General features: G+C 34.9%; 1 protein-coding gene and 1 pseudogene across 1 annotated transcript; both read left to right on the top strand.

Annotated features, from left to right (window-relative positions):
* The first annotated feature begins 26,828 nt into the window (after positions 1–26,828).
* LOC120172111 (calcineurin B-like protein 8) lies at positions 26,829–28,216 on the top strand. Its single transcript, XM_039179667.1, has 7 exons — positions 26,829–26,913; positions 27,263–27,345; positions 27,421–27,480; positions 27,573–27,681; positions 27,783–27,835; positions 27,938–28,018; positions 28,100–28,216. Exons 1-7 carry the CDS (start codon positions 26,829–26,831, stop codon positions 28,214–28,216), a joined length of 588 nt encoding a protein of 195 aa, XP_039035598.1.
* Positions 28,217–30,891: 2,675 nt separating this feature from the next.
* LOC120172126 lies at positions 30,892–32,220 on the top strand (annotated as a pseudogene).
* Positions 32,221–72,089: the final 39,869 nt, after the last annotated feature.

The raw sequence follows: 72,089 nt of genomic DNA, 5'->3' as shown, positions 1-72,089 counted from the left end.
TAAAAGAATATGCTTAATTATTAAGCAAAGTGCATGATTAATAATTAAAGAAAAAAACGTGGCAACACCAAATATTAGCAACAAGCAATTCTTATTAAATAAGAATGAACTTTGAAAAGACAAAATTGCATGGAATTCATTCACGACAAGCAAGTATTAAGGAGGCAGAGAGAAATTGAGAAGCATCCAGAGTAGTTCAAGGCGGTTTATTACATCTATATATACGGGTGTTCTAGTTTAGTTTAATATATATGAACACAAGTGAGAAAAATGAAGGCATGGAAAAGCCAGAATGAGAAATAGCTTAGCAAAGCTATTAGAGAGAGGGTGAAGCTTAGCAAAGCTTAGAATAACGATGTTGTGTTTGTAAACTAGCCGCAGCTAGTGTTGTAGTATTGTAATATTGTAATATTGAAGTAACGTCGTTGTAACGTATTTTACCTCGTATTAATAATATTTTAAGTTATAAATTGAGTGCCCACCTACGCTTTCAACAATTTATCCAACAAAGGTCGAAGTATATTAACAAGGACCTTCATGATGACTTTATAGGACGGAACTGCTTAACGAAATCTGGAGGGGAGAATTTCGGAATCAAAGCTAATAATGTGTGATTTAATTCAATTGGAAAAGTAGCAGTTTCCAAAGCTAAATCAACAATTAACGTAAGTGATACGCGGAAGGTACCCCACATTTCTTGAAAGACGCCTGCGTGAAAGCCATCATCACCAGGAGCTTCCAACGTTTCATCATGAAAAGGGCTCTACAGACCTCATCTTTAGTGACTTTCCCTACAAGCATTTGGGTATCATCCAAATGTAACCTTGGACAGTCAAGTTTCGACAGAGTAGGAGGGATGTCATTCTTAATAGTGTATAACTCGACAAAGTAGTCGTGAACAATCGAGAGAAGGCTTTAAGGGTCCCTCACCCAGTCGCCATCCGTATTTTTTAGCACTGCAGTTTTATTCCTCATACGACGAGTAATAGTCGAGAGATGAAAAAATCGAGTGTTCCAGTCACCCTGTTGAAGCCATTGGACTCGAGACTTTTGAAACCAGAACGCTTCTTCTTGTTCCAAGAGATGATTATATTCTCTCACCAAGGATTATTCAAGAATATCAAGCTAGTGTGAGTGACAGTGAGTGTGAATGCATTGCAATCCATTAATACAAGCTCTAAGCTTCTTTTTACGGCCAAAGATGTTCCCAAAATGATTGCGATTCCAGTCGAGTAGGGCATCAGATAGATTTTTGGAGGCGTCCATAAAATCGGAACCAAGAGAATGTCAGAGGTTATCAACCATGTTGCGGAAGCCATCAGTAGAGAGCCGCATCGCTTGAAAGCAAAAATGGCGTTTATTTTTGGAAATCAAGTGAGGTAGACTCATCTAGAGAATGAGAGGACAATGGTCTGAATGGAGTCGAGGTAGATGGGTGACGAGTGCCTCAAGATAACCAGCTCTCCAATTAATGTTAGCTAGAACTATGTCCAAGCGAGCTTGGATTTTTGGCAATTCCATGTCTCATGTTCCACCAAGTGAAGGGATCTTCTTAATAACCAAGATCCAAAAGATTGTAGCTGGAAATCATCTCGTGGAACAATTGGCATCTAGAGGACTCCTTCCATCGCTTTTCTCATTCAAAAATAGTACGTCATTAAAGTCCCCGGTGACCAATCAAGAGATCGAAACGGATCCAGTAATTTCTTCTAATTTGTTTTGTATTCACTTTTTTAATCTGTCTCATTTCCTTCAACCCAACCAATCAAAGTCCAAGAATCTTGCTACAAGTGGAATTTCAAGGTATCTAACATGATAGTATGTCAAGTTTCTACATACTAAATTTAGATATAACATTGAAAAATTATCTAAAACGTTTAATTAAATAATAATTTTAACTTTTATTCTATCAATGTTTCATTTTAGACTAAAATGACCTTTTATTGATAGTAATTATTACTTAACTAACAATTAACATCTTAAAATGACGCCTACATGACATTGCACATAGATGTTGGGCCAATAAGATGATGTCATGTGTCGAATTTTCAATTAATAATGAACTCTCTTTGTTTTCTCATATTTTCAATTTTTCACTCCAACAAAAAGATGCCATGTTATCATCTTATTGGTGAAAAATAATTCATTAAAATGCAACATCATATGTGTCTCAACGGTCTTTCGGGTGCTCTCGGGATCACATTTCGACTTAAAGTGAATTTTACCTTATTGGAGTAGCCATCAATATGTTTGGATTAGGAATGTGGGATACCTAAATTTTACCTCTTACCGAATTTATGTCTCGCCAAAGATTCTCTTGGAAGGGTTTGGGAGTCGGTTACTTGTAGGGAAGGATGAGCACCCCTCATCGTCCATTTGGTACTAATATGGTTACGAGTTGTCTTAATTAAAAATAATTAAGTTAGAGCCATTTTTTTTAAAAAAATCCAACGTATTACCTTTGAGTATGTGTCACGATAAAATAAACTAAATTAGGATTGTACAAAAAATAAAAAAGAGAATAATTTAGGTCTAATTTGTAAAAATGAGACAAAAGGGTCATATGTACCAAAATAAAGAAATAACTCAAAACATACATCAGAACATAAACTATTATTAAAATTAAATAAGAAGAAAGAGAAATTTGAAGGACATACGAGCATAAATACATACAAAATATTCGATAAACAAAGAAATAGAGAAATGAATCATGAATGTAAATAACATAAAAAAAATCATTTTTAGAATGTTGAATTAAAAAAGAAAATGAATTAAATTAGAGTTAGAGTTAGATTTTAAAAAGAATCTAAAATTAAACAACACATAATGAGGATGAAAAAAAATAAAATCAAATTAAAAAAATAATTGAAAGAAGGAACATGCATTAAAGCTTATAAACTAAAGAATTTTTAATTAGGAAATAAAATAAAACTAGAAAAGTAGTAGAATTTTAGCAAAATTAAAAGATATAGGAGAATAAAATAAATTAGAAAAACAAGGGTATAACCCTAAAAAATTAAAATAAGGAAAAACTAAAAACAGACGTAGGAAATAAACAAATTAAAAAAAATTAAAATACAACCGACAGGGGATGGTTCAAGTGGTAAGCATATGTATGCAGAAAATCCCTGCTTGGAGACTCACCCACCAAAGTTAGGTGTACGACGTTGGTCGGTCCAAATTAGTCAAGACGAAATCTTAGAACAGAGAGGACAAAAAAAGTAAAATACATGAAAAATAAAATTAATAAATTCAAAATAGATCATAGGAAAGAAAAAATGAAATTTTAAAAGAAAGATAACTAGGACGACGTTTGTGATTATCGTCTATCATTGTGAAAATACACAGATCTAATAAGGATATGAGTGGGTCATATGATCTTTTAATTGAATAAGAATTTTCAAAAATTTTAAAATTGCATCAAAATAAATAAATAAAATAAAGAATAAAAAATCATTCAAATTCCACCATTTTTTTTCATCGAGAAACCTCAAGGAAGACTTAATTTATGAAGATCTATTTGAAAGTATTTTCCTTATTTTCTTGGTTCTCTCTTCAATGGAGATTTCAAAAAGATAAAAAATGGCCAATTGGCCATAATAACAAAAATACAAATGAAAAAAAGGAAAAAGAATATCTTTAAACAAATATATTTATTTTAGTGCTCTCAATCTTTGATTACACTATCTTTTTTTCTCCTTTTCCAAACAAAAAGTCATCTCCATTTTACATGATAACAGTGTCTATTTATGACTCCCAAAAATCCTAAAAGATAAAATATTAGTATATTTTCATTAATATTAATTACACTACTTACGAAAAGTAATATTAAAATAAAAGATCATAAATTGCCCTAAATAAATAATGGAAAGTAGAAAACTGAATTTAATTACAAATGATCAATAAAATAATTTTCTACAAGTGCTTGTCTTCGTTAAAATGAACATGTCTTGAGTTCTCGATGTTTGAATGAGGCGTTTCAAAATGCGTTAGAAAGCTAACTAAAAGCCAGTTCAATTTCAAAAAGATATTATATCCTAAAAATGTTTTGAACTTGCTTGAAAATTTATTTTAAGCCAAATGATGTCCCAAACTTCAAAATTAGCTTCATAAAATGTTTCGGACCTTGGAAAAAAAGGTAGGTCAAAAAAAATTGGGTATTACAGTTGCCCCTCTTTGCTCATTAGTGTGTAACACGAATAGAGCAAAGATAAAAGATAACTAATTTTTGTTCGGTTAACATAGCTCTATTCCATGATGTTGTCATTTTTCTTTAACCTTCTACTGATATACTCTTCCGTTTTTTCTATATATTCAAGAATGTTGAATAATAGGGTAAAGAAAATAGAAAGAACACAAGAATTTTAACGAGGTTCAGTAATGTGCTTACGTCCTCGGTGCCTTAGACCGTGCTAGAATTTTTATTTAATTCGATGTCTCATAGGTTTAGGTTACATCTCCTTTTATAATAAATAAACTCTGGTACATATTTACAAAAATAACCATGTACCATACAATGGGGCCACATCCCTCGCACTCCTAACCCACATAATCATAACCCCCTCTACGAGACTTTTCTTTACCGGTATATTTATGAGTCATACCTAACAAATCTTCACCTTTGTGAATATCCTGGCCCTTAGGAAACATTTAATTTGGGTTGGGTTACCTTACTTCTTCAACAACTCGTAACATTCAACAAGTCCAAGCAATGCATGAACTTGTATGTCGTAATTGGCTTGGTGAACATATCAGCGACATTCTCATCAATATGTACCTTCTGAAACAAAATATCTCCAGATGCAACCAACTCTCTGATCTTGTGAAACCTTACGTCAATATGCTTGGTTCTAGCACGATATACCTGATTCTTAGCCAAGTGAATAGTACTTTGATTGTCACAAAGCAACTGAACTTCACCTTGCTGAACACCCAACTCCTTCACTAAACCAGTAAGCCATAAAGCTTCTTTTGCAGCTTCAGACGCTGTCATGTATTCAACTTCATTTGTAGATAATGCCACAACAGATTGAATAGTATACTTCCAACAAATAGGCCCTCCACCAAGAGTAAAGACATATCATATCGTAGATCTTCTATTATCCAAGTCACCCGCATAATTTGAATACACATATCCTACAACCAAAGGATTATCCTGCTGACTACCAAAAATAATTCCATGTCCCACAGTACCCTTTAAGTACCTAAAGATCCACTTGACTGCTTCCCAATGTTGCTTACCAGGTTTAGACATGTACTTACCAACTTGACTAACTGCATGAGCTAAATCAGGACGAGTACATACCATTGCATACATCAAGCAGCCAACAGCATTAGAATACGGAACCTTTGCCATATCTTCAGCTTCCTTATCTGTCTTAGGGAACTGTTCTGATGAGAGCTTAAAGTGATTCGTCAATGGAGTGCTCACTGGTTTTATGATGCTCATCGCAAACCTTTCTAGCATTTTCTCAACATAACCCCGTTGAGATAGCCACAATTTTCTTGAGTTTCTGTCCCTGCAAATTTCCATTCAAAGAATTTTCTTTGCAGCACCTAAATCTTTCATATCAATTTCCTGACTTAATAAAGTTTTCAAAACGATAACATCATCCATGTTTTTCGCATCAATTAGCATATCATCAACATATAACAACAGAAAAAATAAAAAACCATCATCAAGGCTCTTAAAATAGACATAACAATCATACTCACATCGCTTGTAGCCAATCTTGATCATATAGGAGTCAAACCGTTTGTACCATTATCTCGGAGACTGTTTCAACCCGTACAAAGATTTTTTCAATCTACAAACTAAATGCTCATTTCCAGGTTAAGTGAAACCTTCAGGTTGCTGCATGTAGATCTGCTCCTCTAAATCACCATGCAAAAAAGTAGTTTTAACATCCATCTGCTCTAAATGCAAATCCCAACTAGCCACAAATGCAAGTACTGCTCGGATTGAAGTGTGCTTGACCACAGGAGAAAAAATTTCATCATAATCAACTTCTTTCTATTGTGAAAAACCATTTGCTACCAAACGAGCCTTGAAATTCTCCTCCTCTTTTTCTGTTACTACTGGTTTCTTCTTATACACCCATTTGCAACCAATAGGTTTCTTACCCTTAGGAAGGCGAACTAACTCCCATGTACGATTGTGATTCAAAGACTCCATCTCCTCAACCATGTCAGCCATCCACTTGTTATTTTCCTGACTAATAACAACATCATGAAAAGTAACCGGATCATCACTGCTAACAGTAAGTGCAAAAGAGACCAAGTCTTCAAAACCCAATCTTTTCGGAGGCTTTATATTCGTCCATCTCACCCTGTCTCTGGTGAGACTGAAATCCTTCAAATCAACCGTAGTGGAACCACCAGAAGTCGGTTGATAAGTTTCTGTTTTCTCAACTGGAAACTAGTTGAAATCCACCATTGTCGTGTCTTTCTTCTGCTGCAACATGGATTGTTCATCAAAAACAACATCTCTACGGATCACAATTTTCTTCGCAACTGGATCCCAGAACTTGAATCCTTTGACACCTGTCTTGTAACCTAGAAAAATGCACTCATTCGATTTTGCATCAAGTTTGGATCTCTCATTAGTAGGTATATGCACATAAACAGGACAACCAAAAATACGTAAGTGATCAAAAGTAACATCATGACCAGTCCATACCTCTTCTACAACTTTCTCAGCCAATGATCCCCTTGGCGATCTATTGATAAGATAACACGCCATGTTAACAATCTCAACCCAGAAGTGTTTGGAAAGCCCCGCATTCAACCGCAAACATCTGGCTCTTTTATTCAACGATCTGTTCATCCGTTTTGCAACCTCATTCTGTTATGGTGTCTTGCGCATTGTAAAATGTCTCTTAATCCCATGCTCCTTACAGAAGTTTAGAAACTATGAATATGTGTACTCCGTACCATTGTCAGACCGCAAACACTTGATTTTTCGTCATGTTTGGTTTTCTACCTTAGCTTTCCACAGCTTGAACTTCTCAAAAACGTCAGACTTATGTTTAAAAAAATAAACCCAAACTTTTCGTGAAAAATTATCAATAAAAGTAATATAATACTTAGATCTACCCAAAGACAATGTCGTGGAAGGGCCCCCCCATACATCAGAATGCACATAATCAAGAATCCCTTTAGTTATGTGCTTCCCAGTCTTGAAACGAACTTTAGTCTTTTTACCAAGAGCATAATACTTGAAAGAATCGAGCTTACAGCTTTTAACACCATGCAACATATTTCTTTTATGTAATTCAGCAATAGCACGTTCACTAAGATGAGCAAGACGCATATGCCATAATTTGGTAGTATCATCACAGGACTTAACAGAATGAACTTCACCTACAACTGTACTCTATAACAATCTATAAGTATTCCCTGCAACCATCTTTCCTTTCATCACAATCAAAGCTCCTTTAACAATCCGAATGGTTTCCCTATCCTCATCAGTATTAGGGATAAAACCATGCTTGTGCAAAGTGCCCAAAGAAATCAAATTATTCTTCAAATATGGGATATGACGAACACTACACAATGTCCGAACAGAACCATCATACATCTTTATTCTGACATTACCAATACCAACAATATTGCAACATCGATCATCACCCAAATATACAGAACCAGACTGTATGTCGAAAACCATTCCCTATTTGGCATGATGTGATAAGAACATCCAGAATCAAGAATTCAAGCATCCGTCAATTGAGTCGTTGAAATAGAGAGCATATCACCCTCACTGCAATCAGAATTGTCATCCTCAACCATATTTACAGACTTGGATGAGTCATCACGCTTCTCATCAGTCTACTTTTTCAACTTTAGACAGTCTCGCTTCATATGTCCCGCCTCCTTGCACTTGTAACAATGAATTATCTTCTTATCCCTATATTTGGATCTGAAATTCTGCTTCTCAGACCCTGTCTTCTCTGGCTTTTATCCACGGTCTCGATTACCCTTGACATATAAGCTACCAGCTTGAGGGCTTTCCCTGCTTCCACTGGTTGTGAGCCAACAAGGCTACAGTAATCTCCTCAACTTTGATAGTCTTTTTCCCATATGTAAGAGTAGTCACCATGTGTTCGTAAGAGGGAGGCAACGAACACAACATAATCATCGCTTTGTCTTCATCCTTAATTATCACATCAAGCTGATCCAAATCAGAAATGATTTGATTGAAGACATTCACGTGTTGTGCCAAGTTATGATCCTCCTGCATCTTCAGCCGCTGCTTTAGATACAGTTTAGTCGTTAAAGATTTTGACATAAACTGACTTTCCAACTTCTTCCAAATTTCATCTGGAGACGACATATGCATGACGTGATACATGACCTCGTCCGCCAAACATAATCGTATGGTTCCTGCCGCTCGCTACTACAATTCTTCCCAATTTTCCTCCTCCATCGAAGCCGGCTTTGTAGGTCGCAAAGCCTTTAGGATCCCTTGCTATGCCAACATATCCTTCACCCTTGGTTTTCATAATCTGAAGTTACCCTAACCATCAAATTTCGCAAATTCGAATTTGGGTCATGACATCTGATACCAATTGTTGAATAATCGGGTAAAGAAAACAGAAAGAACACAAGAATTTTAACGAGGTTCAACAATGTTCTTACGTCATCGGTGCCTTAGACGGCGCTAGAATTTTTATTCAATTCAATGTCTCATAGGTTTAGGTTATATCTCCTTTTATAATAAATAAACTCTGGTACATATTTACAAAAATAACTCTGTACCATACCGGTGGGCCGCAGCCCCCGCACCCCCAACCCACATAATTGTAACTCCCTCTACGAGACTTTCCTTTACCGGTATATTTATGAGACATACCTAACAAAGAATAATTGGGCCATTTTGAGGGCTTGTCTACATCTTCAAGTAGATGAGTTTGAAAATATTTTTCTAGTTCGTCTTGATCCCAAAGTAATTGAATATGCAAAATCAAACATAAACATTGGTTAGCATGTCTGTGAATACTAAAGTTAGTTTGGATAATTGGTTCCTTTATATGAGGAAGTGAAGTTGAGGTTGACTCTTTGTGAGTTAAGTCAAGTTGTGGGTGACTCTCCTTTACAGGTTAGGTCAAATCTTTGATGTTCCTCGAGTCCAATATCCTTCGTCGTGAAGTTGGAATTTAACTCAAGAATTTTGGTTGAAAGATAGCTCTTCTAGATTGTAGACGACTCCTTTATTGCGAGTTAAGTCGATTTTGCAATTGTTTCTAAACCCAACATCTTTTGTTGTGAAGTTGAAATTGGTGTTCAAAAACTTGGATTGGAAAATAACTCATCACTTTTGAGTAAAGCTAAATTGCATACGATTCTCTTGCATTTTCTTTCGTACCCAAATATATTTCTTCATGAAGTTCACATTTGACTCAAAAACCTTGATCATAAAATAGCTCCTCATTGTTGAGTTAAGCTATGTTTTGGATGACTCCTCCGTAGCGAGTTATGTCGATCCTGGACATCTTTCGAGCTCAATATCCTTTGTTAACTCAAAAACTCTGCAAATTTTTACACATGAATGTAATGTTATGAATGAAATGCTCTTAGGAGTACATAAATTTAGATGACTCCCTTTTAGGGGTTAAGTCATGTCAAGACAATGTCTCGAGTGAAACATAATATTTTAAGAGAAAATATCTCAAGTGATGTGAAATATTTTTTGAGAGAAATTGTTTCGAGTGAGACAAAAAAATTATTTTAAGAAAAACTATCTCAAGTGAGATAAAATTTTTATTTTGAGAGAAAATGTCTCGAGTATGACGAAAAATTTCAAGAGAAAATTTCTCAAGTGAGAAAATTATTGTTTTTGAGAAAAACTATCTCAAGTGAGAGAAAATTTATTTCAAGAGAAACTATCTCAAGTTAGATGAAATTTGTTTCGAGTGAAATTATCTCAAGTGAGACAAAATATTTCAAGGGAAATATCTCAAATGAGATGCAATTTTGTTTCCAGTGAAACTGTCTCGAGTGAGACAAAACTTTCACTGGAAAATATCCCAAGTGAGATGAAATTTTTAATATTACCTCAAGTGAGACGAAATTTATTTGAAGAGAAAATAAACGAGATAAAATTTTGTTTCGAGAGAAATTGTCTCGAGTGAGATAATTTTTTTAAGGAAAACTATATCAAGTGAGATAACAAAAATTTTCAAGAGAAATTGTCCCGAGTGAGACTATTTGTTTTAAGAAAAACTATCTCCAATGAGATAAAATTTTTATTTTAAGGGAAGATTGTCTCATTCAAAACAAAATTTCTGATCATAAGGAAGAAAAAGATCTTTGAAAAATTTTAAAGATATCATCAAAAGAGAGAAAAATTATATTGAGAAAGGTTTATTTTTTGAAAATTTTAAATATGCCCTCGAGTAAGGAGAAATGGTCTTAAGAAAGACAAATTTGAAATTATTCTCATGGGAGAAAAATTATCTTTAAAAATTGAGAATATCCTCATGAGAGGAAAATAATGAATGATAAATGTTTAATGCAAATATGTCAATGATACAAGTGCATGCTTTCATGGATGATAATGATGCAGAGGTGGGTAAGAAGCTTTCATTCTCGAATTCTTCAACCCTCCTCACCATTTCACTCGAGTCTATCACTACAATTATTGGCTTGCAAAAAAAATTTCTTCATTCCCTAATAAACTCTTGCATAATGTTTTTTTCCTCGAAATTGATCATGAGCTTTCATACCTGATATACATGCATTCCCTAGAGAGACTATATTGTTTGAATATTTTTTTCATCTTCTTTTGTTTTTTTTTAAAATGTGAAAAAATTCTCTTTTTTTGAGAAACAAAATTATGCCCCTTGTTTTAGGCTCACAGTTGAAGCAAATTATAAAACATGAGTTCATTAAATATCAAAAGAATCAAATGCTCTTTCAATCTTTCAAAGTTATAGTTCTTTGACAAGTGACAAGGATAATGGTGTGAATTAATTTGGGAAGTGTTTAGATTGGCTTCATTTTCCAAGGGATTCATTGGTTTGGTGATCATGTACATTGGTTTCATGCATTCACATATACCTCTGAGATGCCCCTCGACCTCCACTTATTAGTGATTTCTTAAGATACCTTTGTGGGCGCATTCGGTACTGTAGTGCTAGATATTTTAATGAGTGTTCATATTTCAGTTCTATGAAATCTTGGATTTGTTCAAGTTTTGTAGACTCCTTTAGCATAGACAGTGCAAAAATATCACTCTAAAAATAGAATTCCTAAGTGTTTGTGTGTAGTCGACTATAACAAATGTTCCTTAACTCCCTTAGTCCACTTTTACATCGAAACTCATTCTTGGTTCGAATTTTAGGCCTTACCGCCTTCCTTTAAATAATACTTCATTAAATTTGATTTTCTTATTTTTACTTTGATTTTTCTCAGAGATTTATCTCGACACAAAGTGATTAGTTTCATAATCTGAATGCAATCTTATGAATAAAGTTAGGGCTTTCAACATGATCCATACTTCAGTGGAATACCTCTAATTAGAGGATTCAAATGTTAAAAAGTGTTTGACTTGACAACTTGAATGGAACTCACTTCATAAAGGTTGGATATTACCTCCATAGTTTCTTCAAACATTACCTCAGAAGATTATCAGCTCACTACTTTCAATGGAGTGCCTCCAACAATATTAAAATTGCCTTGCATTAATACCAAATTAATTCTTTGAGTTTTCGATTTCAAGATTTTGTAAGCTAATAAAAAATAACCTGTTATAGTTTGAGTGTCGTTAAAAGTCAAGAAATTTCATCCTTAAAGCTCAATTTCCAAGCAATTGACCTAAGCCAAATTCATCTATTCCATTATTTCATTTGTGAAAATTATGAATCATCATTGAACATCCTAAATAAAATGCAGTCTAAATGATCTAGCAATATCTTGTACTATGAATGTCACATCTTACCTATTTATAAGAAGACTCGTACTACACTTGTAACTTGTATCGGATGAAGACCTCCTTTGTGCCTGAGAAGGCTAGGGTGTGACTTTTGAGTCATCTTTTGAGGAAGTGTAATCAAGTGTTTTTTTTTTGCATAGAATCGATGGATCTTGTCTTGGGTGAAAGATCAAATGGATCTATTTTTAAGATGAGTGTAATCAAGCCACTTTTCAAAGGTCTATAGCCTAAATTCTTAGAAGAGACTTTTAATTCGATTAATATTTAAAGAACTTAAAGATTAAAATTTTACTCATTGCTCATAACCTTAGAAGGTATCATTTCATTTGATGCATTTAAACATCAAGCGACTTAAAAATTTTAAGGTGAAAAAAAGAGAAGAAAAAGTTCAAACAATATAGAATGCAAGTATACTATGAAGAATGCATCATAATTCCTTATTACTCCTCAAATGTCCATGCCCCTGAATCGACTAAATTTTAGACCTTGCTCTTTAGTGCCCCACAATTCTCATTAGTATGAACTGAACTCCCTATGTGCCAGCTGCATATATCATTGACATCATAGCCTTCATGATACGAGGGTTCTTTTGGCTTTGATTGAACAATAACAATTTCAACATGTAGTGGGTCTAATGCTTTTTCCCCTTTCAAATAAAACAAATTTAATTAGTCGTTTATGTTTCAATAATGAATGCATATTTAGAAGAATACAAAAATTCATGATGAATGAATGAAAATTTTGTGGCATTGATCCAAAAAGTGTATGTTATGATAAATAACCTTTATTGGGATAAAAATGTTATTATAATGAGACCAAAAACATTTAAAAGTAAACTTGGGCTAACTCTTTAAAACTCTGGATAGCTTCAAGTATGTTGACAAGTCTTCTTGTTTTACTGGTCACTGGATGAATGCCCTGATTACCCTAGCTTCTTTTGCCAAATTATACGGGTGATGAACCGTCTTGTGAACCCGATCTAAGATATCTAATATGGAAACACCTCTTACCTTTACTTTTCGTTAGGCTTGTTCCCATCGCGAGTGGCACTGCTGTCCTCCAATGTAAGAGATTATCTGAAGTTCACTCGCTTTCTTCTTGTATCCTTCAATGACGCTCTGCATTTAATGTTTCATTTTTCCCCTGTCTGGGTTGTTTCATAGTGCAAAAAATCACACGTCCCTCGATAGTGGACTTCATGTTTTCAACGGTACCATAGATTTCATAAATGTGTTAATGCTCGAAATAGAGACTCATCCAATCGTACACAAAGCAAATACTGAGAATTTTTGCTTCCTCTCGTGCTTTTTCTTATCCCACATGCTTTACAACTTCTGAATGTCATTATGCTTGAGGTTGGTCGAAGCGTAGTCAACTAACTCTAACACATATTTGTCTTGTAGATTGTCCTTTTTTTAGTTCTCTCTCATCATCACCTTACCTCCTCGTTTTTAACCTCTTGCATCAGAACCCCTTTGTCCATTAATAAAAACTATTCAGAGTTACAAACACTTTGTGGATAAACACCTCTTTGTAATGATCCAAATCATAAATGAAAAGGTGAAAAAAGAAAAAAAATTAAATGAGTTAGTACGGTAATCTAAAAATAAAAGCAAAATCATAAAGGTTCCTACCCGTATGATATCTATCTTGCATGCTTTTATTCCTACCTGATCATGATTTTCTATTCCTCAAGCTTTCCGACAAAAAATCCTAACAACATATATTTCTAGTTCACATGCTTTGAACAATAAAATTAAGGAAATAAAACATGCATCCTAGGGTTTGCATGTGGTTTTGGGTAGGCTTTAATCTCATGCAACAATTTTGTTGAGTTAATCGAATGACGAAATTGGCCAAGAGGGGGGGTGAATTGGCAATAAAAAATTTTGTGGAAGCTTTTGCAGAAAATTGAAAGTAATTGCACAGCGATTTACAGTGGTTCGACTTTCTCAAACAAAGTCTACGTCCACTACCTTAGCTATCCACACTAAGGATTTTCCAACAAATTCACTAATTTGTTCTTTCTTTTGAGGCCAAAGAGATAACCTTACAATTCCCTCAAGAGTATACCCCAACTCTTGAGAACACTCTTTTCTCAAAGAGAAGATTACAAATTTGCAAACTTACAAGAAAACCTCACAAGGTAAGATGTTTGCACAATTCTAGAACAAAGAAAAGAACACTCAAAGATGAATACAACTGAGCACAAAAAGTGTTCTTGAAAGCAAAATGAATATTGAATGAAAATGGGCTTGAAATGCTCAAACTTGAGGTTTGATGCTTTCTCTTTGATTCTCTCTTGATTCTAGTTGCTTGATGTTTCTTGTTGTTGATCAATGGCTTCTAAGCTTGCTTAAATACACCTTGGATCACTTCTGAACGTTGGGGATAATTAGAGAAGATATTATAGCCGTTTTAGTGTGAAAACATTTAATAAAACAGCTTGGAGCGTGGGGGGAATCGGTTCCCTAAGTGTAAAATTCAAATATTTCGACCGTTGAACAGGGGGGAATCGGTACCCCCTTGGGGGGAATCGGTTCCCTCCGAGCATTCTAGAAATCTCGGAGCCAAACCATTCAGGGGGAATCGGTTCCTCCTATGGGGGAATCGGTTCCCTCTGAGCAATCTGGAATTTTTGGCTTTGAATTGGTTCGAAATACTTTGTAAAATATTTTGAAATTGTTTTATGATTAAAACTTAATTTTACACTTAAGTAAGGATCAAAAATGATTTTTGAAATATTTGGAGTAATGTTTTGATATTCGAATAGTTATATCGAATATACTTAGAAAATCATTTGGAAAATCTTAAAATCCATTTAACTTAATTTGTTATATCGAAATATTAAAATGTTTCAACAATCTCCCCCTTTTTGATATAACAAAACATTTTAGTAATTTTAAGATTTTTGAAATCAAGTTTTTAAAATTACTCCCCCTTACTTTAACACTTCTTCAATTTATCATGTAAAACATTTAACACTTATTCTTCTCCCCCTTTTTGTTAAATCAAAAAGACATTGTAAAACAAGGTTTTGAAAATCATTTAGCCAATTGATTTATTAATTATAAGCTTAAGCTGCTAAGATCACAATCAAAAGAGAGGTTAGCCATTAGTTTCATAAATCAATATTCATAAATAATGTGATATGGCAAAATTGGTCATGTTGCTAATGATAATGTAAATGATGCAAAAATGAATGAAATACACCAAACATATAAGTTCATACCATTCATAAATCCAAAATCCAACAATCCACAAAATCAAACAAATCAAAATGTTGAAACAATATTCATTTTGTTCAAAGTCTTAAAGCTAAACATAAAATCAAGCATCCGGATCGGTAGGAGGCAAACGGGCTCGCATAGCAGCCATTTCATGAGTTAGTTCATTGATACGAGCGTTGGTTGATTCATTGTTTGCACGCATCTCCCGAAGAATCTCTAATTGTTGAGCTCCATTGTGGATAAATGGGACTCTATAGAGGAAAAAGCGCGAGTCCATGGTAGCATATCGGAAATCGAATGTCTCCATAAAGGATTGAAAATATGGAGGCATTTGATGCGTTTGTTGTGCTTGCTCCTCGGGCTGCTCTTCGGGCTGATCAGGCTCATCTTCGGCTTCATCGATATCTTGCATTAATTGCTCAAGCTCGGGATCTTCGTCAGCTTCGGGTGGAACTTGTGAAGAACTAGCTCCCGGAGTAGAAGATCGAACCCATTCACCGGTTTCTTTGTCCTTTACCCATCCCGCTCTCGTTAAGGAAAGAAGATTTATTTGTTTCTTAAGAGGAAAAACGGCATCTAGACCGACTCTAAGCCCAGCTTTGGAAAACAGATTACTCAAAAAGCAACTGTAAACTAGAGATGAACAGTGTTTCTTGTTAGGAACAAGATTTACGGTTTCAACAATTTCAGCAAAAATAATCTGAGGTAGGTTAATTTTAATACGGTTTTCGAAACAATGTAACCACCAAAGATCCAAAGCTCTAAGAGTAGAATAACGACCTCCGGATGGTCGAAACCACCAAGAAATCATTAGATGAAGAAAACGCTCATGTAGGTCTAAGACACTCGCACTATCTCTTCTTTTATAACGAGAACCTAAAATTTGTTTTTCATTCGAAATACCATCATTATCTAATCCAAATGTATTGGCTATATATGTCGGATCAATATATAAGAATTGTCCTAGAAGGTAGGAACGAATTCCTATGGTTTCGGTTTCAGCTTGGTTTTTAACACATACGGCATTAGAGTAGAATATACGAACAAGTTGATGGTAAACGATGGGTTCAAGATCAAATAGTTTATCAAATTTCCATTCTTGTAAAATGGGAAGATATTTAAAATTGATAGCTAACATAGCTTGACGAGAAGGAATACGTTCTTCCCGGATTTTGTAAGAATCGAAATACTGATAATACCAATATCGGTGATTTCTAGACCCAGGATGATTGAAACACGAATTTTGGATAGTCAAGTTAGGATCAGTGGGATTGGGATTAGAAATTGGAATAGAATGAGGATTTGGAGGTGGATTTGGTTGACGACTAGAATGACTAGATGAAGACCTAGGTCGTTTAGGATTTGACATGGTGAAGGAAATCGGAATAGATAGAATAACCTGCAATTTTAAAACAAATGTATGCAATTCAATTAATCCCAAAACTCAAATGAGTCCTCAATATTTCAAGATTCTCTAAATCAATCCTAATGGGCAAAGTTTTTGAAAAACTTTTGAAAAATATGGTTTTGAGAAACAATATATGTATAGTTTTTCATAACAACAATATAATTTAATCAAAACACAATAGTTTGAAAAAAACAATTTTTTTTTATTTCGAAAATTAAAAAAAAATTGAAAAATTCTTGTGTTTTTGATGAAATTAGTTGTAACATCTAGTTTCTAATCACTAAATAATCAATGCCCGATCACTATTTCAACCTAGAACTAATTGAAACTAATCCTATGTTCAAAAATAATGAAATAAAGAGTTTAAAAAAAATTTACCTTGAAAGATGAAGATTGAGGGGATTTAGATGTTGTTTGCACGATTTTAATGATTCCAACAGGTTTAGAAGATGATATATGAAGTAAATTCCGATTAATATCGTCGATTTGAGACAAAAATGGAGATTTGAGGGTGTAGGAGGTGAAAAACGGCGGAAGAGAGAAGAAAATGAGGGTTTGGGATTTTGGGGGTGTTCTGTCGATTTTAACAGAACCCCAGGGGGTATCGATTCCCCTGTGGGGGGAATCGGTTCCCCTTCAAAGGGGGAATCGGTTCCCTCAGGGGGGGATCGATTCCCTCTGCACCAAAATGCTAAAATCCGATTTTTTAAGCACAAAATGCTAAATTAATCTTTTCTAGTGGTATTGGCAACTCATATATCAAACATTAATTATGTTCAAATAATTAAATTAATATTTAATTGATTTTTGAACATAAAATTAATTTTCATTAAGAATCACAAACTCCCCCTAACTAATAGCAAGAATGCAATCAAAAATTATTATTATAAGCATTTTTCAAGCTTTATTAAAAGTGCTAAAATTATTTTAAACACTAAGTGAAGATAGGTTGGTCAAACCTAATTCTCTCCTAAGTGTCCAAAATCTTTCCTTGTCTAAGGGTTTTGTAAAGATATCCGCTAATTGGTGCAAAGTATCAACAAATTCTAGAACTACATCTTCCTTAGTGACATGGTCTCTAATGAAGTGATGTCTTATTTCAATGTGCTTAGTTCTAGAGTGTTGGATGGGATTTTTAGTGAGACAAATAGCACTAGTATTGTCACACTTGATAGGAATAGTACCTACTTCAATTCCATAATCAAAAAGTTGTTGTTTCATCCATAAAACTTGTGCACAGCAACTACCGGCTGAAATGTATTCAGCTTCAGTGGTAGATAATGCAACACAATTTTGTTTCTTTGAAAACCAAGAAATCAGCATATTTCCAAGGAATTGGCAAGTACCGGAGGTGCTTTTCCTATCTAATTTGCATCCTCCATAATCCGCATCAGAAAAAGCATGCAAGCTAAAACTAGAGTCTCTAGGATACCAAAGTCCTAAACTAGGAGTGTCCTTAAGGTATCTAAAGATTCTCTTAACAGCTAGTAAATGTGATTCCTTAGGACATGATTGAAATCTAGCACATAAGCAAACACTAAACATAATGCCTGGTCTACTTGCAGTTAGATAAAGCAAAGAGCCAATCATTGACCTATATAATTTAACATCTACACATTTACCTCCTTCATCTAAGTCAAGCTTTGTTGAAGAGCTCATTGGAGTGTTATGAGGTTTCCCATTTTCCAGTCCAAACTTCTTGAGCATATCTTTGACGTACTTAGCTTGATTAATGAAGATGCCATCTTTTCTTTGCTTGATTTGGAGTCCCAAGAAAAATGAGAGCTCCCCCATCATGCTCATCTCAAACTCACTTTGCATTAGCTTAGAAAATTCTTGGCAAAGAACATCATTAGTAGAACCAAATATTATATCATCAACATAAATTTGAACTACTAATAAATCTTTACCTTTTCTCTTTAAAAACAATGTAGTGTCAACCTTTCCTTTTAAAAATCTTTTTCAATTAAAAAATTTAACAATCTTTCATACCAAGCTCTAGGAGCTTGTTTTAAACCATAAAGAGCTTTTGTCAATTTTAAAACATGATCCGGAAAATTTGAATCTTCAAAACCTGGAGGTTGTTCCACGTACACTTCTTCTTTTATAAAACCATTTAAAAATGCACTTTTAACATCCATTTGATATAATTTAAATTCATTGAAACATGCAAATGCTAATAACATTCTAATTGCTTCCATCCTAGCTACGGGAGCGTATGTTTCATCATAGTCTATGCCTTCTTCTTGAGTATAGCCTTGAGCAACAAGTCTAGCCTTGTTCCTCACTATATTACCACTTTCATCAAGTTTATTTCTAAAAACCCATCTAGTACCTACAGTAGATTATTACTAGGCCTTTCAACTAATGTCCATACTTTACTTCTCTCAAATTGATTTAATTCTTCTTGCATAGCCATAATCCAAAGTTCATCTTTTAATGCTTCTTTGATGTTCTTAGGCTCTATGCATGAAATAAATGCAACATAATTACAGATATTTCTAAGAGAAGATCGAGTAGTTACCCCTTTTGATGGATCACCTATAATTTCACCATCTTTGACATAGTTGTACTCTCTTGGAAAAGATACTTCCCTTTCTTCAATGGTTGGATTCTCGAGGGGATCATGAGTTTCCTCATCTTTTGTTTCTTCCTTTGATGATGATTCTCCAACGTCATATCTAACGTCATTTGCTTGTACAATACCTACATCATCATTAACAGAAGAATCTTCCTCGGAAGGGGATTATCATCGAAACAACATGTATAGACTCTTCTACAACTAAAGTTCTTTTATTAAATACACGATAAGCTTTAGAGTTTAAGGAATAACCCAAAAAAATTCCTTCATCACTTTTAGCATCAAATTTACCAAGATTTTCTTACCGTTGTTTAAAACAAAACATTTACATCCAAAAGGATGAAAATAGCTAATGTTAGGCTTTTTATTTTTGAGAATTTCATATGGAGTTTTCTTTAAAATTGACCTAATCATTACTCGATTTATAACATAACAAGCGGTATTTGTGGCTTCCGCCCAAAAATATTTTGGCAAATTATTTTCACAAAGCATGGTTCTAGCCATTTCTTCTAAAGTTCGATTTTTCCTCTCAAAAAACTCCATTTTGTTGAGGGGTTCTAGGTGCTGAAAAATTGTGGCTAATACCATTAGAATTACAAAACTCAATAAATCCAAGATTTTCAAATTTAGTTCCATGATCACTTCTAACACTAGTGATAGAGTATCCTTTTTCATTTGGATTATTTTTGAAAATGTGATGAAATTTTCTAATGCTTCATCTTTAGTACTTAAGAATAGAACCCAAGTGTATCTAAAATAGTCATCTACCAAGACAAATGCATATTGTTTTCCTCCCAAGCTAGTAGTTCTAGTTGGCCCAAAAAGATCTAAATGGATCAATTGTAATACTCTACTAGTTGATACATCATTAATAGATTTAAAAGAAACTCGTTTTTGTTTTCCTTTAGCACAAGCATCACAGTTTTATCATTATCAATTTAAGCTTAGGCAACCCTCGAACTAAATCACCTTGAATTAGCCGTTGCAAAACACTCATACTAGCATGACCTAGTCTCCTATGCCATAACCAACTATCATGCTCATCCTTAGAAACTAGGCATAAATTAGTCATATCAATAGAATCTAAATGCACCATGTAATGTTTCCTATTCTATGACCAACAAGCATAATCCGTTAGATGCAATGTCAATGACTTTACAACCATTAATTTCAAATAAGACATTGAATCCTTTATCGCATAATTGACTAATACTCATAGATTATGCTTTAATCCATCACATATAAACATTCTTAATTTGTATGGAAGAGGTATTACCTATTGTACCAATACCTTCAATGTGACCTTTTGAATTGTCTCCAAAAGTCACTTCTCCTCCATTTTTGGCATTAAGCTCAATGAACCGGCTTTTGTCTCCGGTCATATGTCTTGAGCATCCACTATCAAGGTACCATGAGTTTGAATTTGTTTCCCGTGCCTTGTAGCAATGCTCCTTTCCCTACAAACATAGATTAATTTTTGATTTTTGGTACCCAAATTCTTTTGGGTCCATATCCATCAGTTTCCAAAATCCTAGTCCCTTTAGGTATCCATTTGTGTAGGATATTTTATCTTTAGTAGTAATGAGTTCTTTAGGAACCCACACACTTCTAATGATTTTTTCCATTAGAGGTTCTTTGGGACCTCTATGATTGTAGTTTCTAAAACTTTTTCTACAAAGTTGGATTTTGAATTTTCACCTTTTTCAAAATGTTTGTTCCAACTTTATCAAAAGAAGTTTAAGATCATCAATTTTCTTTTGATGATCATCATTGATCTTTGAAAGTAAATTTGCAAATCTAAATTTTTCTTTTCAAACTCTTCTAGTTGATTTGCAAATTTTTGATTTTACTTTCAAGATCGTTGTTGGTTTTGGATATGAGTTTGTTTTCATTTTTCAATTTTGAAACATCATTTTTATATTTTAAAAACAATTTCTCATAATCCGAAGCCAACCCATTGTACTCCTCAAATAACTCATCATAAGATAAATCATCAAAATCGGATGAGTTAGAGGTTACCTTAGAATCTTCCCCGAATGCCATCAAGCACAAGTTTGCTACTTCTTGTTCCTCTTCATCAGAACCTTCTTCATCGCTCCATGTAGCCACATGAGCCTTGTGCTTATTCTTTGATTGACCCTTTTCTTCAATTGTGGGCAATCATATTTGACATGCCCCGGCTTTTGCATTCATAGCAAATGATTGGGTCCTTCTCTTTGGTTCATTTTTGAGGCCTTCGTTTCGTTTGAATTTTCTTCCTTGGTAAGGTCTCATCATTTTCTGAACCGTTTGGCAAACAATGCCATTTCCTCGTCATCATCATCATTAGAATCACTCTCATCTTTTGTGGATTTGAGAGCAACTCCAATGTTTTTCTTCTTCTCATTCTCCTTTGGTGTCTCTTCAACTTTATCAAGGTCCACCTCATCTTCAAGCATCATCTCATGAGTGAGGAGTGAACCGATAAGTTCTTCAAGAGTTAAGGACGATAGGTCCTTAGACTCGATGATTGCCGTCTTCTTTGATTGCCATGATTTTGGGAGGGAGTAGACTAACTTCCTCACAAGCTTTTCATTTGAGATGATCTCTCCATATGATTTGAGACCATTGACAATCGTTGAAAATCTATCCGTCATAGCTTTGATGTCTTCATTTGGTTTCATCCTGAAATTTTCATAGCTATACGTTAGAATACTAATTTTTGATTTCTTTACCTCATCTGTACCTTCATGTGTGACTTGAAGTTTGTCCTATATTTCTTTGGCGGTTGTACACGATGAAACTCTTCCGTATTCATCTGGTCCAAGAGCACAAAAAATAATATGGATGGCTTTGGAGTTGAGCTGGAACATTCTTGTCTCTCCTTCACTCCACAACCTTGGATGAGTGAGAGGTTTGATGTATCCTTCTTCTACAGCATTCCATGCTCCCATGTCACTTTCTTGAATGAAGTACATCATTCTATTCTTCCAATAGGCATAGTTAGCTCCATTGAAGAAAGGAGGCTTGTTGACGGGCATCGAATCGAGACCGGAGTCGAAGTTTGAAGTGGAGGCCATTGATGACTTTGTAATCGATGTAACTCTTCCCGGATCGACTCAAGAGGCGATTAAACCTTCAAATGAGTTAGGCTCTGATACCAATTGTTGAGTTAATCGAATGACGAAATTGGCCAAGAGGGGGGGGTGAATTGGCAATAAAAATTTTTGTGGAAGCTTTTGCAGAAAATTGAAAGTAATTGCACAGCGATTTACAGTGGTTCGACTTTCTCAAACAAAGTCTACGTCCACTACCTTAGCTATCCACACTAAGGATTTTCCAACAAATTCACTAATTTGTTCTTTCTTTTGAGGCCAAAGAGATAACCTTACAATTCCCTCAAGAGTATACCCCAACTCTTGAGAACACTCTTTTCTCAAAGAGAAGATTACAAATTTGCAAACTTACAAGAAAACCTCACAAGGTAAGATGTTTGCACAATTCTAGAACAAAGAAAAGAACACTCAAAGATGAATACAACTGAGCACAAAAAGTGTTCTTGAAAGCAAAATGAATATTGAATGAAAATGGGCTTGAAATGCTCAAACTTGAGGTTTGATGCTTTCTCTTTGATTCTCTCTTGATTCTAGTTGCTTGATGTTTCTTGTTGTTGATCAATGGCTTCTAAGCTTGCTTAAATACACCTTGGATCACTTCTGAACGTTGGGGATAATTAGAGAAGATATTATAGTCGTTTTAGTGTGAAAACATTTAATAAAACAGCTTGGAGCGTGGGGGGAATCGGTTCCCTCTCATAGGGAATCGGTTCCCTAAGTGTAAAATTCAAATATTTCGACCGTTGAACAGGGGGGAATCGGTACCCCCTTGGGGGGAATCGGTTCCCTCCGAGCATTCTGGAAATCTCGGAGCCAAACCATTCAGGGGGGAATCGGTTCCTCCTATGGGGGGGAATCGGTTCCCTCTGAGCAATCTGGAATTTTTGGCTTTGAATTGGTTCGAAATACTTTGTAAAATATTTTGAAATTGTTTTATGATTAAAACTTAATTTTACACTTAAGTAAGGATCAAAAATGATTTTTGAAATATTTGGAGTAATGTTTTGATATTCGAATAGTTATATCGAATATACTTAGAAAATCATTTGGAAAATCTTAAAATCCATTTAACTTAATTTGTTATATCGAAATATTAAAATGTTTCAACAAATTTGGTTTAGTTCTATAAAAGGGAATCCCCGAGTTCTCATCACTGGTGCCCCCTTGGGCCTACCATACCTTAATCCTAAACCCATCAATGGCTTGTGCGGACTGAGTTAAACTCGAGAATATACATTCCCTTTTGTCCATGCGATGAATAAATTCTTACGAAGACATATAGTATATGAATCTCGAAAGCTAATTGCTAGGCCCATGCGAAGAATAAATTCTCACTAAGGAGTCGTTTTCACCCCCACTTAAAAGGTTCAGAGCTCAAATATAGAGCTTGAGATGAAATCTCTTTGATAGAAAAAAAAATGAAAATCACTGAAAGAACACATCAGTACAACTATTTACAAAAGTAAAAAAAAAATCCTCGAAGGTAAAGTAAACGGATCTAACAATTAAATAAAGGATCAAACTTACAATTTTTGCATATAAAGACAACCAATAACCAATTATGGCATTACTCTCTTCATATCCCTAACAGAGTCACCAAGCTGTCGCAACGGTCCTTCGAGTGGTCATAGGATCAAATTTCGACTTAAGGTAATTTTACTTTTTTGGAGTCACCACCAACCTTTTTGGATTAGGTAAGGATGGATACCTAAATTTTACCTCTTACCAAATCTACGTCGTACCAGAGATTAACTTGGAAGGGTTCGGGAGTCGATAACGTGTGGGAAAAGATTAGCACCTCCCACATCGTCCTTGCGATACCAATACGGTTATGTGTTGTCATAGAAAAAAATTAAATTTTAATAGAAAAAATTAAGTTAGGGCAAAAATTTAAAAAAGATCCAAATTATTTACCTTTAAGTATGTGTCACGATAAAATAAAATAAAATAAATTAGGATTGTACAAAAACTAAAAAAGATAATAATTTAGGTATAATCTGTAAAAATGAGACAAAAGGAATTATATGTACCAAAATAAAGAAATAAATCAAAACATAAATGAGAACATAAACTATTATTAAAAATAAATAAAAAGAAGGAGAAATTTAAAGGACATAAAAGCATAAATACTACAAAATATTTGATAAAGAAAGAAGTAAAAAAATGAATCGTGAATGTAAACAACATAAAAAAATCATTTTTAGAATGTTGAATTAAAAAAGAAAAAGAATTAAATTAGAGTTAATTTTTAAAAAGAATATAAAATTAAATAACAAATAATGAGGATGGAAAAATGAAAATCAAATTAAGAAAAATTAATTGAAAGAAGGAACATGAAGTACAGCTTAGAAAATAAAGAATTTTAAAATAGGAAATAAAATGAAACAAGAGAAGAAGTAGAAGAATTTTAGCAATTTAAAAAAAATAAAAGAATAAACTAAATTAGAAAAAAAGGTATAACACTAAAAAATTAAAATAAGAAAAAAATACTAAAAACAGACGTAAGAACTAAACGAATTAAAAAATTAAAATATATAAAATAAAATTAATAAATCAAAAATAAATCATAGGAAAGATAACACAATAAATTTTCAAAAGAAAGATAACAAGGACGACGTTTGTGATTATCTCTTACTTATGTGAAAACACACATATCTCATAAGGATACGATTGGGTCATCGTATCATTTAATTGAATATGAATTTCAAAAGAAAATTCAAAATTGCATCTAAATAAATAAATAAATAATAAAAAATTTATCATTCAAAATTCAACATTGATTTTCATCGAGAAACTTCAAGGAATGCTTGATCTATAAAGATCTATTTGAAAGTTTTTTTTTCTTATTTCTTTGGTTCGCTCTTTGATGGAGTTTTTTAAAATATATAAAAAAAAAGTCAATTGGCCCGAATAACAAAAATACAAATGAAATAAAGAAAAAGAATATCTTTAAACAAAGATTTTCTTTTATTGTTCTCAATTTTCGATTCCAATATCTTGATTGACTCTCTTTGTTTTCTTCCCTTTTCTAAACAAGTCTTCTCTATTTTATATAATAAGAGTGTCTTTTTACAGGCCCAAAAAAAATTAAAAGAAAAAATTCTAGCATCTTTTTATTAATTATAGATATACTAATTAAGAAAAATAACAATAAAATAATAAAAAGATCATAAATTGTCCTAAATAAATAATGAAAAGTATAAAAGCTGAATTTAATTACAAATAATTAATAAAATAATTAAAATTTTGTAATATGTTCAAATTCTCATATTGGGCTCGTATCTAATTTTTTGCACGTGTTTGTCTTCACTAAAATGAACATATCTTGAGTTTCCAATGTCCGAACGAGACGTTTCAAAATGCGTTGAAAAGCTAACTGAAAGCTGATTCTATCTCAAGAAGATATCATGTCCGAAAAATATTTTGATCTTACATGAAAATTTGTTGCAAGTCGACTGATGTCCAAAACTTCAAAATCAACTTCAATAAAATGTTATGGGCTTCAAAAATAAATGCATGCTGAAAAAAAATCAGTTATTACAATATGTCATATCAAACTCCTATTAACGGTTTTATTACTTTTTGATAACGATCATTTAGTTACTTTTTGAAATTTTAGTAAAAAAAATTACTCATACTTTAGTGATCATTTACGTGGTTTACCTTAAAATTATTTGAGTAAATTACTTGTTTAGTATTTAAATTATTAATTTTGATTCATTTTAGTACCTAAACTTTCAAGTTTTTCAAAATTATGTCTAAAGTTTAGTTTTCGTTTCATTTTAATATCCCGTCAAAATTTAACGTTAAGTTTTAGATAAAATTAAAAAATTTAGATACTAAAACAAACTAAAATTGGTATTTTTAGGTACTAAATGAGCTTTAACTTAGTGCATCTATTAACCCACATTGTAACCAACACTAGTAATAACAATCATTAACAAGAAACATTGACTTTCACAAGTAGAGTTTGATATTAAAAATGATTAAAAACTAATAATGGAGGAAGCGGCAGCTATGGATGTCAACTGAATGAAGGGTACAAAACCAATTATATGGAACCGTACAACAATAGATGCCCCTTCACGACGTTAATATCCACGCTTTTGGGTCTTAAAATAATGGAAAGCGAAGACTTTTAAATTTTTTGTTTGAGAGAAACAAAGAAGACCATCAGCCATTATAAAATATAAATAGCAAAACAAGAAAGCCAAACGGAGTACAAAGCTTGGCTAAACAAAAGTGCATCACAAATCGGTAATTCATGCACCAAAATCCCACTTTTATCTCATAATCTCTTGTTTTTTTCATTGTGGTCAAGTTTAGTTTGATGTTTTAGCTTTATATTTGCATGTGGGTAGTTTTCTCTCTTCAAGCAACATTCTGGATCTTGATTTCTTTTGGGTATTTAGATTTTGGGCAAATGATTTAGTTCTATGGCTGTTTCTTCATGATTTCTGTGCATAAATTTCCGATACAATTTTACTTGCTGGATTGTTATAAATTCAGTTTGGAATTTTGATTTGGCAAGGCTCATTGGACTGCATTATTTGCATGAAATTCATCACCTGTTGGAGAAATCATGCGTGCTTTCAGAAATTGTTTTTCCTTGAAGAAACCCAAACCTGGGTTCGAAGAGCCTTCCATTCTTGCTGCTGAAACACATTGTAAGTTACTACACTGAAGACGTACATGCTGTGCTTCCAATGTTTATTTTGGCATCATTTTGCTATTTTTGATAGCATACTGGGAAGGATCCATAATTTTATGCTAGGGAGGCAAGCTTATAAAATGTTAGGAGTCGAAACAGATTATAATTACAAAAAAAATCTAAATTACATGAGAATTTGAAATTATCAGGGGACTAACTGCCCTGGCCAGTCCCCCTCAGTCCATCCCTGGTGGCATAACCTCTTCACGCAAGAGCTTATAAGAACATCATATTCACGCAAATTTACTTGTGCAATCTGTACCTAGTACTCGCCTAAGTGTAGAGAATTTCTTATAATTTGACAGTTACTGTGAATAAAGTAGAAGCTCTACATGATCTGTTCAAGAAGTTAAGTAGCTCGGTAATCGATGATGGTCTGATTCACAAGGTATACTCCTTCCATTTTGGTTCAGATATGTGATCCATTCAAGAAGTTGTAATTCTTTATATGCTTTCTGAACAGGAAGAATTTCAGCTTGCATTTTTCAATAACAGCAATAAGCAGAATTTCTTTCTAGATAGAGTGAGTGTTGTTCCATTCAAATCTGTTTTGTTCCACCATCTTATACTGATTATTCACAGAAATTTCTTCAAGGTGAATTGATTTTGTTGCAGTTATTTGATTTGTTCGACATTAAACGCAATGGCGCTATCGTGTTCGGAGAGTTTGTTCTCTCTTTAAGTGTCTTCCACCCCAGAGCTCCAGAAGCAGATAAAATTTCATGTATGTAATGTATTATAGAATACCAAATGTCATCTGTATCTTCCTTTAATCCTTGCTTGGTTTTCACTTTCATGTTAATATGTACGTATATCTTCTTCCAGACTTGTTTAGATTGTATGACATAAAACAAACTCGCTTCATTGAGCGTGATGAGGTAAGTACTTGTAACTTTGAACTTGCAGTTATTGTTTGCTTATGAATAATTAGATGATAACGTCAATGGCATGATATTCGCCTGGCTTGACCTAACCGGAAGTTGAAAGAGATGGTATCGGCTCTGCTTAGTGAATCAGATCTGTCACTTTCCATTGATGCGGTGGAATCGATCGTGGATAAGGTGTCGGACATTGCAAACTTTTTTATTTATTGCGTATCTCAGTTTCCTTTCTCGACATTGATATTACTCGTATTGGTCCAGACAGTGATGGAAGCAAATTTAAAATGCGATGGGAAGATCGATGAAGAAGAATGGAAGGAATTTGTGACGAATAATCCATATATCTTAAAGAACATGACACTTCCATATTTGAAGTAGGTTTCTAATGTTCTAGAGCTAAACATGTCATTTAAATTACTGATTATATGTATTTGGATATTATTTTTCAGGGAATTGACTTTTGCATTTCGCAGTTTCATACTGAACACTGATGTAACGGATCTGGAGTAACCGATGAAGACGGTGTGCCTGCTCGAGTTTTTATTCAACATGCTAGAAATTCGAGGAAAATGAAACAAGAAAAAAACTAGTTTGGAGAACTAGATTGTGTTTATTGTTGCATTCAAAGAGTCCTCTGAAAGAATAGAAAGAGAGTAGTATAATCCATATACATACCCCTGTTTTGTCATGCATTTTGAACTTGAACATCTCTGCAATTTCTTTTGTCCTCGTTTCTTTATGAGGCTGAACTACTGATTTCTGGTTGTATTATACACTTGGACTGTGAAATGTTATGTTTTCCAAATTCATGGGATAGCACATTTCTGCATGGCATTTACTGCATAAGTTTGATGGAACTGATCCCACCAAATATGTTTGGAAGCATTTGGGCACGGCATTTCCGGCCACATGCACATGATTCGACCATCATCTTCCGTGGACCGCAGCGAGCATCCACTGTAGCACTAAATCCTTAATGCCACCATTAGAATTACAGGTCCTTCAAGTACCAGGGTCTTAAATAAGATGCAAATATTACATATATTAAGATGATCTTAACGTAAAGATGATGGTTCCGAATCATATCCATGAACCCTTGAAACACATCACAGATCACGGATTGATCATGCATTTAGGGTACGTTTGGTTCACGGAATATAAAATTACCAGCGAGAATAGGATTACCGATGGTAATAAGATTACTGGGAATGTTGTATTTTGTGTTTGATTCGTTTAGCAGGAATGTAAGATTACAATGTTTGCTTAAAGGAATTAAAAATTATTGGAATGTATATTTTACCAAATTGTCCTTATTATATATTTGTTTTTTTTAACAAGTTGAATTCCACTATAATTTTACTATAATTAATTTATATATTTTCTTTAACAATTTAAATTCATAAAATTTATATAATTTTTTTTTACAAAATTGAAAAGATAAATAGGTTTAATGAAAGGGTAAAATTTTATTTTAACCCCTGGACTTCATATAAAATTCTAATTATGGATTTTTTTTGTAAATCTAAAATAGTTTAAGGATAAATTTGTAATTTAACCTTTGTAGAATTATTTTTTATTCAACGACAGAAGAAGGATATTTTTGAAAAAAAATTTAAGGGCATTTTAGTCCAAAACGCCTGTAATCCAACAATACCTAAGGGAAGAGGGTAATCATATTCCCGGTAATATACCCCCAAAATTCCACTGTTGGGAATAAAAGATTACCAGGGGTTGAGAATATTTACCAACTAAACGGAGAAATGACATTCCATTCTCCCGATAATGTGAGATGACTTGAACTAAAAACGCCCTTGGGGAACTCGGTGACAACAAGCTTAGTTTGCATACATATATAATACATGGCAGCATGCAGAGAAGTAAACCAAAACAAAGAGAAAATGAGATGAGAAGACTGATTGTCGCCTTCATTTCTTCACTTTGTGCTTGCTTAAATTTATTTTCTATCTAATCTGAAGATGAAACATGTCACTATCAAATTGGAGAGTTAATTTTTTGAACATATTAATAAGAACTAAATGTATGATTATATCTTTTTTTTAACTATCACTTCACTCTCTCTCTATCAAATGCTAACAACAGGGAGTTTGTTTGACATTATTTAAATAATTAAGTGGTCTGATTGATAAAATTAAAATATTAGCGGTCAAAATAAACTCTGCCCATAATTAGTTTACCCATATTATTTTAGGGTAAACTACATGTTTAGTATCCTAACTATTATTTTTATTCTATTTTGATAACTTAACCATTATTTTTTTTAAAATCATACCTAATGTTATATTTTAGTTTCATTTTAGTCACCCATTGTTAAAAAAATAACAAAATTGATGGCATGGTATTTTTAAATTTTTTAATGATAAAGAAGCATTACCTTATGGTTACATGTCATTATCACCAATAATTTTTTAATGATAGATTACCAAAATAAATAAATAAAAACGTAACATTAGATATGATTTTGAAACAAAAAAATAGTTTAGTTACCAGAAAGGAGCACAAGTAATAGTGAAGGTGCTAAAAATGTAGTTTACCCTTATAATTTTAAAACACGGCTCCCGTATACTCGTTGGGTCAAAGCTTCATATAAAGCCAACGGCTACATTACCGTTCTTCCCTCATTCTCTCTATCAAATCGTCGATGCTTTCCTTTTTAGCACCGGAGTAGAGAAAACCGGCAAAAAGATTGCGCAAATTTGAAAACGGAAAGAGCACAAATATAGGTAAAAAAGAGATGACGGATAGTGTAAATTAATCGGTTAGTTTTGGATCGCCCACCTCTTCATTTTAAAAAGCTCCCATTTTCAACCTTTAGCTTTCGATTATTTTCCTCCGGTAAAGAATCCGTGGTCTCTCCTGACCAGAAAGTATTGGATTTCAGCCATTCCAGCAGCTATGTCCTAGTTTTTTCTAGACTGCCATTGCAGAGATTGAAAGAGAAAAAGTTAGATTTTTTTTTTCTTCTTTTGATTTTCTTTTTCATTTTTCTTTCATCATTTCTTCACTCGAGAGGGTGGAAATCAACATTTGTGGAGATGTCCTTTGCGGATGTTGCTCGGAGGCGGGTTAGTCAAGAAACGGTTTACCCTGCTTCCGGTTATTTCAATAACCAAGCGGCGGTTAACTCCATCTTGATTTACCTTCAATTCCCGATTCGGTGATCCCGATGCGAGTCCTAGAATCCGATCCCATTGCTTCGGTCAAGCTTCAGATCCAGACGTGTAATGGGTTTGTAGTGAAGAAACAGAAGCTTGTTTCCCAAGGCAGAGAATTGGCTCGTAACGATTCGCTCGTTAAAGACTACGGCATAAAAGGTGATAATGTTTTGCATTTGGTCTTAAAACTTTCTGATCTGTTCCTCATCACTGTACAGTCGAGTCGCGGTAAGGAATTTGAACTTCATGTTGATCGGAATAGAAATGTTGTGTATTTGAAACAAAGGATTGCCACTAAAGGGAAGGGATTTGTGGATGTTAATGAACAAGAAATATTTTGTAATGGAGAAAAAGTAGATGACGAGAGGTTAGTTGATGATCTATGCAAAGATAATGATGTTGTGATTCATTTGGTGGTTCACAAATCAGCCAAAGTTCGAGCTAAGCCTGTCGAGAAAGATTTGGAACTTTCGGTTTTCGCCGAGTTCAATTCAGATGAGCGAAGAGGAGGGATTGTAGGAGGTGAACAAGACCAACCCAAGATGCTTCATAGAGATTTTTGGTTGGAACCTGTTCTTGTTAATCCTAAGGTGAAATTGCCTTTGTATAGGATATGATAGATGCCACATTTGGGGGGTTGCTGGTAGGGAATCGGCCTATCAGATCATCGGAAGGGACCGTAGGTACTTACTTCATGCAAGACAAGTTCGGTTTCGATTATGTGTCCATTTTTAAGCCTATCAATGAGGAGCCAATTGCTGTAAACAATCCACAGGGGTTACCTGTTTAAACAGATGGTGAAGGGTTGAAAAAGGGTACCAGGGTTGGAGAATGAGCTTTAAGATAAGTGGCTGCTTATATACTAGATCATCCCAAGAGTGGACCTCGATCTTTGTCCGACGAGATGTTGGGGTTTTCCGGTGTACCTTCTACCTGCTTGGTTCGATGCTTGCACGAAGGATTCAACCATCCCGATGGATATGAATGTGCACCCGAGAATGTTAAGGTTGGATCCTTGCAGATGTTTATGAACAACTCTGGGAGTTGCGAGGATATGGGATTGGAGCATTCCCTGTAGAGGAAGTGCACAAGATCACTGTGTTCGTTATAAGAATGGTGAATGTTGATAGGCATGTTGGGAATATCTTGATTGGAAAAAGAGACGATGACCGGACCGTTCTGATTCCAATTGATCATGGCTACTGCCTGCCTGAGTGTGTAAGTACTATCATTTTTTGTCTTCATGCTGCTTTGATATCATGATCCACTCTCATGACATATAAATATCCGAAACTATTTTTTTTCTGCTCTGCATGCCGTTTGAGGATTGCACAATTGATTGGCTCTATTGGCCACAGTCAAAGAAGCCTTTCTCTCCAGACACCATGCCTACATAAAATCACTGGATGATGAACACACTACAGCAAAACAGGTATTTTGCGGCTTTTTTTACATATAGCGGCGTTTTTAAGTGCCGCTAAAAACACATGCGGCGTTTTTTAAAACGCAACAAAATGCACCGCTGAAAATAACGCCACTAAAGTTAGCGGCGTTTTTTTAACAAAAAAATGCCGCAATAGGTGTTGTTATTTAGCGGCGTTTGTCACAAAAACACCGCAATAGGTTTTGATGTTTAGCGGCGTTTTCCCTACAAACGCCGCAATAGGTGTTGATATTTTGCGACGTTTTTTTCAAAAAACGCCGCAATAGGTGATGATGTTTAGCGGCGTTTCTCCCACAAACGTCGCAGTAGGTTTTCAGATTAAGCGGTGTTTGTATCGAAAACGATGCAATAAGGGTTGAGAATTAGCGGCGTTTCTATTGAAAATGCCGCAATAGGTGTTGAGCTTTAGCGGCATTTTTTATAAAAACGCCGCTAAAGTTCGGTATATCGCGGCGTTTATAGTATACAAACGCCGCTAAATGTATGGTATATTGCGGCGTTTTTTTAACAAACACCGCAAAATAACACAAAATTTTACAGTTCTAAAAATAATGCTTGATTACCCCCAAATCTATTTTTTCAATCTGTTCCATTATCTAACAAACAAAAACAACAATAACATCAAACTCTATATCCATAACAAACATCATCAAATCCAATATAATAAATAAAAGTTTTCATTAACGTAATATAAGTTCAGTTAAACAAGGTTCAGTAACATTAACAAAATGCTCATAACATAAATAAGACTATGATGGTGGATGTTGAGGTTGCGTTTTCTGTATCATTAGCATCATATCAATGAGTCGCTTTTTAAATTCTTCACATCTCTGCTGATATGTTGCTTCCCTCTATGCTGCCGTTGCTTCTCTCTGTGCTGCCGCTGCTTCTTTCTCTGCTTTCGCTGCTGATCTGGCTGCTTCCACTGCTGCTCTCTCTGCTTCCCTTGCTTCATTTTTTCGCTTTCAAGTTAGCCATTTGTTGATCCATCTCAGCCAACTTTTCTTTTAAACGACTAACTTCGTGGTGGGAAGATCGAGACTGTGATGACATGTACTGTGATGAGCTGGATCCAAAATATTTTGTGGGAGTAACGAATGATCCTTGACAGCGCACCCGACCAAATCTTTCAGGACCCAAAACGTCATTAATAGCTTGGTTTTCAATGTCATCATCATTAACAATACCTTGACTCGAAGCGGTAGCATGATGCTCCGCCTTTTTCTCCCTCAATTTTTGCTAATAATAAAGTGAATAATTAATTAAAATAAAAAATGCCATGGTACAAATATAAATAAAGTCAGGTAAATTTAAAACATCTACCCAATAAACGTACCATAATTTCTGTAGCGTCAGCAGTTATAGGAGTGCCATCCTTCTTCGTATGTGTCATGTCGAAGAGTTGTATTCGACCAACTTTAGAACCGGATGTATTTTCCTACAATGTACCATAATATAATTCCTATGAGTTAGTATGTACATGGAATACAAAAAACTATTTCAATAATCTTTAATACCTCCTCATGAGCTATACAAGCAAAGCTATTTGATCCAGCCGTGTGCGTAAACTTTTGTTGTTGCCTGCTAGCAACACCAACATGCTCTCGGTCCTATAATGTCAAACAACCACTTTTAATGATGATTTACAATTCGTTACAATTATTTATGAAAAATACATCATACCTGTCCTTTTTTTGAACTCCAAAATCTGACTGTATCTTCCCATTGGTACCTGAGCATTCCTGGTGGGACTGTTTGCAACTTCTCTTCAAGGCTGAGATCATTCTTGAAGTATTTCTTCTTTAAGGAGCTCTTGTGGTCCCTCCATCTCTTCCCTAACGCTTGCTTAACATAATCGTCAGAGACCTCTAAAGAAAATTTCTCCTATACAACAAATAAGTGTGCACCGTAAGTATACATTAGTATTGAATTTCTATAGAGTATATAATAATAATGACATTATTACCTTAACAAAATTCAACGCCTGATTTTTGTTACTATTAGGCATTTCGTGCCATGACTCGTAATTGATCGGTAGTAGATTCGCATTACGTCCAACTATGCCTAAGTAACCTGCTAGAAGACGTGATTCTAGGCAAATAGGTTGACCGACATCATTTCTTGAAACTTTGACACGATGCCCAGGAGGAAGTTGGTATAATTCCTTCAAAGTTGTACGTCCTCAAGTCTTGCGCGTTCCAGCATTTTCAACTATATAATAAATTATTAAATGAAAGTTTTGAAAATGAACAAAGTAGTAAATAATGTTTCGAAGATTACCTTGAATTTCTACTTCTTCTTCAACAGTTTCAGGAACTTCGGAAGAGTCAGGTGCATTCGATTCCTCGTTATTTCTTTCTTCATGATCTTCAGAAGCTCGAACAACCCACAAATCAGTTATTTTTCTCCTCGGCATGCTATCTATAATAAACAAACATGAGTAATAAAAAAAGGAATTAAGTAATGAATATATTGAAGGACAACATGTTAATAGTTATAACATTATAAATAAATAAATGAAGATATAAAATCGTATGACATTCTTATGTAATGTCAGGTGTCATAAATATCTTCATCAACATCCTCCTAAACCCATTGAAATTGTGTTGTATTAGTGATAGTTTCATCTAAGTTTTGTGGTAGTAGAGGTAAATATTCTGATCTTGTTTCAATGTCATCTCTACTTCCATCCCCGATGTCTATCAAGTCTCTGGGAGTATTTCGGAGCACAACATACCAACTGTCATCCATTGGATCGTGACAATAAAATACTTGTTTCACTTGAGAAGAAAATATATATGGTTCATCCATCAAACGTTGACCTGTGTGAATTAATCGAGAGAAATTAACTATTGTAAACCCGAATTTATCTATTTTTATGCATCTGTTTACATCAACCCAGTCACACCGAAACAGCACAACCTTTCATTTTCCATAATAATCTAACTCAATAATGTCCGTAAGATTTCCATAATAATCGACCTCTCCGTCCTACGGATTATTGTCGCTTACAGTAGCATAACTTGTAGTTGACGAAGTAACTATGACTCCACAATTTTGTGTCCTCCTTAATCTTTCACGAGATTTCGTGTGGAACCTAAACCCATTAATGAGGAAGGCATTATATCTTTTAACTATTCTATTCGGACCTTGAGAAAGCTATTTAACATCTTCACTAACTTCTCTCCCACTCCAAACCTATTACACATTAATGGTGAATTAATTTGCATTGAACAAACACGATATATATTATTTATAAGTATTCTGTAGGATTTAGTTGCTTACCGTCTGGCCTAACCATTCATGAAAAGTTTATGTGAATAACTTATGCAGGTCTCGCTGATTTAATCTTCGGGAGCGTGCACGAGATCTCAAGACTTCTTTAAACTCACTATAAAGTATATTATATCGTTAAAAATTGATAAATAGAAAAGATTAAGAGATTTCATTAGGATTGGGTCCGAAAGACTTACGTGCGAAAAGGATCTATTGAATTGTGATTGAAAAGAACATATCGGTGTGCTTGTACCCAAGACATGTCATCTAAGTGTGCAATTTCAACTTTCCCTAATGGTTGACCGTAACTTCCAAACAAATAATGTTGAGGTAAGTCATCAGTACTTAACACATCATTTCGATTTGGTCTATTCCATCTTGTTTCAACATCTTCCAAATATCTAGAGCAAAATGTCATACATTCCTCTGCCAAATACCCTTCAGCAATTGATCCTTTCGGATAATGTTTATTACGACAATAAGACTTCAACTTGCCCAAGAACCTATACACAAAACAACATACTACGTAAATAAATTTTATTAAAAGGTATAATCAGTAGTAATTTGAAACGTGTAATTCAATTAACACCTCTCTATAGGGTACATCCATCGATAGAAAACTGGTCCACCAACTCTTGCTTGGTGAGGAAGATGAATTAGCAGATGCACCATAATTGTGAAGAATGAAGGCGGAAATATCTTCTCCAAGTTGCATAAAGTCAAGGTGACTCGATCTTATAGTTTATCAAGTTCTTCAACCATTAGAGCTTTCCACAGATAACTTTCATTATATTAGAAAGTTCAATGAAAACAACCTGAAAAGAACGAGTACCTGTATGTAAATGTTTTCAGCAACCTTTTCTTCCTCACTGAGTACCTTCCCACTCCCACTCAAGAACCTACGAGAAATGTATCTGACAGCTGTTCTGGTTGTAATAGTAATTGACTATACAATACCTGCAATCAGCATAACATAGACAAATCATGTAACCAAAAGGAGCTGAACCAATAATCTCGTCTTACCACCATCAAACAAAGCCAATTTCTCAAAGATAAATGAAGTTATGGTCAAACTAAAACTATAACACCATGATTCAAAAAGATCAAAAATCACATCAACTTCAAACAAAGGGAATCAAATAATGTCCTAAAACTAATCAAACCCTCAGGCTTTGGAGACCTAAAGGACAAACATATCAAAGCAAAAAATTCATCTCTAAGTAGACTAGACTAAAATCAAGGATTTATTTTCCCATTTTCATTTAACTCATTCCTACTTTTCTCTTTCATTTTATAAATCTGATATAGTAGACCTCAGCAAGGACTAAATTGATCATTAGGAAGTTCATCAGATTAAATTATAATAAGTAAACTAAAATTTTCCATCGCAGAAATTGCATTAAATGATCTAAAGAAAAGGAGATGTTAGTAGACAAAAATGAAAGGAAAACGTAAGAAATAGGGATATGAATGATTTTAGATTGGGCCTATTTTTGGACGAGTGAGGGACGAGTTGTTGTTATCCCCCGAAAGCAATCCGTAAATTTTGGTGCACGAATTGCTCCCAAAACAGGCAAGACGAAAGTACAGAAAGCCAAGGGAGAAAAAAGCCGAAATAAGAGTGCGAAGGAGAAGAGATACATACCTTTTTCTGATCGGAAACTGGCGACGGCGGCGTAATGCTGTGCTTATGATGATGGTTTCCCAGGGTGACTTCACTCTAATGTTTAGGAAAATTAGGAAATTGTGAATGAAACAATTAGGGATTTGGAACCCGATGGCTTAAAGGATTGGACAATCGTGGCGTTTATATTAAAAACGCCGCTAATGTACATGACTATGGCGGCGTTTATTACCAAAAATGCCACTAAATTACATTACTATTACAGCGTTTTAACAAAAACGCCACTAAAGTATAAGTCTATAGCGGCGTTCTCATACGAACGCCACTAAAGTAGAAGTCTATAGCGGCATTTTCATACAAATGCCACTAAAATACAAATATTTTGCGGCATTTGTTATAAAAACACCACTATATAATACACCTATTGCGGCGTTTGTAAAAAACCGCCGCTATTGTACTACTCATTAGCGACGTTTATATCTAAAAACGTCGCAAAATGTGTAATATATAGCGGCGTTTTTGGATACAAACGCCACTAAATACCTTTATTTATAAGATTAACATATTTTAAATATTTCATTTCTTCTATACATAACCTAAAGTTACAACCATACATTTTAATTAAAACAGAAGTACTTATGCATAAAACTACTTAACAACAAAATACATTATAATTTAGAAACATTAAAGTACTTATGCATAAACATTCTTCACCATATTGTTCAGTACAATTTAGTCTTCATTGCTCTTTCGTGGGGAAAGGACGTAGGAAAGCTGTTTTCCTTGTTTGACGACGCATCGTTAAGTTTTTCCCCCGTGTAAATTCTATATGGAGAAACTCTTCATCCATTTCACCAAATAAATTTCCTACCTCCGGTTCACCAAGAAGACTCCTTGCGCGCTTCAGTGTTTCACTTGAAACAGATAACGACCCTCCACCTACAGTATAAAACTTGATTGGAGGTGCTTGGGAATTGAATCAAACATTAAAATATATTTAAATAGATGATATAAATGTTTACTTGGAGTAACAGTAGAGGCAACATCTTCTTCATTGAGGATCGATACTGCTTTTGCAATTGAAGATTCTTTCAACGCCACAGAGTTACCAAATTCGGTTATAAACATAGGGTATTTATCCATTTCTCTATCATCATTCTCAATAAGCTTCGAAGATCCTACATGCGTACGATCTATGAAATTTGAGTGACCGTACAAAAAGGGAAATATAGCGGCATAAAGATTCATAGAATTTTACCTTCAAGTAGGAGATCGGTCATGGAAGGGTATGGAGCAATATGAGTTCCTGTCGAGTCATCATCGAGTTTCAACGGCAAAACCGGACCGATAGCCTCCCAACGATAATTTGATCCATCGTCAGAGCAAAGACGCCACGTAGACATTCCGACGATAATTTCTCTTACTCAAGGCAAGACCTGCTCTTTTTTTCTCAAATATGTTAGCTTTCTGGGTTTTCCCCATTTTCAGAATACCAACCAAAACAAAATTGAAAAAGATCATTAGTGATAAGAGGGATCAAACCGTGGAATTGTGTTATAGTTCGTCGGTGAGAGGGCCGATTTGGTCGCCGGGATAGACAAAAGACGACGTCGCTTGGAATCGTGTGAGGGTTGTTGTTGTACCAGAGAAGAAACTGTGAGGGAAGAAGAGTTGAAATGATTTTAGGGTTTGGCTGGGAAAAAAAGGAGGACAATATATTTAACATTTTGCGGCGTTTATACAAAAAACGCCGCTAATTTACCACTCTATTACGGTGTTTGTGGTATAAATGCCACTACATTAACACTATATTGCGACGTTTTAGCTAAAACGCCGCTAAATGTCTACTCTATTGCGGCATATTTACTATAAACGCCATTATTGTTTAACCTTTCTGTGGCGTTTGTCTAAAAACGACGCAAAAACTATTATTAATTGCGGCGTTTGTTGAAAAAATGCCACTATATACCATCCTATGGCAGCATTTTCCATAAAAACGCGCTATATTTATACTGTATTGCAGCGTTTTCACAAAAACACCGCTAAAGTCTAAATTTGTGGCGTTTGGATTGAAAACACTGCTATATGTAATACTTTTGTGGCGTTTTATCAAAAAACACCGCTAAAAACGCTGTTACAGAACAATTTTGCTGTAGTGACAAGACATTGTGTTGCGGAATACGGCTATCGGATAGAGCAAAATCGCAACTGATAATTTGAGAAAATAAAAATGAAGATAAAAGAGACACAAAATTTACGTGGAAAACCCCTAAAAATTTAGGGTAAAAACCACGGGTAACGGTAGAAGAATTTCACTATGAGAAAATAAGAATTACCCATTTAATTTTCAAACATTATTGCACCTAATTTTGACATTGTTGCACTTAATTTTGACATTGCAATATTAGGTGCCTAACTTGAACCAATTTTCCAAGCTTTGACATTTCAACAATCTCCCACTTAAAGATTTGATTGGAACAATCATATCTTCATACCATTCTTTCTACCTTGTACCATCATGTTGCTTACGTCTCTAACAGGCCACAAGAGGATCGACACCAAGTAAATTTATCAGTGTTGATCGCCTTCGTCATGAAATCTGCTATGTTGTCTTTGGTATGGACCTTCTGTATATCTACCGTCCCTTCTTCCACCTTTTCACGAATGAAATGATATTTAACTCGTATGTGCTTTGTCCTTGAATGAAATGCTGGATTCCTTGCTAGATGCAAAGTGCTTTGACTGTCACAAAACAGAGAGACATACTCTTGATTGTGCCCAAGCTCCTCTAGCATCTTCAACCAAATTGCTTCTTTACTGGCTTGTGTAGCTGCTACATATTCTGCTTCTGTTGTGGATGTAGCCACAAATGACTGCAATTTTGAAACCCAGCTTACAGCTCCACCAACAACTTTGAACACATATCCTGTAATAGATTTGCTTTTATCCAAATCCCCTGCATAGTCAGAATCTACATACCCATTGATTAGTAAGTTTGATCCTCCATAACATAATGCAACATTTGAGGTCCCTTTGATGTATCTCAGGATCCTCTTTACTATATTTCAATGCTCTTTGGCTGGATTTGCCATGTATCGACTAACCACTCCCACTGCTTGTGCAATGTATGGATCCTCTTTAATGGTCAGAAAGTGTTTGAGCTTGTTTTGCTAATTGTGTGGTGCCTGGAAAAGACCATGCAACGTTTTTTGAAGCTTACACACCGATGGCTGACCATTGGAAGCAAATTGCTCAAACCTAGGGGGTTACTGCACGTAAACATCCTCACTCAAATCTTCATTCAAGAATTTGTTATTAACGTTTTTTGTCACAACCTCCACCTGTTTGAAACAACAAGAGAAAACATAACGTTCAATGTAGCAAACTTTACAACCGGCCTGAACGTGTCCTTGAAGTCTTAGCCTGGCTCTTGCGAGTAGCCTTTAGATACTAATTGTTCCTTGTATCGATAGACCGATCCATCCGGGTTCTTCTTGAGCTTGAAAAGCCATTTACAGCCAATCACACTTCTCCCTTCTGGTAGCTCAACCAAAGACCAGGTGTTGTTCTGCTCTAGTGCTCTATACTCAACATCAACTGCTTCTTTCCAATTGAACGACTAAATAGCCTCATGAACATTAGAGGGAACCACATCATCTAACAAACTCGTGTAAACCTTTGGCTTATGAATTCCACACTTACTTCTAGTCAACAATAGGGGCTGATTTATTGAAGCACCCTACTGAGCAGTAGTTGGCAAAACATCAGCTTCAGTGGTGGATTCTCCACTTTGATTACTACTTTGGCATCATGAAGACCACCTGACCCCACATCACCACCTTGACTTTCCTGCACATCTACAGAAGTCACGGTTTAAAACTTATCTAAAATAACCTTAATAATTTGTCACAATTAGTAAATATGTGTAACATATAAAATAAATTTTATTATGAATTTTTATCAGAAATGTTTCCCTCCATTTTTTGGCGCCAAATTAAAGGCATAATATAATGACAAATTTTGTAACTAAAAATTTTAGTAACTATGACAGAAAAAGTTGTCACAACAAATAATGAGATTTAGATTTGTTGTGACAAATTTTGTTTGTAATTATATATTTTAATTATAGTGACAAAATATATAGTCAAAAATGATTATCTTCAATTTTTTTTTGTACAAAAAGAAAATCATATAGTGATATGTTTTGAAACTATAAGATATAATTATTGTTACAAAAAAGTTGTCACAACAAATAATGAGATTCAAGTTTTTAGTAAAATATATTTTTTGTCGTTATATGTTTAATTATAGTGATAAAATATATTGTCACAAAGATTTCCCTCCATATTTTTTTGCACAAAAAAGTCATATAGTGACAAATTTTGTAACTATAAGTGTTAATAATTATTACAAAAAATAGTATCACAAAAAATAACGTTATTCACGTTTTTGTGACAAATTATATTTGTAGTTATAAATTTTAACTATAGTGATAACATATATTTGCAGAATCTGAACTACATGAGGAACAGAGGCTTCTGCTTCTAGCAATGTCTCTCCCTTCAGCATGTACAAGTTTGCAGCTATCTTTTCACCTTTCAGCACCACAAGCGCTCCACGGAACACCTTCATGATTCCTTTCCGTGTTTCAATCTTGCTTGCATTATTATCCAACAATCCGTAGGATAATAAATTTTTCTTCAGACCTTTCATGTGCCGCACATCTCGAACAACTTTAATTGTTCCATCATACATCTTCAATTTGATGGTTCCCACGCCAATGATTTCTAAGGCATGATCATTGCAACTATACACAGATCCTCCTGAGACAGATTCATAATGATGGAACCATTCTCTTCTTGAGGTCATGTGATATGTTGCTCCCGAATCAATGAGCCATATATCTGGAAATCGTTTTCTTCCTTCCACGGTGGTTGACGCTTCACAGCATAGAGCATCTCCATCATCTGAAGTGTTTGCAGTATTGTCTTGTGGATTGGAGTTTTTATTTAGACTCCAACAATCATTCTTCAAGTGACCCTTCTTTCCACAGTTGTAGCACTTTAAATTCTTCTTGCTTCTCGACTTCGATCTACCATGTTTGTGACTGCTTCTTTGGCCACGTTCTGTTGATCTCCCTCTCATCGTTGTCATCGTTGTCAACGCTTCTGCTTGTTGCAGATTTACTTGTCTGTCTTCCTTGTTCTTGCGCCGATTTTCTTCTTGTAGAACAGCAGCTGCAACGTCATCGAAGACTAGACTGGTGACATTACTGTTTGTCAAGTTGATGATGAGTTGATCATATAAATCCGGTAGACTTTGAAGTAGAAGTTCAGCACGTTCTTGTTCTCCTATTTTACAGCTTAAGGATGTAAGCTGAGAAAATAAAGTGTTCAGTGTATTTAAGTGCTCCGTCACTGAAGTAGATTCTGGCATACGGAGAGTGTACAATTTTCTCTTAAGGAAAATTTTATTGTGCAACGATGTGGCCTCGTACAGTTTGGTGAGATGATCCCATATCTCCTTAGCTGTCTTCTTCTCCTCGATACTTGACAATACTTCATCTGCTAATGCTAGATGAAAGTTTGCCATAGCATTTCCGTCCATTTCGATCCATTTGTTGTCGTCTGTGAAATCTACTGGCCTTTCGCTGATAGCTGCTAGACAACCGTCTTTCCTCAGGATGGCCTTCATCTTCAATTTCCACAATGAGAAATTTCTCCCATTAAACTTTTCAATATCAAATTTCGTTGCCATTGCTTCGTTTACGGATAGCTCCCACTACTTCACTATCGTGAATAGTTCTCTGGAACCTTTAAAGAATGAGTAATAACTTCTTACTTTCTTATGTTGGAGGATCCACCTTTTGGTGGCAACCACAAAGACAATAAGCAGATATTACACACTCTAATCTAGCTCGGATACCAATTGTTGCGGAAGATGGCTATCGGATAGAGCAAAATCGCAACTGATAATTTGAGAAAATAAAAATGAAGATAAAAGAGACACAAAATTTACGTGGAAAACCCCTAAAAATTTAGGGTAAAAACCACGGGCAACGGTAGAAGAATTTCACTATGAGAAAATAAGAATTACCCATTTAATTTTCAAACATTATTGCACCTAATTTTGACATTGTTGCGCCTAATTTTGACATTGCAATATTAGGTGTCTAACTTGAACCAATTTTCCAAGCTTTGACATTTCAACACATTGCACTTCTGAAATCGTACGGCATGGACGTTCCTCTCGAGTGTGCTCGAACACTCCGTATATCCACCATGCTTTTGAAGAAAGGGGTCTAACGAGGTCTCACTCTGTTCTCCATCATAAGCATCATGTGCATGGAAAACATAAACAAGGAATCTGCAATCGAGCAGATCGTTCGAGAAGCTCGGGATTCGTTACTTCCAGGCATGAGCGAAGCTGCATTTGTTCAGAGCATCGCAGAAGTGATGGATACATGGCTTGACAAGCTTGCAAATTGAATTTAATGGGTTCTTTGTAATCCACAAAAATAACTAGGCGCGCAATTCATTGGCTGCATTCACATAATTATCAGTCAATTTTTTTTTCTTTTACACTGTCAAGTTATTACTTGATATGCAATCAGTATATCGAATGGCGTCAAGGATGAAGGAGTAATTTACTCTGCTAAGACTCCATAGATGAAGAAGGGTTATATAGCTCAAAATGAGCAGTAAAACCTGTACATATTGGTCTTATATAATCCGGAGGTGTGTTTACATTTACAGAGCATGTCTGTACAAGCAACTGGCATGAGTAAAACTGACCCAACTTGAAGAAAAAAAAAATCAAATTTTATGATTCGATTTGGCGCTAAAAACTCAATTTGATTTGACACAATTTATAGTTTCGTAAATTCTATTGGATCAAAAATTTAAATAAAGTTTGATTTATAAAATAAGACTCGAATAACTAGAAATTTTTAGTATTTAGTGGATTAATTTTCAAACTCGAGTCTAATATTTAACTTCGCATGATATATGATATTGTATATGAAAAAATATAAATAAATATATATGTATATTGTATATAATTATAGAAATTCGTTTAAATTATAATCAATTAGTTCTATAACAATATAAATGTTTAAATTAAATTTAAACAGAAACTCAAACAACTTAATTCGAATTAAAAAAATCAAATAAAATTTAAGATAGAAAATAAGAATTATCAACTTGATTAAATTTCTAAACCTTTTGACTCGATTCAACCCAACCGAATACTCACCCCCAGAAACAAGCCTTCACCCAAATTGTTCACTTTCACATCACTTACCCAATTTCCCTTACACACACACACTTTCCCTGCATCCAAAAACACCCTTCTCTCTAAGAAAGAAAGTTCCATTAAAAAATTAGTTGTATTTCTGTTTTAGTGCAAAGAACTAAAAAAATTTGAGATTACTTATTCAATGAACTTGTTAAGTAAAGATGGTTAGTGTAGTAGAAGTTTAGCAGTGTTTTGTTTTGTGTTGTTGCTGTGAAGAGTGATTAATTAACAATGAAGCAAAGCTCAATGAAAATAGGTGAGCTTTCCTTTTCTTTATCAATGGAAAGCTAGCCTTGTCGGTTGAGTAACCTAAACAACGTTTTAATTATAGTTAAGCTGATGCAAACGATATCTTTAACATGCATACACCCACAAAAATATAAACTTTGTATTCTAGCATTTTATAATAATTGTTAGCTTCTTCCAGAGATGTTAAAAATGACGTTGAAATATGAATGAACCATTTTTGTGGGAGAAATAAGTTGTAAATTCTTCTCGTCCCACAGCCATAAACTTTTTTTTTTTGTATATTCTCTTTAACTCACACTATTATTGTAAGTTGAAATTTTGAAGTATCTAATCTTTTAAGACTTTCAAAATTTCATATTTTTCGAGAGTTATAATCATTTAACATGATTTTTGATAAATTTATGCGATTTATCAATTAAATTTACAATTTGATAGTTAGATTTATTCATCTTACTGATATATAAATAATCATCATTACTTTAATTTTGACACTAATGAGTTTATGGAAAATAAAAAACTGGATGAAGAAAGTAGAAGTGAATATTTTCTTATTGTGTAATCAATGGGTGAATCCACGAGATAATGTTCTCGAACTTTTTTATTCACGAGATAATGCACATCCCATATTAATTGCTGAAATGGGTGAAGTCTACAGTGGCATCCGGGCGAGCTTGGAGGTCGCCATGGCATCCGAGCGACCTTGGAGGTCGCCATGGCATCCGGGCGACCTTGGAGGTCGCCATGGCATCCGAGCGACCTGTGTGGTGTTTTGCAAAGGAGCAGGTGTAGGTCGCCATGCAATCAAATAGTATTGGAGCATGCATGGGGGAGTTGTGGGATGCATGTGGGAGCTGTGCATGGGACGTGGGAACTGTGCATGGGCCATGCACGTCGAACGGTGTAGGTCGCCATGGAGTCACGGCGTAGTAGGTAGGTCGCCATGGAGTCTCGGCGACCAAGCTCCGTTGCATCCATAGCTGGGGCTGGGAGATTCCTGCATCCGTAGCTGCATGCGTTGCATCCATAGCTGGGAGATTCCTGCATCCGTAGCTGCATGTGTTGCATCCATAGTTGCGTTATTGCAGCGTTAATTTAGCTGCCAAATGCAGCAAATATTATTGTTCAATTACAGCCTTTCAATGTTCAATAGTTATACGATGCAATGCTAATATTATTTGCTTCAAAAGTCAAATTTAATGACTCTGTCCAACGCTCAGTTGTTTTATATAAAGGATATGGGGTTTAAGGTAGAAGCACAAGCAGAACCAGAAGCATAAGCACATATAAACTTTGCCGAGAGAAAGAAAAGGAAGAAGAAGAAAAGAAGATAAAGGCTCAAACATAGTTCGTGAGGTAATTTTTTTATTGTTTAATTTAGTTTATTATATGAAATTATTAGTTTGTTAGTTTTGGGTTTAGGGTAAAACTAAAATCTAGTTAATTAGTTTGTTAGTATAAATTATTAGTTTGTTAGTTTAAGTTATATTATATTAGTTTATTAGTTTAAGTTATATTATATTATATAAAAAATTAGTTAATTAGTTTCTTAGTTTAAGTTATTAAATATAAAAAAATATTAATTAATTTGTTAGTGTCTTTAAACGTATATTAGGTTGTTCGTTGAAGTTGAAGTTATATTATAAAAAAATTAATTAGTGCTTAATTAGTTTGTTGTTTTAACTAAGTTATATTATAATAAAGAAATAGTTTATTAGTTTAAAGTATATTATAATATATTAGATTATATAAAATTAATTTGTGGGAGCTATTGTTGTTTAAATAAATATTTTGTTTACACATACAGGACATTATTTCACAACATTTGCCCACGTACAGATTGATTCGAAGAAAGAAACAAGGCAGGAAAAGAAAGTAAAGGAAGAAGGCATAAAGACGTGAGTAATTTATTATTTTTTGTTGTCCATTTTTTGTTGTTGTGTATGTGTAAATTAGTTAGTTAGTAAGTTTATATTAGATTATATAAACTAATTTGTGCGAGATAATTTCCGTTTTAAAAAATATTGTGTTTAAAAATATTTAGTGTTGTTTTAAAAATATTTTGTTTAATTTACATTGTATGTGTATATTAGTAAGAAGTAAAAATTAATTGAATGAAATAATCCGAACAACGCATTATCTTACGAAATAATTATTTCGAGAACATTATCTCGACAGTTTTGCCTAACAAATTTGTTTGATATTTTTAAAAAATAAAAAATATTATCAAACTAATAATTATTATTAGTAATAATTACTAAATGATTAATATCAAATCTAAATCATTAAATATTTATAATAAATAATTATTAGTGATTATGACTAAATCATATTATTATTAAATCATTAAATATCAAATCATTAGATTAATAGTAATTATCAAATCATTATTAGGTTTATTAGTAAGCAATCAATCAAGTTAAATAATAAATTTTATTTGATCATTAATATAATAGTATATTATATTATATTTAATGATTTATGAAATTATCTTATCTAATTTTTTTAATCTAAATTAAATTATTTTTTTATTTGTAGAGAAAATGAGCAACAACTTTTTCACGATTGTCCATTATAATGGACAGATTATGGAAAATGAGGTCGGAGTAGTTTTTCAGTCTGAAAAACCAATAAATATGATGTTCAAAAAAGACATCACTTTTATAGAAATGAAGCATAAGATAGAAAGAAAAATTCGAGCTGCAGTTGATGGTTTGAGGTATAGGTTTATGATATGCTCTAACCCAGTCAGATATGCTGCAGTTCCACTTGAAGAAGATGATGATATTGGAACCATGGTTGGATTACATGAGTCAACCAATATAGCAGTTATTGAATTATTTGTTGATGTGCATAACATATGTGATGTTCCTGGGTCATCAAGAGGTGTGGCTCAAAATCCATCTGAAATGGCTTTATATAGTCAGTTTGAGGAGCCGACATACATGTTCCCAAACAGTTTTATGGCACTATTGGAAAGTGTAAATGAAGTCGGGGGGACATCTGCAGCAGCAGAGTATGAGATGAGAAACATACCGGAATTGGTTGTTGATATTGACGCTGAAAATCGATGGGGAAAAATTCATGATGATTCAAGCGAAGATGAAGAAATTGAAGAACCCGTTTTGGGCGGCGACGAAAATATTTTTGGTGGAGGTGCAATTGATGAAGTTCCGACACCGTATGAAGCTACTCCTCACATGTACGAGATAGACTATGATGCAATGAGGGCACCTGAATTCCCAGACATGCCACATTTACCTCCGTACCAAATGAATGAATCATTCGATAATTCTGGTGAATTTTCAGTTGGGGTGCAATTCAGAGGAAAAAATGAAGCTATGCTGGCGATTAAAGAGTACTGCATCAAATGCCATGTTGATGTCCATGTTGCAGAGTCCAACCAGAAAACCCTATACGCAAAGTGTGTAAAATATGGCCCAGAGTGCAAGTGGAAGATCAGAGTGTCGAAAAATCAAAGGCACGATGTTTGGGTCATCACGAGGTACAATGGTTCGCGCACATGTTTACGAAACTCCATCGAACAAGACCACCGACTATTGGACTCCGATGTAATATGTGAATACGTGAAGGCGATGGTTGAAAAGGATCCAAGGATATCTTGTTCAGTGTTAGCTGCATCTATTCGAAGCCAATTTGGATATCAAGTAAAATATGGCAAGGTGTGGAATGCGAAAATGAAGGCAATGAAGTTGACGTATGGAGATTGGGATACATCGTACAATGAGCTACCACATTTACTACAAGCAATGAAGCGATTTATCCCAGGAACTATAGTGAAGTCTCAAACCATGCCCGCATATGACGAAGAAGGTCAACTTCTACCAGGGAAGAAAATATTTCATAGACTATTTTGGGCATTCAAGGCATGTATTGAAGGATTTCCATTTTGCAAACGTATAATCCAAGTAGATGGTACGTGGTTGTATGGTCAATATAGGCATGTACTTTTGATGGCAGTTGCTCAAGATGGTGAGCGAAATATCTTCCCAATTGCATTCGCCATTGTTGAGGGAGAGACAACAGAGGCTTGGGATTTCTTTCTGACCAATCTACGTCAATATGTCGTTCGTGAAGATGGAGTTTGCTTGATATCCGATAGAGGAACGGGTATTTTGGCGGCAATTGAACGACCAGGAAGTCGTTGGATACCTCCGTATGCATATCCGACATTTTGTATCCGTCATATTGGCAAGAATAGTATCGACCAGTTTCATAACACACATATTCGTAGCGAGATAGTCAGCATGGGTAAGTTTTATTTTCAATATTTGTGTATTTTTTACGTGGTTTTTTTAATTTTGGTTTAACACAATATATTATGGAACAGGATACGAACTACGTCGACCAAATTTTGACAAGAGATTGGAGAATTTGAAGGTATTTTACGATGATCAGCGTGTTTGGAAGTGGGCTTCAAAAATACCGCGGGAAAAATGGTCGCAAGCATACGATGAAGGTCGGAGATACGAACATATGACCAAAAACCTTGTTGAGGCCATTAATTCGGTACTAAAAGGTACACGCCATCTCCCAATAGCGAGTATGGTGAAAGAGACGTACTTTAGACTGGGTAAAGTTTGGTCGGACAAAGGCAAGGAAATTGAGAGTCTCATAAATAGAGGTAAAACTTGGGCTCCTACAATGGTGGAATCAATGGAAGCAAATGAGCGATTGGCAACATCAATGGTTGTTCATAATTTCGACCGAGTTGGTCATACTTTTGTCGTGTCGTGCATACGTCGTAACGTCGGAGGAGAATACCAAACATTTAGAGTTGATTTACGACACAAATGGTGTGATTGTGGTCGTTTTCAGGCATGGAAATATCCATGTGCTCATGCAGTCGCTGCATGTATGTATGCTGGTGTAAGTGCATACACTTATGTTGATGAATGCTTCCACCTACGTAGGATATTAAATGTCTACAGCTATGTGTTCAGACAGATCCCGAATGAATCATATTGGCCCAAAAAGGATCATGATGAATGGCTACCAAATCCAATGCTTCGCAGAAGTCCAAAGGGTCGACCTGAGTCCACTCGAATTCATACCAGTATGGATTTCCATGCTATAGAGAGAGGTCAAGCAAAGATATGCGGATTATGTAGGGGTGAAGGCCATTCAAAAAACAATTGTCCTAATTTACCAAGATATAGGCCTCATCATTAGTAATCATTTATGTATTTCTATGTATTTATTAATCATTATAAAAATTATTTAATAATGATTTAAATATTTAATGATTTGATGATTTAGTAATGATTTGATAATAATCATTATAGTAATGATTTGATAATAATCATTATAATAATGATTTAGTAATAATCATTATAAAAATGATTTAATAATGATTTAAATATTTAATGATTTGATGATTTAGTAATGATTTGATAATAATCATTATAGTAATGATTTGATAATAATCATTATAATAATGATTTAGTAATAATCATTATAAAAAATAATGATTTAAATATTTAATGATTTGATGATTTAGTAATGATTTGATAATAATCATTATAATAATGATTTTATAATAATTATTTAGTTATTATTTAGTAATTATTTATAATAATGATTTAATACTAATGATTTAATAATTATTACTAATAATTATAGAATACTAACAAATGAGTGTACAAGTGTGGATTACTGAGTTTAAATTTATACATAGTCGAATTTATTAATGATTTTTAAATATTTAATGATTTGATACTAATGATTTACTAATTATTATTAATAAGGATTTATTGTTAATATTTAATTATTTGATACTAATGATTTAAAATAGTTGATTTACTAAATATTTAATTATTTGATACTAGTAATGATTTGATACTAAAAATCATTGTTAAGGTTAAAAAACTAGTCTAATTTCAATAAATAATTTGTAATAAATAGCAAACGAGTTTACAATTGTTGTCGATGCCGGGGTGTTGTTGAATGATAATGTCGGGGCGGACGTCTGATACGTTGTGGCCGTTGTGGCTCAGGAGTATTGTACCCATCCCCCTCATTCATTGGGGGTATTTGAACTGTCATGTGTTCAAAGTCATACGTCGACGAAAACGTAGGAGAATAGATGTGTGCCTCAGGCTGCACAAACTCTGGTATGTATGCCGGGACAGTAGAATCATCAACTGCGTGATGCAACGATTGTGGTGCGCTATTATCCACATCGGTCATTTCCGCTTCAGGTTGTAGAGATGAACTCCCACTCCCACTCGGTAGAGAGTATTCAGCTTTACCAAATCTTTTCTTAAACCTCAAAAATTGTCGCCTCTCTACTATTGTTGTGAGGAACGTCTTTTCATTATCCAAAAAATAAGCAAGGTAAGCCGAAGTCTCAAAATTAAAGTCGTTGTCTTGAATGGCGTCAAGAGTTGGCATGAATGAAGCCCTATTATTCCAAGCATTAATGTAGGTTGCATGCTTCTCAACCCAATTAACGCTTTCTTTACGACGACCATCAAATCTGTGCAGGTCGTCATGCGTCTCAACCCAATTCACTGGACGATGACCATCTAAGTTTTGGAGGAGGTCATGATCCCATGGACTCCGCGGAATAGGTTGGTGGAAGTGGAATTGCCTCAGCACTCTATCCCCAAATTGGATCTCAACAAAAGCAAAATTGATCAATGGTGTAACAGCACACCAATATTGAAACCCATCTAAAATATCGTGCGGTATCAACGCAAATAATTTTTCATTCATGTATGGTCTCCAATTAAACTGTAAAATTACAAAAACAATAAAATTGATTTAAATCAAATAATATAGTTAATTTAAATAATAATTAAAAAAATACAGATTATGCATACCTCCTTTTTGGCCTTAATGTCGATCTTCAACCTGAACTCTTTAATGTTGTTGTGCACCAACCCTATGCCTTCAATTTTATGCCTCCATCTGTATATCAATCAAAACAAAAATAGAGACATTTTATTCAATAATTTTAATCAAAATAAATATTTTTTAATTAATATTTTATATTAAAATAGAGGATTCATATTACCTTCCGGCAAGTGGAAAGTCAACCGCAGTCCGACTAATCGGTGTCAAAAACGGAAGTCTATGCCAAGCCCATGATTGTAGCAGCAATAGACATCCACCGATTTCTACTGTATTATTATCATTCACGACTAATGACGCCTTGCACATCTCACGATACAAGAACGCCGATATCGTCGAACCCCAGCTATATTGCCTACAATTCTCAAAATTTGTTAAAAAAAGAAGATACTAAGTGTGAACATAACTACCGGATTTATCAGGCATCAAAATTCCCCCAATCAATTGTAATATATATGCTCGTGTTGCATATATAATTTCGTGCTCCGTACTATTTGGTTGAAGTTGAAATTCATTCTTCAACCATGACAACCTCACCCGCCACTCTCTACACTCTGGTGGTACGGGCGCTTTCCCAAGAAACAAGTTGCAAAGTTGTTCCACCTTATTAAACTCATGTGACATTACCACCGGCATCCCATTAGTTTGGACCCCGAGTTGCATTGCCACATCCTCCAAAGTTATCGTGCATTCGCCACACGGCAAATGAAACGTGTGCGTTTCTGGTCTCCAACGTTCAATCAACGCACTGATCAAACCTGGGACCAACTTGTAATCTCGCACAAATGTTATATACCAAAATCCAGCCTCTTGCAAATTTTCTTCTATCAGTGGGTGTGGCTTGGGCACTTTATGTAGTCGAAGACGAAGGACTCGCTGCTCGTCCTCCTACAATTAAATATTTCAAAAAAATTATCACAATCATAAAATAATATTCAAATATTTATTAATTATAATTTATTAAACAAATATTTTATTCACCATTATTCCCAAATGACTTGAAATATGCTCATTGTCAAGCCTCAACAGTGGAATTTGGTCAGCCATTGGAATGAATCTGTAAAAAAAATTAAACAACAATATTTAAAAAATCATTTAATATAATCTAATATAAACTAACTAACTAATTTACAACACTAAACTTTAATATAATAACTTATAATATAATAAACTAATAAACTAACAAACTAAACTTTTTAAAATATAAGTTAAACGTAAACGCTAAACCCTTAAACAACTAATAAAATATTATTTATATAACTAAAACTAACTAATAAACTATTTTTCATTATAAATACTACTAATAAACTTACTAACTAATTTTTATATATAAATTCAACAAACAAATATAACTTAACTATTTAACTAACACAAACTAATTAAATAATTTTTTTATATAACTAACTATTAACAAACAAACTAATTAATTATTTTTTAACTATATAACTATCAAACATATACTAATTAAATAATTTTTAATTTATGTATACTATAACTTAAACTAACAATCATATAACCCTAAACTAACAAACTAATTAACTACTTTTTTGTTTTACCCTAAACCCTAAACTAACAAATTAAACATTTATAATAATAAACTAATTTAAATATAAAAAAATTTACCTTATCTCCCTTTCTTCTTCTTACTTTCCTTTCTCCCTTTCTTTCTTTCTTTTATGTTCTCACGATAATGCACACCCCATATATAATTTAGGTGTCACCGGCTGCCTCAATTATTTCACCAATAATTGTGCAATTGCAGCTATGATAGCAGCTGATTTCACGAAGCAATGGTTCAATAATTGTACCAATAATTCACGGCTCAAATGGTTCACATGCATGCATCAATAGCTGTAGGCATGCAGCGGGGAGCAGGAGGGGAGCACGTGAAGGAATCTTAGTTGTGGCTGCATGTGCATGCATGAGGTCTCGTGAGCTAGGACTACATGGCGACCTACTTGGTCGCCGGGACTACATGGCGACCTACAAGGTCGCCAGGACTACATGGCGACCTACAAGGTCGCCCAGACTGCATGGCGACCTCTCCATTGGCTCGTATGGCTCGTATATGGCTTGTATGGCTCGTATTCGTATGTCACCCCCGTATGTCGCCCGGATTGCATGGCGTCCTACAAGATCGCCTGGATTGCATGGAGACCTATGGCCATCACTGTAGAATTCACCCCATTTTAACAATTAATCTGGGATGTGCATTATCTCGTGAATAAAAAAGTTCGAGAACATTATCTCGTGAAATGGGGTGAATTCTCGAACTTTTAATCCACGAGATAATGTTCTCGAACTTTTTTATTCACGAGATAATGCACATCCCAGATTAATTGCTGAAATGGGGTGAATTGAGTACAAGGCTATATAAAGCATGCACAACATGCACAACTAGGTCTAACAGCTTATTAATAGCTCAACAACCCAAATAACAACTTTGTAACAACTAATCAATTTACAACACGTGTAACTTCACTCAATTTCCCTGTACGTTCTTCTTCTTCCTTCTTTCAAAACGGCATGACACCACGCAGATTTTATTTCTAAACTTCTCAAATGCATCCTTCGCCAAAAGCTTAGTCAAGCCATCAACAACATGAAAATTGACTGGAGCGTAACTAACTTGAAATTGTCGTGCTGCAACTTTCTCCTTCAGAAAATGTATATTCAAATCAACGTGATTTGAGTGAGCATGATAGATTGGATAGCACTCGTAGTAATGGTTCTCGTGTTATCGCACCAAATAACTGATTCTTCGTGTTGTGGCATACCTAAATTAGCAAGCAAAGCACCAACCCAAACCACCTCAGATGATGCATCCGCTACACTTCGATATTCATCCTCCATTGTTGAGTGTGAGACGACTTTTTGTTTCTTTGAGTTCTACGACACAAGAAAAATCTCCTACAAACACACCATAGCTCGTCATTGACCTGCGATCATCAACACTGCCACCCCAGTCCGCGTAAGCAAAAACAGTCAACCGAGTTCTGGAATCAGCAGCCGATAATTTGAGTCCAAAGTTTAATGTACCATCCAGATAGCGCAAGATTCTCTTGACAGCCCTAAGTGACCTTCATAGGGAGCATGCATGTACTGTGCGACTTTGTTAACATTGAAAGCTACATCTGATCTCGTATGACATATATACAACAGTGGACCAACGAGACTACGATACTCACGTGCATCAGAAAGCAAGTTGTCAGCATTCCCAAAAAGCATGGTAGTAGTAAACATTGGAGTAGGTGTGGGTGTAGCATGAACCATATTTGCTTTTTCCAAGAGCTCCAGAATATACTTACATTGACTAAGCATAATAGAGTATGAGTCTCTCTTCACTTTAATAGCCAGAAAGTGTTTGAGCTTGTTTTGCTAATTGTGTGGTGCCTGGCAAAGACCATGCAACGTTTTTTGAAGCTTACACACCGATGGCTGACCATTGGAAGCAAATTGCTCAAACCTAGGGGGTTACTGCACGTAAACATCCTCACTCAAATCTTCATTCAAGAATTTGTTATTAACGTTTTTTGTCACAGCCTCCACCTGTTTGAAACAACAAGAGAAAACATAACGTTCAATGTAGCAAACTTTACAACCGGCCTGAACGTGCCCTTGAAGTCTTAGCCTGGCTCTTGCGAGTAGCCTTTAGATACTAACTGTTCCTTGTATCGATAGACCGATCCATCCGGGTTCTTCTTGAGCTTGAAAAGCCATTTACAGCCAATCACACTTCTCCCTTCTGGTAGCTCAACCAAAGACCAGGTGTTGTTCTGCTCTAGTGCTCTATACTCAACATCAACTGCTTCTTTCCAATTGAACGACTAAATAGCCTCATGAACATTAGAGGGAACCACATCATCTAACAAACTCGTGTAAACCTTTGGCTTATGAATTCCACACTTACTTCTAGTCAACAATAGGGGCTGATTTATTGAAGCACCCTACTGAGCAGTAGTTGGCAAAACATCAGCTTCAGTGGTGGATTCTCCACTTTGATTACTACTTTGGCATCATGAAGACCACCTGACCCCACATCACCACCTTGACTTTCCTGCACATCTACAGAAGTCACGGTTTAAAACTTATCTAAAATAACCTTAATAATTTGTCACAATTAGTAAATATGTATAACATATAAAATAAAATTTTATTATTAATTTTTATCATAAATGTTTCCCTTCATTTTTTGGCGCAAAATTAAAGGCATAATATAATGATAAATTTTGTAACTAAAAATTTTAGTAACTATGACAGAAAAAGTTATCACAACAAATAATGAGATTTAAATTTGTTGTGAAAAATTTTGTTTGTAATTATATATTTTAATTATAGTGACAAAATATATAGTCACAAATGATTATCTCCAATTTTGTTTTGTACAAAAACAAAATCATATAGTGATATGTTTTGAAACTATAAGATATAATTATTGTTACAAAAAAGTTGTCACAACAAATAATGAGATTCAAGTTTTTAGTAAAAAAAATTTTTTGTCGTTATATGTTTAATTATAGTGATAAAATATATTGTCACAAAGATTTCCCTCCATATTGTTTTGCACAAAAAAGTCATATAGTGACAAATTTTGTAACTATAAGTGTTAATAATTATTACAAAAAATAGTATCACAAAAAATAACGTTATTCACGCTTTTGTGACAAATTATATTTGTAGTTATAAATTTTAACTATAGTGATAACATATATTGTCATAACTATTTTTTCTCAATTTTTTTGTTTCAAAAGTTATATTAACAATTTTTATAATTATAATTTATATTTATTGTTATAGAAAAAATTATCACATCAAATAATAAAATTCAAGTTTTTTTAATAAATTATATTTTTGTACATATATATATTTTAATCATTATGAAACATTATATTATCAGAACCATTTCTCCCTATTTTTTAGTGTAAAAAATGTTATATAGTAACAAAATATATTATCATAATGATTTTCCTCCATATTTTTGTCCCAAAAAAATTATATAGTAATAATTTTTGTAACTATAGTGTTTATAATTATTACAAAAAAACAATGTCACAAAAAATAATGGTATTCACATTTTTATGACAGATTATACTTGTAGTTATAAATTTTAATTATATTGATAACATATATTGTGATAAATATTTTTCTCCACTTTTTTTTTTTTGTTTCAAAAGTTATATTGATAAGTTTGTAATTATAATTTATAGTTATTGTTATAGAAAAATTATCACATTAGATAATAAAATTCAAGTTTTTTGTAATTAATTATTTTTATAGTTATATATTTTAATCATTATGAAAAATTATACTATCAGAAACATTTTCCCTATTTTTTGGTGCATAAAATGTTATATAGTAAAAGTTTTATAGTTATTGTTATAGAAAAATTATAACAACAAAAAAACTATTTTTTTCATTAATAAATGATTTTAGTTTTTTTATTAAAACATCTCTATTCTAAATTTAAATTTAAATAAAAAGGTATTACCTTAATCCAATTATTGACATAGGTCGAGTTGTGCACGTGAGGATATCATACATATTATGCAAAAATGATGTCATGTAATTCCAAAATTACTTGTTCTTACACATGTATAAACGTGTTAAGGATTAAACTAACATGCACAACTAATTAAGGAAAATGTTTATCAAAACACAAATAATATTTACAAGTTATTTAACACCTAAAAAACATTAGTTAAAATAAAATAAAAATAAAATAAAACAATAGATTTCGGGGATAACATTTAACAAGTTAAACAAATATAGGCCTCTTAACATGAAGATTAAATATCTCAGACCCTAAATTGCTAGTAAATCATAAGCATGCATAGGACTGAAATAAAAAACTTAAAACAACATACCAAACACATAAATCGTATGAAGTACAGACAAATAAACTAGATGGACTAAAATAAAATGAAGCAGAAGTTAAACATACATATCAATAATTAAAACAAGGATTAAAATAAAAAAATGCGTTTAAATAAGAGGAGTATGAACATAATTAACCCAAAAAATTAAAACTGGGACATAAATCTGGAAAATAATGAAATCAGGACAAACAAAAAGGCTTAATTAGAAAATGTCCTATACAAGTGACTACACTATAAATAAGTGCTAAAGTTTTGGGAACTAAAGTATAATTTTACCCTTAAGCTAATGATAACTCCGTAAAGAGGTCATAATTTGGGACCTTTTCACTTAAGTTATTGAATGTCTAAGAGCTCATTTAGGACCATGTAGATGCATTTAGGAGCATATAGTTGCATGTGGTGGAATTCGATTTGCCACGACATTTTATTTTTAAAGCGGTGCTGCCTTATGAAAAATGTGTTTGTCTAATGATGTGCAGGAATTGAGAGAAAGGAAAAGAGGAAAGGAAATGCCGTGACATAAGGAGATTGCTGAGCAGTATGAAAATGCCAAGTTGGATTGGCATTTTGAGAACGAACAAATTGAAAGAAGATATTTTTGAAGCCAGATGTCCCCTACTTTCACGTGACCTCTGCCGAGAAATCTGCCTGGAGGAATCATCACTGCTACAGCCAATCTGCCGACCATGCCCCCTGCTCTGCAGATCCTGTCTGTCCTTGAGCTTCTACAATGGGATTATGCCGGGTACTCAGCCAGCAACCCAGGCTAGATCATAGCCAGCTCTGCCCGATCTCCACGTGATTTAACCATGGTTTGGGGTATCCTAGTAATTTTAACACCAATTCCTAGGGTTAATTTTCCCCTATAAATAGAGGATGAAGCCACAATGAAGAAGACTTTGGTTCCACGCCGTTTGAGCTTAATAGAGAGAGAAAAAAGCCTCTCCTTTTTCTGTCATCCTAATTGCTGTGGCATTTCTCCGTGACAAGCCTGAGGGAGTGGCGTTCTAGGTGTCCGAGAGGAGCTAGTACGTAGGGGGCAGTTCGTGGTGGCCGAGGGAAGCTCTGATAGTGCACGTCGAAGGCTTTTCCTCCTTCCCTTAGTTCTTTGCTTTCATATTTTATCACTTGGGTTGTAAGGAACGTATAAACTTGCTTTGTGCTTCTATTTCGAACCCCACCATGAACTAATCCTATTGATGGAGCTCATTTTGGATATTTATGTTTTACTTCAATGAATGGTTGTTTTTCTATGTTATAATCTGTTTTGTTTATGAAGCTTAGTGCTTTAAGGTTGTAGGAGCTACGAGAGTAGCCTTTTCTTAGAAGATTCTCTGGGTTCCAGAGAATACCTAGGTAATACATCCTTAGTGTTCGAGGAAAACTAGGGAGGAACCACATAAGCAAGGGGTTCTAGATAGTAACTAGGCCTAATCCACCTTAAAGATAAGGCTAGGATTTCATTCAACTAAGAGGAGTTGTGCATGTTAATGATGTCGCAAAAAGGTATTGCCGAGACATATCTTGTTATCTGGACCAATAGGATCACTGTAGGGGTTTACGCCAACTGGTTTTTCCAGGGCATCTTCAATCTGTCGAGTCCCTTACTAGAGATAGCATAGGGCACCCTTGTAGACTCTGTCGGGCAGACAAGACGTAGAAGTAAGACCACTCTGAGAAGTAGACTTAGATTTTCCTTAGTGACTCCTATCACTCATTCCCACAGTAGCTTATCGTGCGAGAAAGACAAAGTCCTATAAATTGAACTTCATATATTTACATTTTATTTTGCCTTGATATTTCCAATTATTTGCATTTAATACAATTCAATTTGCCACGACATTTCCATCCACTTTTCCACGACATATCCATTTGCTACCAGACTACCACCATTCCATTTCCACAACATCTCAGTTTGCCACAGCATTCTCATTTGTACATATCATCAGTAACTTTACTTAGGTGACAAAGTAAAGCGCTTTGAATGAACTTATTCGATTTCCTCCAATCCCTGTGGAGACAATACTCACTTATCACTGTATTACTTGTTCGATTGTGTATACTTGCACATATATCCGCACCCATATTTAGTACTCACAGAGAGAGGATGAGTTTTTGGCGCCGTTGTCGGGGATTGGCAACTGGAAGTTAATTTTTTTTGTCATAGCATTTTTATTTTACTTGTTTATATTTCTTATATATAGTTTTACTTTTTATTTTCATTATCTTTTTTAGGTTTTTCTTGGTGTATGACCAAAGGAAACTTTGACGAGCTATTAGAACCGGTTAAACCTAAGATCGAGAGGCTTTTTAGGAGAAGAAGACATGCTCAACGTGAAAATATGTATCAATTCGAAAATCAAGGCATTGGTTATGAGGAAGATAAGGATGCTGGGACAATTCCAAATACTGTGAATGCAGCCATACCTCGGGTAATTTGTGATCACTTAAACCCTATATTGGATTACTTAAATCCTAGAATTGTGGCACTAGAAATTCAAGTAGTCCACTTTGAGCTCAAACCTGTCATGTTCAATATGCTGAATTCCATAGGGCAATTCGGGGGCATGCCAAATGAAGGTGCCAGACACTATTCGTAACTTCTTTGAGGTGTGCGATTATTTTTGCCAACAAGGAGTGCACGAAGTGTTTGAAATTAAAGTTCATTCCAGCGGGTTCAATGAAGTCATGGACTGATCTGTGCAAAAATATGTCCTACGGTATAATCCTTCGAGCATGAATACCAACTAAGGAACGACATTGGTTTTTTTTCGTCAAGCTGAGATGAGTCGATGTATGAATGTTGGGATCAATACAAAGGATTGCTTCGCAAATGTTTGAATCAGGTTTTCAAGATTTGACGCAAGTGGTGATGTTCTATAATGGAGTAAATGCACTCACGAGGATGATGCTAGATGCCTCGGGAAATGGGACATTACATGACAAAAACCCAGAGGCATTTGACATTCTGGATAGGATTGCCACCAACGATTATCATTTCCATACACAAGGCTTGGACTTGGGCGTAAATCACATGGAGCTTTGAGCTAGACTCTAAGGATACGGTGTCCACCCAACTTGCTGCTATCACGAATATGTTGAAGAATTTCAAAGGCCAAGTGGGTGAGAGAGGTGAAGGCAGCCCATTCAGCATGTTTATTATACCACATCAATCACAAAGAGAGTGACTGGCCGACCAATCAGAATCCATCAATTATGTAGGCAACTTCAATCGAGGCAACAACAACCCATATTCTAATATAATCCTGGATGGCGTCAACATCCAAATTCGTTGGGAAATCAAGGAACCAACAATGCTCATCAACCAACTCGGCAGAGTAGAATTTCAATGACTCCCAGGGTTTTCAATCTAATATGCCATGGCTAATTCTAACAAGGGAGGACCATCTTCATCTAACACTAGTTTTTTGGAGGCCATAATGCAAGAGTTCATAGCAATAAAGAAGACGATGCTGCAAGACCATGCGACATCCATAAAAAACCAAAGGGCCCTACTTTAGAGCCATAGTTCTCCGTTAAGGGCGTTGGAGAGTCAGGTTGGTCAAATTGTCATGACATTACAAGAATGACGACCAGGACATCTGCCGAGTGATATTGAAGTCACAAAACCTCATGGCAAAGAGCAAGCAGTGTGCTAACTCCGAAGTGGTATAAAAATTAATGTTGAAGATAAGTTTAGGGTAAGACTGAAGGATAGTTCACCCCAGTGACGTGCAAGCTGATCAAGAAGTGCCGAAAGCAGCACCAATAGAAGAGGATAAATATGAGGGTCATCAAGTAAAGTGATGATGGGGTAAACAAAAATACCAAGGCAACTTCTGTTCACATCCGCCAGTACAAGAAGTCAGACCCCCACCTTTTTTGGAAAGACTGAAGAAGCATAACGAAGATATTCAGTTCAAGAAGTTTGTGACATTCTGAGTCAACTTCAAATCAATGTCCTTTTCTAGAGGTTATGGAATAAATGCCGACATATGCTAAATTCCTCAAGGAAATGTTACCAAGAAGAGAAAGGCTGAGCAATACGAGACAATTGCCACGACAAAAGAATTTGCTCTTCTTTAAGCAAGGAGACAAATTTGTTGGGAAGGCACTATATGACCTTTGCTTAAGCGTGAACTTGATGCCTAAGTCAATTTTCATTAAGTTTGGGATAGGAAATACGAGACCCACCTTTGTCATCTTGCAATTAGTCGATCATTCACATGTTCATCCCGAAGGGTGAATCGAATATTTCATTGTGCGGTTGACAAATTTTATTTTCTAGTCGATTTTCTGATTTTGGACTATGAGGTTGACGCCACATCACCCATCATCTTGGGAAGACCCTTCCTAGCTACCGGTCGTATTCTTATCGACTGCGAAAGGGGCGATCTGACCATGAGAGTGGTCGACCAACATGTCACTGTGAATATCTTCCGATCTCTCAAACACATGGATGATTCTGAAGAATGCCAGAGTATTTTAGAAGTGGATACAATATCAATAGAAACATATTAATTTTGCCATGACAATTTCATTCAGCTGTATACTGATGAGAGGCTACTGGAAAACTTAAAGGCCGAAGTGCCTAATGATTTTTCTTTCGAGGAACAACAGGCTAGCTTCCTCATAGCTAGCACACTTATGCTTTTCGAAGAATTCCTTTAGACTCTAAGCCTCGACAACTTTTCAGAGTTGCATGCAAGCCATATTTTTAGACATGGTTGGGTATTTTCTGGAAATTTTTATGGATGATTTTTCTGTTTCCGGTGATGACTTTAAAAAATGCCTCGGCAATTTGGCAAGGTACTCAAGCGATGCGAGGAGGCTGATCTCGTGTTGAACTGGAAAAAATGTCACTTCATGGTGACCGAAGGCATTATTCTAGGCCATAACATTTCTGCAAAGGGCATTGAGGTGGACAAAGCCAAGATCGAGGTGATCGAGAAGCTACCCCAACCAACTTCTGTCAAGGGCATTCGGAGTTTCCTTGGACATGCTAGGTTTTATAGATGATTCATCAAGGAATTTTTCACGATATCCAATCCCTTGTACACCCTTCTTCAATAGAACCAGCCGTTCGTGTTCGATCAGAAATGCCATGGCATATTCAATGAGCTGAAGCGAAGACTTATCTGTACCGATCGTGGTTTCCCCAGACTGGACATAACCGTTCGAATTGATGTGTAATGCAAGTGATTTTGCCGTGGGAGTTGTGGTTGGACAACGTAGAGGTAAAATCTTTCATGATATATATTATGCTAGTCGTACCTTGAATGAGGCATAACTGAACTATAATACCACCAAGAAAGAATTACTTGCCATGGTATTTGCATTTGATAAGTTTATGCCATACTTGATAGGCACTAAAGTCATAGTTTACACTGATCACTCAGCTATAAATACTTAGTGAACAAGAAAGATGCCAAGCCTAGACTTATTAGGTGGATATTACTACTGCAGGAGCTCAACTTAAAGGTAATTGATAGGAATGTATTGAGAACAAGGTTGCAGATCTTATCTAGTTAGAAAACATTTCAGAATGCCATGACATTTTTTGATATTAAAGAAGAATTCACTGATGAGAAAATTTTATATGCCACGGCAATCCGTGATACGCTGACCTTGTTAATTTCTTATTAGTGGTGTTTTTCCTTATGAATTGAATAGTCAGGGTAAGAAGAAGTTCAATCATGATGCCAAGTTTATTTTTGGGATGAGCTGTACTTGTTTAAACAATGTGCCGATCAAATGATTCGACGATGTATCCCTGAAGAGGAGCAACGAGACATCCTACACCATTGCCACACAGCACCCTGTGGAGGGCATTTTGGAGGTGCGAGGACTGATGCAAAGGTCCTCCAATCAGGCTTCTATTGGCCATCACTGTTTAAGGATGCCCATGAGTTTTGTAGAGCATGCGATAGATGCCATTCTGGAAACATTTCCAGATGACACAAAATGTTGGTGCAAAATATTTTGGAGATAGAGCTCTTTGATGTTTGGGGAATTGATTTCATGGGACGTTTCCATATTCTTTTGGAGATTAATATATTTTACTTTCGTGGACTATGTCTCTAAGTGGTTGAAGCAATTGCCACACCGAGGAATGACTCTAAGACGGTGCTCAAGTTCATTCACAATAACATTTTTACTCGATTTGGGGTACTAAGAGCCATCATCAGTGACGATGGCACTCACTTTGATAACAAGCTAATTGCCAAAGAATTACAAAATATAGAGTGCGGTATAAAATTGCCACGATATCACCCACAAACAAATGGACAAGCTGAAATGTCCATCGTAAAATCAAACAAATCCTCGAGAAGGTGATGAACCCTAGAAGGAAAGACTGGTTCCCAAAATTAGACGAAGCGCTCTGGGCCTACTGGACGGCATTCAAAATACCTCTGGGAATGTCTCCTTTCAAGATGGTATATGGAAAAGCCTACCACCTTCCAGTAGAGTTAGAACATAAGGTATACTGGGCATCAAGAAGCTGAACTTCGACGCACAACTAGCTGGGGAGAAAAGGTTGATCGATCTGAACGAATAGAAGAGTTTCAAGCACAAGCATATGAAAATTCCAAGCTATATAAAGAAAAACCAAGAAGTGGCGTGACAAAATACTTTTGCCACAATAATTTCATGTTGGCCAACAAGTGCTCTTGTTTAACTCTAGGCTCAAGCTCTTCCCTGACAAACTGAAGTGACGATGGTCGGGACCATTTGAAGTCCACCATGTTTACCCTTATGGTGTTGTGGATATCAAGAACCATGGATGATGAGTCCATCTTTAAGTTAATGGCCAGCGCCTGAAGGCTTACCAAGGAGTCCCACCCATGCGTTATAAGTCTGAACTTCTTTTGCACGATGTCGATACTGGCCAAAATCTTGAGGATGCCGTGACATTTTAAATTTACTCATGTGCATAAATAATTTTATCTTGTTATTATTTTATTATATCTTCTTTTTAAGTAATTATTTCTATTTATTTCTATTGCAAGATTATCCCACGCAACCAACACGTGCGGTGTACGGTGAAAGCAAGTAAACCAACAGAATTGGGGGGCAACAAGGAAAAAGAAAAGAAAAAGGATGGAAAACTATTCACCATTTCAATTTTTACTTTCACTTTAGGGTTATTTTTTTCCCACTTTTCCTTTGTCTTTTCCCGCCTATACCCACCATCTCCTTAAATAAATTCCCCCCAAAAAATTTATTTTGTTTTATCTACCCCACTTTTTACTTTACTTTTTTTACTTTACCTTCTTTCATCTTTTTCTTCCCTATTTTGCATCGACACCTCTATAGCGACGCAAAACTTAAAGCTTTCTCAATCTTTCTTTGGTTTCTACTTTAACCATGGTGCGATCCCGTCCATCCACTCTGCTGGCCTCCCTGCCCCGCTTTGTGGATGAAGCTACCCGCTATCGGTTCCAAAACATCAAGAACCGACGGGTATTCTTCGAGTTGGGATTTGTCTTCTCCGAGGATGAGGATACCGACTTAGGCAGTGATGTACTCAACGTCGTCAATAACGCACAAGTGGAAAAAAATTTCCAAGCACCCTGCTAACGTAAACGCGTCGTTAGGGAAGGAATTATACGCCAATCACCAAGCCGGACCAACATGCCGTTGTGGTTTGTGGCATTTCCATTCGATTTACTACCTCTGCTATTAATCGCTATTTTAAACTGCAGGTTATTGAAGACCACCATACCACTTTCGCGCAAGAAGCTAAAAACGAAACATACAAGGCATTTTGGAAGACCTCTGTCTTCCCTACACCCAATGGAATGGCCAACAAATGAGCTGCAGGACGGTGGAGTGAGAGAGGCTGCTTCTGCAAGTCAAATTGTGGAATCACTTTATGAAGCACAAGCTTCTTCCCACCTCCACAATACCACTGTTTCCTGTCAGCGGATGCTTCTCTTACATTCAATTATTTTCGGGTGTCCCATGACGTAGGGAAAATCATTATAGAGCAAGCTCACTTATGCCTGAAGCAACCTGCAAGTGCCCTGGTATTTTCGAATCTCATCACGGCTTTATGTTGTAAAAAGAATATGCCTGAAGAACAGTTTGACAAGATTTTACCTGGCATTGCGGGTATTACCAAGGCCAAAATCCCTATGTTATTGGGATTGAAGGAAGCCAAAGGAAAGGAGAAGGAGGCAACCACGTCTCGCGCTGTTGCAACTCACATGCCAGGGCAAAACTAGATACATTGGAAGCGGTCATTCAGCGTACTCAATAGCAAGTCGGGCAGCTGTCTGACAAAATGATGACCTACTTTGCCTAAGCCAAGTGTCGAGACTAGTTCTTCACCAACGCTTTCTTGGAGATTCTCCCGCATACCAATATCAACATCCCTGTCTTCCCTAAAACGCTTGTGCCACCACTGAGAATGTCGAAGCATCTGCAGATGTTCCCCATCCTACCACTGACGATGCACCAATCAGCCAGTGAATAAGTCACCCAGCCCGCTGAAGAAGAAGAGCCCGCTGACCGTGATCCATTCTATTCTTTATCGCCCACTGAAGACTAAGAAGCCAACCTCCAACTCGCACATGCTCCAGAATCCCCATAATTTGTTGAGCTACTAGTGGCTGAACATCCTGACATGCCGCAACCTACCACGCAAATGGAAGAGGAGTACCTCGAAGTCCTGTAGCCCACTGAGTCAATAGAGAAGGAACAATCCGAGATGCCACGGCAAGTTCCTTTGCGAAGGAGTAGACGTCGACTGAAGAATGCGTCTACGCACACGGAGCCCCAACTTTCAACCGTCCCAGAAGGTCCCAATACTCCTCCAGTTGCACAAGCTTCTGACTCCGAGCACTCCAGCCCCGCAAAACTGAGAAAGCGCACCCGTCGTACGACTGCGCACCACCACCCACATAAAGTCAAGGTACCTTTGCATTGCATTGCATTCATATCATATAGTTTCATTTTCCTTAGTTTTAGTAAGCATTGAGGACAATGCTTCTCTCAAGTTTGGGGGAGGTAGGGTTCTCAACACATTGTATGATAATATTAGTAAAATAAATATGCCATGACATTATTAAGTGTTTAAATAGTTTTCTGGAATTAGTTTAGGATGCCCGATGATGATGAATTTTTGATGGCTAGGATATAATGTACATGACTGGTTGAGGATGATAGAACCAACTCTAGGACTTGTTTCTTTGAAACCCTTGATACACCATTGTATGTTTTTCATGCTTAAGAAACTTAGAATTTTTTTACAAGAATTCTAATATCATGGCATAAAACTTTGAATGATGAAAACCCCACAAAAAAATAAAATGAATGAGTGAAGCTATAAATAAATGCCTCAGCATATTTGTAGAGGGACACTCTGCTATGCCATGGCATATGAGTGAATGAAAGTAGTCACGGGATGACTCTACCTGACTAGCTCGGGGGTGGAAGGTATGCTCCCTTTCACCTATAGTGTGGGATGGTAGAGTGATGGGCTGACTCCCCTCGTAGCAGAATTAATGAAAGAAAAGAAAACAAGGTGGGAGTAAAAATTTGTAAATGTTATGCAATTTAAGAAAGCTTTCTTAGAAAATTTTTAGGTTTGTTAAGCACGGACTGGATAGAAACACGCACGCACCCACGCAAAGAATCTTGCCCTAGGGGACAATGCTTGATTTCTCAAACTATTCTAGCATGTTGAAGTCAAATACTGAGGGCTGAAATTTTATCCCATATATCTATTATGCTTCTGAACTTGTCATGGTATTTTTGTTTTGCTTGATACTATCAATTGCTTGAGGACAAGCAATAACTTAAGTTTGAGGGTGTGATAACTCCGTAAAAATGTCACAATTTGGGATATTTTCACTTAAGTTATTGAATGTCTAAGAGCTCATTTAGGACTATGTAGATGCATTTAGGAGTATATAGTTGCATGTGGTGGAATTCGATTTGTTGCGGTATTTTAATTTTAAAGCGGTGCTGCCTTATGGGAAAAATGCTTGTCTACTGATGTGCAGGAATTGAGAGCAAGGAAAAGAGGAAAGGAAATGTCGTGACATAATGAGACTGCTGAGTATAATGAAAATGTCGAGTTGGATTGGCATTTTGAGAACGAACAAATTGAAAGAAGATATTTTTTAAGCCAATTGTCCCCTACTTTCACGTGACCTCTGCCCGAGAAATCTGTCTCGAAGATCTGCCTGGAGGGATCATCGCTGCTATAGTCGATCCTGCTGACCGCGCCACCTGCTCTGCTGATCCTGTCTGTCATTGAGCATTTGCAGCGGGATTATGCCGGGTACTCAGCCAGCAACCTAGGCTGGATCATAGCCAGCTCTGCTTGATCTCCACGTGATTTAACCATGGTTTGGGGTATCCTAGGAATTTTAACACCAAGTTATAGGGTTAATTTTCCCCTATAAATAGAGGATGAAGCCACAATGAATAAGACTTTAGTTCCATGCCGTTTTGAGCTTAAATAGAGAGAGAAAAATGCCTCTCATTTTTCTGTCAATCCTACTTTCCGTGGAATTTCTCCGTTACAAGCCTGAGGGAGTGGCATTCTAGGCGTCCGAGAGGAGCTAGTTCGATGGGGGCAGTTCGTGGTGGCCGAGGGAACCTCCGGCAGTGCACGTCGAAGGCTTTTCCTCATTCCCTTAGTTCTTTTCTTTCATATTTTATCACTTGGGTTGTAAGGAACGGATAAACTTTCTTTATGCTTGCTTATTTCGAACCCTACCATGAACTAATCCTGTTTGGTGGGAGTTCATTTTGGATATTTATGTTTTACTTCAATGAATGGTTCTTTTTCTATGCTATAATCTTTTTTGTTTATGAAGCTTAGTGCTTTAAGGTTGTAGCAGCTACGAGAGTAGCATTTCCTTAGAAGATTCTTAGGGTTTGAGGGAATACCTAGGTACACATCCTTAGTGTTTGAGAGAAACTAGGGAGAAACCACATAAGGAAGGGGTTCTAGATAGTAACTAGGCCTAATCCACTTAGATAAGGCTAGGATTTCATTCGACTAAGAGGAGTTATGCATGAGCGATAGGTTAGATGCTAATGCTGCCGCAAAAAGGTATTACCGAGACATATCCTGTTATCTGGACCAATAGGATTACTGCAAGGGTTTACGCCAACCGGTTTTTCCAGGGCATCTTCAATATGTCGAGTCTACTAGAGATAGCATAGGGCACCCTAGTAGACTATGTCGGGCAGACAAGGCATAGAAGTAAGACCAATTTGAGAAGTAGACTTAGATTTTCCTTAGTGACTCATATCACTCATTCCCACAGTAACTTGTGCGAGAAAGACAAAGTCCTATAAATTTAACTTCGTATATTTACATTTTATTTTTCCTTGACATTTCCAATTGTTTGCACTTAATACAATTCAATTTGCCACGACATTTCCATCCACTTTACCACGACATATCCATTTGCTACCAGACTACCACCATTCCATTTACACAATATCCATCTCAGTTTGCCACTGCATTCTCATTTACATACCATCAGTAACTTTACTTAGGTGACAAAGTAAAGCGCTTTGACCGAACTTATTCGATTTCCCCCAATCACTGTGGAGACGATACTCACTTATCACTGTATTACTTGTTCAATTGTGTATACTTGCTCATATATCCGCACCCATATTTAGTACTCACACAGAACAAACATCTACGATGTCTAAACACTAATTTACCTGAAAGTTTTAATATATAACCTAACTAAAAAACCTTCAACTAAACCTAATCACTCTTACTAACTCAAACAACCGCTTAACCCTTTTCTCTCTTCTCCCTCTACTTTTAACAGTCAAGAGCTCCCAAAGAGTAACCACAAGGCCGGCTGCTAAGACCGGTGAAGGCTATAGACTATCCTAAACTTATAACGCTCCCCCTAACCTAGCTCACTCTCCACAAAGCTTCATCAGAAAACAAAATAGCCTAAATCCCCCAAAGCCAACTCCTTTTCATCTAAACCCCAAAAAGGAGCCTTTAAATCAACATGGTGAGACCCAATCGATCGACGTTTTCTCGGACTTTACAACGCTCCACTCGGGCGACAAGAGGGCTCTATGACGAGGAAATGTAACGAAGGTAAAAATACCCTTTCATCCTATTTCTTTTACACTCTTCAAAACCTGCCCCTTCTCTTACTGTTTTTTATCTCTCAAGACCTCTCCTCTAAGCTTACGAATGGCGGTCGTGCTCAAAGGAACCCACTATTCACCGACGCTCGACTAACCACCCTACGATATCTTCGATGCGAGTGAAAAACAGAACCGAGAAGGTAACAAAACTAACTCATCTTCTCTATATTTGTTTTTTGTTTGATATATAAGAAATGAGAAAATTATATGCCGAGAAATATTGAATACCTCTTGCTGCTCTATTACTTGATGGATTTCGATTGAAGTATCCAGAACAAAAAAGAAAAATAAATCTTCAAATTAAAAAAAAAAATGCTTTGGAATGTTTTTATTTGATTGGTTTTATGTTTCGTAAAAATGGGGAAGGGAGAGATCCTCCATTCATTGTTTCTAAAAAAATATCCGGAGAAGCCTTGTATTCACTTCTTTTTCAATATCGGGGAAGAATAACCCTCTGTTTTTTACACTGTATTTCTCCAATCAATTGAGGGAAGAAAAAAAAACCATCTCATCTGATTTTCTCTATCTTTGTTACAAAAAGAATCTCAATATAAAAACAATTCATGCTCATTTTTTTTCTGTTTTTTTTGTCTGCTTGTGTTGACATGGCCATTGGTTTGTTATTGGTTGTTGACGTGGAATCTCAGTGTTGTTGTGGCAAGGAACGGAGCTGCTGGGACCATTGCTCGTGCATGTGACTGCTGGGGAACACGACTTGTTGTGGTGCTGCTGGTGCCAATGTTGACCCGGGTAAAATTAAGGTATAATAGGGTTGTAATACATTAAGTAGGACCGTATATTACTGAGCGAAAATGCTCTTCAAGGCTATTTTATCCATGCTTCTTTAAGTTTGATAGTTCCTATTGAAAAACTAAATATTCTTAAGATAAGGAATCCAAAACTAGGTCGAAATCAGTAACGGAAAAGGGAATACAACAAATCGAGTCTATTTCTAGACATTATTCCTTTTATTACCAAATCCTCACTCTACAAAGTGCAAATTTGAAACAATTGCTTCAAAGATTTGGAGGAAACACATTTGCTTGAATATTCAAAGTAATATTATAATTTATTTTTGATAATAAAATATTTCATATGTTATTTTTTTAAATATTTATTAAAAACTTATATAATTTGATTTTTTTTATTTACATGTAGGTGTGAAAAAATTTATGATCTTCATGGTGGATTTTAATTTACTTTTATTTATAAGGACTTTATTTTTTTAGCAAATTATTATAAAACATTTTATGTTATTTTAATGATATTTAATATTATTTTTATTGTTATAAGATTTTAAAATATATTTTTAGTTATCATAAAAAATATTTTATTTATAATAACAAATTTAAATAAAATGCTATTTTGTAACATCAAAAAATTATGATAATTTATTTAGACAAAATAACAAATTAAATTTATTTAAAATAAAAAATTATGTTAAATTTATTTAGTCAAAATATTTTGTCAAAATAAAAAGTTTTGATAAATTTATTTAATCAAAATATTAATTTCTAACAAATATTAATTTCTCAATATAAAAATTTATGACAAGTAATATTATTTCACAATAACAAATTGTAACAAAATGATTTAGTCACAATAACACATTAAATTTAATCAAAGTAAAAAGTTATATCAAATTTATTTAGTCATAATATTTTGTCAAAATAAAAAATTACGACAAATTTATTTAATCAAAATAGCAATTTATAACAAATATTAATTTCTCATTATAAAAATTTGTGACAAATAATATTCTTTCACAATAATAAATTGTAACAATTATTTAGTCACATTAAAAAATTATAAAAATATTTAGCGATGAAATAAAAGTAACGAGAAAATAAATTTTTTTGTAATATGTTTTTTGTCACGAAAACCTTTTTTTTATGTTATAATTTAAGTTTGTGACGAAATTTACTTTTGCGATAAAATAATTATTTTATTTTAACAAATATTTTGTATATGTAACTTACATTTATTGACGAAATAATAACTGTGACAAAAAATTTTTGTTGCCTTATGTATTTTCATCACAAAACCCCTTTATATTTGATGTTTAAATATAAGTTAGTTATGACAAAATATATTTCTCGTGATGAATAGTTATTGATTGTGACAAATATTTTATTGTAAAAGTTAATTATAGTAACGAAATTTCATTGTTACAATAAATACTATACGATGGTAACAAACACAATTTTGTCACAATATATTTTACATGACAATTTTGTTCTAACAAACATGTTAACAAATAAAATTGGTCAGAATAAATATATCGTGACAAATT

Source organism: Hibiscus syriacus, unplaced genomic scaffold (assembly GCF_006381635.1).
Source record: "Hibiscus syriacus cultivar Baekdansim isolate YM2019G1 unplaced genomic scaffold, ASM638163v2 tig00111842_pilon, whole genome shotgun sequence".
Classification (NCBI taxonomy): Eukaryota; Viridiplantae; Streptophyta; class Magnoliopsida; order Malvales; family Malvaceae; genus Hibiscus; species Hibiscus syriacus.
Note: the sequence above shows the minus strand (reverse complement) of the source record. Positions and strands in the feature narration are given on the sequence as shown.

Coding starts and splice junctions, on each gene's coding strand:
- LOC120172111 (XM_039179667.1), top strand. CDS start 26,829: ATGCGTGCTTTCAGAAATTGTTTTTCCTTGAAGAAACCCAAACCTGGG. Junction 27,346..27,420: donor ATGATGGTCTGATTCACAAG/GTATACTCCTTC, acceptor CTTTCTGAACAG/GAAGAATTTCAGCTTGCATT. Junction 27,481..27,572: donor AGAATTTCTTTCTAGATAGA/GTGAGTGTTGTT, acceptor ATTTTGTTGCAG/TTATTTGATTTGTTCGACAT.